Genomic DNA, 69,979 nt, shown 5'->3' on the forward strand with positions numbered 1-69,979 from the left:
GAAATCCAATCCTTTTCAAAAGAATCTCTTTTCAGTTTAAGCATTCCAATCATTCTCATCCTGACTTTTGTCTTGTATTTCACCCTCTTAGTGTTTGCAGGACAGAAAGAGTAAAAAGAAAGGGAAAAAAAGCAGTCAGTCCTGTATTTGTAAATTTCAATGATTTTTAAATCTTTCTGTATCTCAACCTACATGGGAAAAGGGATATTAGAAAATGACTCTTCTACATCTAGACAGAGGACATCATGTGAATGTTTGAAGCAAAAGGTAATTACTAAAGATGCAATGAATATTCAGTTATTATTCAGTATTTCGCCCATTTGGAGTATGTTTTGCTATTCAGCCGAATACTGAATATCTAAAAACAGGATTAAGAAATAACAAAAACACAGTAAATTAATCATTTTGGTAACTTTTATTAATACTGAACATACATTTCAAGTTTGAGAAAACACAATTTTTTGCTTATTTATGTAAAAGATCAAAGGAAAAGTAATATAACTAAGTTATTTTTTAAGAGATCAAAAAAATATAACAAATCAAATGAAAACTACCTACTTATTATGTAGTTTAGCATCTATATACTCGTATATGAAAGAAGTCCTGATAGGATAATTAATGCAGAGCCAAAGCTACTGGTGCTAGAAACTTAAAAATTTGAGTGTGTGTTCCTTTTGTAAAGTTTAGGCGTGCTAAGAAAAGATTTTATGAAATTCGACCCTAAAGGGGTGAAAAAGGGTAACAAATTTGTATGAAAATTTTTACTGCATGGGCACATTAGATCGAAACTTAGGTCATAAATGGGAAAAAGTAATAATTAATGATCTGTAAAGAGTTTTTATGAAATCATCCCTTATCAACTTGAAATCAACTTGAAAATTAAATAAAATAACTTTTTTGTTTTATTGTACAAAATTATCATAACTGAAGTTCCAGACAGCTTGGTAGCCTTAACGGCCCCAGGCTTTAGCCCGTGCACGCTAAGTGATTTTCATTACAAGCATTTAGCTTTCCGAAATCTATGAGAACAATTATTTGGCATTGACGGCCATGAATTTTGCACCAATGAGCTGCCTCGACATGTTTGATTATGTTATCAACTCAGTTTCATATTTATTTTCACATTTTCACTTCGCTGTCCTTCTCTGTTTTTTTTTTTTTTTTCATTATTTACATGTGTAGGTCATTTCATTGTTATCCACATTTGATATCATCACTTATCACATACTGCCATGATGCTCATGTCTGTCCACTACAACTGTCAAGAATTAACATGATTAGCAAAGCATAGTGACAGCAGGCCAAAGAGAGCAAGGTGCACAATCCTTGCCATAATGCGGTTTGCACGCAAATTTTTGTACATGCGTTAATCAAACCAAATATTTGGCTATTTGGCCATGCTCCTGGCCAAATATTCAGTATTCTGCCTGAGGCTGAATATACTATTACACAATTACACAAAGTATAGTATACAAGAAACACACTTTATTTTCGCATATGAACAAGGAAATTACAGGCTCCAACTGTTACACAAGTCTCAGGTTTTCTTTTATGAGACTGATATATACAATGAATCCTCCACATAGGGGATGTCGTCACAATTTCTACTTTTTGTTGGTTATAAAATGTGATAGTATGGAGACTTTACAATCACGGACTGCGTTCTTAGCCTAGTATCTTAACCTACTTATAACTAAATTAAGGAAATATGCATATAGATAGAAGAAGAAAGGAAAGAAGAATTTGTAGGATAGGGGTACCCAAAATCTTAACTAATCTTTCAATGTATTGGTTTGGATCTGATTCTAACATCTGCTGCTCTGAATCACTAAGTGTTTGCGATGAGGGATGTTCTCCGAGAAGTATTCCTATAACATTTATGGACAAAAAACTTTTCCTCTGGTATCACACTCTCAAGCTCTTGTCGATGCTGAAACGACAACCAGGACCTTCCTTATACACCTCTTGTCTTTCTGATCTCCAGCCAAATAGTGGTTCTCTAGAATGAGTTTTTATCCTCAGGGCTTCCCGCTCTCTATTGTCTTCTCTCCATACCCTGGTTGAGAAGAGTTGGGTACAAGAATTCTCAGAATACAGAAAACAAAAGATATACAACAAAGGGATAGTGAAAGATTATAAATAAAATACTATATAAAACTATTACTATACATAAAATATGGCATACTGCCACAACATGTTGAACAAGGAGAGTTTAACACTCCCTTAAACCCCCTGTAATTCTAACCTTGTATTCAAGATATAATTTTTTATAATAATTTTTGAGTTTCAGTTCAGTTACATTCAAGAAAGTCAGTTATTTAGATCAAGGCTATGTACAAGGGTTTTTTGAAAGATTAACTCCCCATTTAAAGAGAATTAAAAAATTCTAAATTTGAAATTTTCAAGTGATAAGTAAAAATTTCTTATGCAATACATGACATCAGAAAATACCGAGTTAAATCGTTATGCAATATCCTATATATATATATATATATATATATGCATCTGGATATGCACATCACATCTTTATAAACTTGATTATCTATTATCTCTCTTCAACAATCAATGTTCCTAATGAAAACAGACATGTTTTATATTTGTAAATAGATTACTTCTCTGTGAATCCTTATTTTCAAACATATTTTTCTAAATCTATGTTGACTATCAAAAACATTTTCATTTAAAAATATGTTCTATTTCAGAGCATTTAATTTGTACTGGATGTTTAGTTTCTTTAAATGGATAGCAAGCTTCAGTAATAGAAATTAATAAATTAGTAATAATTGTGAACATGTAATATTCTATAAAAAATAAAGTGGAATTTGATACATAATATTGTATCATAAAAAGTTGATGAGTTAATGAAATATAACTATTTTGTTTAACTTAATTTTTTTGGTGAGTAATGAATATGGATTACGAAGTTAAATTTTTTTATTTCCACAAAAGAAAATATTCTTGCTATTTTGTGAATTGGTTTTCTCTTAACATATGCATAATAAATTTTTATTGTACTATTTACTCTTATATAATAGATATATTTTTTATAGGTGTTATTGTACAGGTTGCGTGGATGTTTTAGTGGCTCCTGGAGCTCATAAAAAGGTCTTTATTGAATATTAAATATAATTAAAATTTTCTGTAAGATAAATATATTATAATATTTTAGTAAAAATATCAAATTTTCTGTATTAAAGTAAATTAATTATTGAACATAGAAATAGAATAATTATTTTATATATGTTCAAAGTGTTATTAATTATAAATATTTTTTTTTTTGGAAAGTTTTTGGACCGCTTTTAATTTTGGCTTAATTTATAAAATGAAAATAAAAATTTTTAAAATATAAATATGTTTTTGTAAAATTTTTCGTAATATATAAAGAATGTAAAATGATGTAGTCTAAAAATTTCCAAAAATATAATATAGACCCATCTAAAAAAGTTAAATAATTCTGAATAACAGTTAAGGGCTTCCATTAATTACATGTACAGTTTAAAGGAGAGAGTTGAGGCATTATCTGCATGGACTTTTTAATGATATTTTAGTGCATTTGACCTTATAAGCATGCTTTCTAGTCATGTGATTAAAACTGTCAAAAAATATTTGCAGAACTTTTTAAGGACATGTCTCCGATGTCCATGAACTATAGTTCATGTAATTAAAAGGGAAAGAATTTGCCAAAATTACATCACTGTACACAACATGGAAGAAGGGGGTAAATATAACTTAAAAACTGTACACGTATTAATGGATGACCCCTAATTTAGTTATATTTTGTAAAACTATATTTATTTATTAAAAATAAAATATAATAATTTAATATAAAATATAAATCAAAGTAATTTCATTCATAAAGGTGCTAGCAACTAGTCCGTGGCTCTGTTACTTATGTTCAGAATATGATCCTGAATTAAATGGTTTAATTCGAAAAAAAGAGGAATGGCAACAAAATGTGATGCAGCTGTTTCAACCAGAAAAACATGTACAGTTACCACCATCAATGGATGATTACAAAGAAAAAAGGGCAATTAGAGTGCTATCATTATTTGATGGAATAGGAACAGGTTTCTGCCTATAATTTTTATTATGTTAATATTTATACTACAATGTTTTGTAAAATGGATATAGATAGAAAGTTCTCAGTTGATAAAACTTTAGATTTTGTAAATGATAATCCTAGGTAAAAAATACATATAAATACCAAAGTACCAAATATAATGTTTGAAACTTTTTTTTTTATCTTAGTTGGTTATTATAATTTTATAAAACATTTTTTTCTTTTTAATGATTATTCTATTAATTGTATAATGCAGGGGTCACTCTGGCTCTTTTATAGCAATCACTAACCCATTGACCAAACACATTTTTTTATTTGCCAAAACAGAATGTTGTTTGCCAGGTTATTTTTTCACTTACTGTGATTTATTGTACCAATCTGAAATGAAAGGACAACTGACAATATAAAAAAAAAAAATGCAGAGTTTTTTTATGACTGAGTTTCTCAAGCAACTTTATCTTTGTTTATTAACAGTAGACCAAGACCAATTCATGTCTGTGATACTCTTTTTTGCCAAGTAACTTTTTTCCAGACTGTGCTCTGGCTATCTGCCTCTCCAATCACCAGATGAATATAAATTGTAGTATTTTAAAATATTTTACTGGTTATTTAAAGGTTGTTGGGAGTTTATTGTATATTTTACCAGTACTTATTAACGAGTGTTGTTAACCTGTATACAAGATGAATATAATTTTCACAAATTGCAAATTTTTTGATGGACAACATGACCCCCTGTAATGTTAATGAAAGTATAAAGTAATACATCCCAATATATTATGACATAAATATTGTTAGTTCTTTTTTTTGTGATTTTTTTAAAGATAATTTTTGTCTTTAAAAAATCATAAAATCTCCTTTCTGCGTGGACATTTTCAAGGACTAACCTCCACTGCAGAAAGTGATAATTTCAAATTTTTATTATTTTTAAAATTACAAATAATAATGTGTTATTTTTATTTATAAATATAGCTTTACAATTATCTCAAACTTTCAAAATTTAAAATTATGAATGTTAATGAAAGAATTAATGACAATTTAAGAAGAAAAGTATGTGAATCCTGGGTCATGGTTAGCAGTTCTTACTAAGGGAGATCACTATTGAGTATAGTTATAGACCTGCTTAATGCAAGGTTATATGAGGAATTATCTGTGTGAACTGTTGGTAGGTTTTATAGAAGAATCTGTAACCATATAGCTACATGGAAGTTTAATACACTCATTTAAATTTTTAGTACTTACTTAAGTACTAAAAATTTACATGGGTGTATTAAAATAGTACAGATTTGTTTTCTTTTGTAGTTTTATGTATATTTAGTTTAAAACTGGATGTTAAATAATGATTTACAATATTGTATATATCAATATTTGTATAAAAGTGGCCAAAGAGGGTTTATGTATGACCAGAATGCATTCCACTAATAAAATTGATTTTTTAAAGATGTGATCTCAATTATTTTAATGTTTCAATGCAGTTTTATAAGTCTTCTATATATCTCTGCCATTTGGAAGTTTGAGATAATTAATCATTAGAGACAAGAAGCTTATTATTAAATAGCCTTACAAGTTTAAATGTAAATAATTTGTCAGATTAGGAATTATATTAAAAAATTCAATAAAAATAAGTTAAAGAAATATCACTTTAAGGCAGTGATTTTTCAACTGAGTTGCCATGGCACACTAGGGTACTTCAATGACATTTCAAGGATGACACAAAATATAGTGATGAGCAGCACGCAACATAATGCTTTTTACTTGTATTAATAAAAGTTATTGTATATTCATATGTAATAAAAATTATAAATTACGTTACACCTTTTGTAATTATTTTATTGAAAATATTGTGTACAGTTTAAACTAATTGTACATGTATTTATAACGTGCATTAAATTATATAAAGGAGTAGAGGTGCTGCAAGAAAAAATTACCAAGTTGCTGTGCTACTATTAGAAAAAGGTTGAAAAACACTGCATTAAAGATTAATTTTTTAGATATTATTCTTAGTATGATAAATGAATTTCAAATGAAATTAGTTTTGAAAGATTATTATTTTATTAATTTTATTTTATTTTTGTAAATATTTATAGGAAGATATGTTCTAGATCTGTTGGGAATAGATGTAGAAGTTTATTATGCAAGTGAGATAGATCAAGATGCTATAAATGTTGCCATTGTTCAACATAAAACAAATATATTACATTTAGGGCCTATAGAAGAAATTACTGATGCAGAAGTATGAATATTTTTATTATATGATTTGATTTAATTTTGAAATCAAAATTCTTTTTATATTTAATTATGTTCAGATTTTAAGAAAAATTTAATATTCACACAGGACCAGATTACATTCTATTTTGTAAAAAATTTTAAGTTTACACTCTCTAAAAATAAAATATGAGAAAAAAATAGAAATTAAATAATTTTTATTTATATATTCGTTTAATTTTTTTAAACAATAAAAGAATTTTATAAATAAGTAATAATCATAACAGAACATTTTCCTCTGAGCAAGAGAGATGGAATTATACCCTTTCTGATCATATACCCATGCTAAATCTAAAATTGATCTTCATTGAGTGATATCTGATTAAAATAATCTGATATAATTTCAACGTATACTAATTTACATTATTCTTTATTAATAAAATTTTAAGTGTAATGAAAACTTTTGGCCGCCACATTATTAGAAAATTGTAGTTTCTAAAATATTTTTATATATTTCAAACTAAAATTCTAGTAATTAGTTAAACTTAAGGAGGTAAACACACATGGAAAAGTTTTGCTTGAAACTTTTAAATAGATTCTTCGATCTCGATCTAACAAAATCTTTTGGCCACCGGTATTTATAGAAACATCAGAATAGAGAGGGATGCTTGAGTGATGTTCCTTGTTAATTATTTATTTTATTATGTATGTAGTTTATCTTAAAATTGTAAATAGTTTAAATATTAATATTACTTTGTGCTTTATTTCATGTCATCTTTTTACTTTGTACTTCTACTAGTCAAAAAATAACAACTTTCACAAACCAATTAAAACTACTGAATATCAATCAGAATATCAAAAATATATCTTTAATTATAATATATATATAAAACATTTTCATACATTAATATATTACATATGTATTTATTATTTATTTTAGATAAATAAGTGAATTTTTTGTATATAGGTTGCTAAACTTTGCCCAATTGATTTAGTTATCGGAGGTTCACCATGTAATGATCTTTCTTTAGTAAATCCTGCAAGAAAGGGATTATACGGTAAATTTATTATAATGTATATAATTTATTGCTATATGAATATATAAAATAAATTAATTTTAGTGTTTTTTTTTCAGATCCAACAGGAACCGGAAAATTGTTTTTTGATTTTTTCCGAGTTTTGAAAGCTGTGCAATTAGCAAACAAAGGAAGACATGTATTCTGGTTATATGAAAACGTAGCATCAATGCCTCAAGAATATAAATCCACTATTACACGTTTTCTACAGGTTTAGTATATCTGATAATTTTATATAACCAAAAATATCAAACAACATTTGTATTAGAAGAAACTAAAAATGCCACTCTGGAGAAAATAAATCTTAAAGTGCTTTAATGGAGTTAAAAACTTTAAATTACACGAGAAGAACATTTTAATGCTTTCAAATCAAACAATTGTTTCAGTGAAAATCACTCTAATATTTTACTCAAATAATTCAGTTTTCGACTCTATTAAATCATTATTGCATAACAAATGTAGGAAGAAAAAAAATATATGCAGGATGTAATTGAACTCGGTGCTAATATTTTAGGGATAGATTATAGAGTCGAAAATGGGCTGTCAAAATATAACAGAAACCAATTTTAAAATTCTTACCAAAAAGATATCACTGCTTGTTTTCACTCCTGTTTTACCAACAAGTACACACTAAAGCTTTTCATTTTAAATGTTAAAAATTATTTTTCTGAATACATGTTAGCCTGTGCGCTTGTGTTACTGGTTTGTTGTATGCAATTATGCATCCACATCCACACAGGACATTTTGATAAATTATTGTAAATTATTCTGTTTCATTTAGTAAAAATGAAATGTTATTCAAAGTAAATTTACATTGAAAAATTTTTGCTTTTCAACTGTGTTTTTACTCCAAAACAGATACAGTAGATAATTAAAACAATCTTAAAGTGGCTACGGCTTTGTTTACATTTATTACATTAGGGCCAGTTAGGCAACATTTACTTACCTCAATCAGTTGTCAGAAGTATTAAAAAATATATAAAATTACTTTAAAAAGTTTACAACTCTATTGTTAATACAGTATATTTACATGGAATTTGAAAATTATCTTTTTTGGGCAAACCATAAGTCATACAAAGTAAATTTTGAGAAATCTTTATAGAATTTTAAGGTAATTTTAACTCTAGAACCTATCCCTAAAATATTTGCACTGAGTTCAGTTATACCCCGTATGGGTGTTATATATTATACAGAAAGATAAACTAAACTCAAGGCAAGTGTAGAGAACAAAGAAAATAGTTCTAGTAGACAAAACAATTGGACAATGAATAGTTTACTCTTCTCATCAAATTCCTAGGCTCGAAAAACTGTCAACTCTGGAGTTGTGATCGGAGATTAAATTTAATCCGCACGCCAAAAAACTTTTACATTACTTCTATATAATTTTCAATATAGATATATTTTGTAGTAAATATACAATATATCTATATTTAAAATATATATGAGAGTAATGAAAAAAATTATGAATTATATATATATTTTTTTTTTTTAGTGTGAACCAGCTATGCTTGATTCCAAATATTTTTCTCCTCAAAATAGAGCACGTTATTTTTGGGGTAATATTCCAGGATTATACACGTAAGTAAGCATATATATTTTAAAAATATAGGTACAGTATATTTAAAATCAATAAGAAATTATAAATTAGTCAGGATGTTGTTATTACACTGAAAAAAACATTACAATCACTGCATAGAATTCCAAATTTTTGAATAGAAAAATTTTATTTTGAAAATTTCGAAATTACAATTAACAGTGAAATGAAAATATCCTGAAAGAAATCTCTTAACAATGATTATCAAATTAATTCTCGTCATAAATTTAAGAAATTAGTTTAACACTAATTCGACTGATANTAACAATTGAGTTCACCATGAAAATTGTTCTTCCAATTCTAATTGGAAGAACAATTATTTGGTATTGACGGCCGCGAATTTCGCGCCAATAAGCTGCCTTGACTTGTTCTATTATGTTATCAACTCAATTTCATATTTATTTTCACATTTTCACCCTTCTCTGTTTTTTTTTTTTTTTTCCATTATTTACATGTGTAGGTCATTTCATTGTTATCCACATTTGATATCATCACTTATCACATACTGCCATGATGCTCATGTCTGTCCACTACAACTGTCAAGAATTAACATGATTAGCAAAGCATAGTGACAGCAGGCCAAAGAGAGCAAGGTGCACAATCCTTGCCATAATGCGGTTTGCACGCAAATTTTTGTACATGCGTTAATCAAACCAAATATTTGGCTATTTGGCCATGCTCCTGGCCAAATATTCAGTATTCTGCCTGAGGCCGAATATACTATTACACAATTACACAAAGTATAGTATACAAGAAACACACTTTATTTTCGCATATGAACAAGGAAATTACAGGCTCCAACTGTTACACAAGTCTCAGGTTTTCTTTTATGAGACTGATATATACAATGAATCCTCCACATNAAATTAGGAAACGGTTAACCGAAAGAGTTTTGTTGTCGGACAGGGTGTTCGGATTCCCTCGCCACTATACGGACGTGGGCAACATCCCTCTGGGACGAAGACAGCAGCTGCTGGGTAAAGCTTGGAGCGTGCCCGTCATAAGACATCTTTTCACACCTCTCAGGAATTTCTTCAAGACGGTCTCGTCTCCGGTTCCGGTTCCGGCGTCGGCGGGGGCGACGTCTCGAGAAGAGGAGGCGAACGGTCGCGTCTGACGCGGCCGGCTACTGTGATCACAACCATCCTTTCCCTTCCGATCACGCTCCGCGCTCGTTGCCCGGGGTCTTCGACGCCGCGCACATCTGTCCCCCCGAGCGGGGAGGACGCGGCCTCCTCGCCCCCTTCCCCGGTTATTACGGACGAAAAACGCTCTCTTCCTCCGATTTAATTAACCCGCCATCGGTGGAAATGGCCTTTCCCGTTGCCCATTTTGGATTTAGCCGGGGATGGGGTTTGGCGTCGGCACGGAAAGAAAAGGAGAAAATTTTCACTGCCAACAAATTTGTTACCGTATAATATATAAAAAACCACGTCAGATAACAATACGATAATTGCGTCAATAAGCTGTTTATTGCATTTAAAATATTCATTTACAGTTATTTATTTACCTAGAGTATTTTCTTTACTATTTAATGTTATTGCAAATCTTTATCGAATATTAGTGAGATAAATGTTAAAAAAAAAAAACTTTTATTCTTATTTCCGGTCTCTCCGAAATACGTCGTCAATTTTTAAAGCGCTTCGTAATATATATAAAATGGCAATTTATAAGTCGAGACGGGCCACGGCCAGTCGCCCCCCCCCTTACTAATTATTACGTTTCCTGTGGTGTTTATNTTTCTACTTTTTGTTGGTTATAAAATGTGATAGTATGGAGACTTTACAATCACGGACTGCGTTCTTAGCCTAGTATCTTAACCTACTTATAACTAAATTAAGGAAATATGCATATAGATAGAAGAAGAAAGGAAAGAAGAATTTGTAGGATAGGGGTACTCAAAATCTTAACTAATCTTTCAATGTATTGGTTTGGATCTGATTCTAACATCTGCTGCTCTGAATCACTAAGTGTTTGTGATGAGGGATGTTCTCCGAGAAGTATTCCTATAACATTTATGGACAAAAAACTTTTCCTCTGGTATCACACTCTCATGCTCTTGTCGATGCTGAAACGACAACCAGGACCTTCCTTATACACCTCTTGTCTTTCTGATCTCCAGCCAAATAGTGGTTCTCTAGAATGAGTTTTTATCCTCAGGGCTTCCCACTCTCTATTGTCTTCTCTCCATACCCTGGTTGAGAAGAGTTGGGTACAAGAATTCTCAGAATACAGAAAACAAAAGATATACAACAAAGGGATAGTGAAAGATTATAAATAAAATACGATATAAAACTATTACTATACATAAAATATGGCATACTGCCACAACATGTTGAACAAGGAGAGTTTAACACTCCCTTAAACCCCCTGTAATTCTAACCTTGTATTCAAGATATAATTTTTTATAATAATTTTTGAGTTTCAGTTCAGTTACATTCAAGAAAGTCAGTTATTTAGATCAAGGCTATGTACAAGAGTTTTTTGAAAGATTAACTCCCCATTTAAAGAGAATTAAAAAATTCTAAATTTGAAATTTTCAAGTGATAAGTAAAAATTTCTTATGCAATACATGACATCAGAAAATACCGAGTTAAATCGTTATGCAATATCCTATATATATATATATATATATGCATCTGGATATGCACATCACATCTTTATAAACTTGATTATCTATTATCTCTCTTCAACAATCAATGTTCCTAATGAAAACAGACATGTTTTATATTTGTAAATAGATTACTTCTCTGTGAATCCTTATTTTCAAACATATTTTTCTAAATCTATGTTGACTATCAAAAACATTTTCATTTAAAAATATGTTCTATTTCAGAGCATTTAATTTGTACTGGATGTTTAGTTTCTTTAAATGGATAGCAAGCTTCAGTAATAGAAATTAATAAATTAGTAATAATTGTGAACATGTAATATTCTATAAAAAATAAAGTGGAATTTGATACATAATATTGTATCATAAAAAGTTGATGAGTTAATGAAATATAACTATTTTGTTTAACTTAATTTTTTTGGTGAGTAATGAATATGGATTACGAAGTTAAATTTTTTTATTTCCACAAAAGAAAATATTCTTGCTATTTTGTGAATTGGTTTTCTCTTAACATATGCATAATAAATTTTTATTGTACTATTTACTCTTATATAATAGATATATTTTTTATAGGTGTTATTGTACAGGTTGCGTGGATGTTTTAGTGGCTCCTGGAGCTCATAAAAAGGTCTTTATTGAATATTAAATATTTATCAATGGTGTCCAATTATCAGATTGAGACTTGAATGTTACTCATAATGTAAATACATATATTGTACACAATTAATAAATATTTTACTGGATCAAGAACAGAGCATGACCAGATTGTAAGTGACTTGGAAATATGGATTGAATCTAAAGTTACTCAAAGTATATTTCTAAGTTAATGTTGATATTTCATTGATATAGTCTGGGTTTTGCATTACATCAAATTTGACTCCATGACTTCACATTCATATTGATTGACATAAAGTGGCAATTTACTTTTGTAAATGACAGTTAAAAGAATTTTGTATTATTGCTATGTTATAAACTTAATAATTTTGCCATAAGTACAGAATAAGCTTTAAGTCTAATAATATTAGGGTACTAGAAATTTTTGATGATAACATGGAAAATTCATGGAAATTTACAATGACAAATTGCTGTGAATCCTAATTCTACATTCTAAAAATTACCTGAAGATGGATAAGATTTCAAAAGTATTTAAGTTTGTTTAATTTCCTAAGTTTTTAAGTTTATGTTCTATTAAAACAAATGTTTCTGAACAATTACAAGATTGATAATTTTTAAATTCCAACTAGATAAATTATATTTAAGATAAAAATTAAACAAGTTGTTGAAAATGTACCCTTTTATGTAATTTAATTTAACTAGTTATTGTTATATTTACTTTTATAGATGTTTGTATTGCTTGTGATTCTTCTTCAGTGGAAATTGTAGAACAACATCCACTTATTCATGGTGGTCTTTGTAAACAATGCAAGTATGATATTGTAGAAACAATGTTTGCTTATGGAGACGATGGCACAAATGTATGTTAAATGAAATTTATTTATAATTTATATGATTTGATCATTTTTTTTCAATTTTTAAATTAGCAATAATAATATAATGGAAAAGTAATGATCTTTCAGGCATATTGTGTGATTTGTGGTCAAGCTGGAGAGCTTCTCATCTGTGATAATAATGAATGCAATAGGTATGAACATTTATTTAATTTTTAAAGTTTTAATTAAAATCAATTATGATATTGAATTTTTGAAAATGATTTGTTCTAAGTTTTTGCTCATCTGTGCTAAGTCCATTATTATAGAACTATAAGCTGTAATCTATCAAAACTGACAGGAAAAAATACAAGATTTTTACCAAAAATTACGCAATTTTTAACTATAAAACTTTTTAATCACAACATTTCTCATAAAGACTATATTGCTTTCAATGATTTGCATATATCTTCATCTTGCTTCTACTATATAAACTTTAAGTTCTTGTAGTTGCAGTAACCTAATCCTAGCTACACCCCAATTTTGTCGGTCTTTGAATCTGAGCTTGCAAAAATTGATAAAATTGATCTATTTTAACTTGCAATAAAAAATATTGTTCTCCACAGATAACATTATCAAGTGAACTTTGTCAATGCAGTATTGGAATCTCGCTTTCAAAACAAAGAAAGTCCAACTTTTTTGGCGCTTGTGATAAAATTAATTTAAAATGAAAAATGGTTGAGGCATATATAATTTTTTAAATTTAAATATCAGTAAAACATGGTTTACCAAACCAGAAAATTATTTTAAAAATAAAGCTGAAATGTTTTTATATATAGTCACATTTTTTTAATGGGCCAAAGCTGCCAAATTTCCGCTTAGTTTCCAATATATTGTTTGATTCTAGCAATATGTTGACGTATGGTATTACATTCCATTTTTTTATATTCTGGCCCATTTCATGCAATTGTGAAGATTGAGTATTGACACAATGCTGACAAAAGCAATATACAAAATTTAATACCACGACACAATTGGTGAACAGATACAGTTAATACAACTTTATTTATACAGAACAAGTGTTGCAGGATCGTTTGTCGGGATCCCAACTAAGGTTGGATACCAGTGAATTTTCCCCATATTGGGAGTGCATGCAGTTACAGACCAAACAAAAGAAAAACATCTCGAGCATAACAGAAATAACCCAAAATTAATATTACCTTAAAACTACCTTACAATCTAAATAAGAGAAAAGTAGGATACAGAAATTAGGATAGAGATAGAAAGATCAATAATGAAAATACCTGGGATTTTGTCTGGGGATACTGTTCTTCACTTGCGAGATGGAGTCCACAATGAATTCTTCTGGCTTTATGATTTTCCATTTTTCATCACAAATATAATTCTGTTGCTTATCCAACTTTGTGTTGATTGAAAGTCTCGTGTTTGGAAAGGAGCACTAATAAAATTTATGTCCTGTCAAGCCATACTGTACTCGCTGAAGCTTAACCTGTTTTGCTCTTCCATTATTACCTTCTCAGACTATGAGGACTTCCATGCATCCTCTCCGAAATCAACTTAAGAGTGACCAGTTTCTCTTTCCCCTTTGGGCCTATTATTGTTCTCTCTATTGTTACCAATGTTTCTCAGAACAGACCCTCCACATTGACAAAAGAGGGATTAGAAAGGGAAGACAATAACAAAGGAAAGATGTTGAGAATTAAAATAATCAAAACACGTAAATTTTAAATAATAAGGCAAGCAGCCACACAATGAACATGCATATGTTAATTGAAAAATCTGTTATTTAAAATCTATGTGAGGATTAAATTTGTTTTATGAAACACTCTTTCACATTCATCTTTGCTCACTAGCAATGTTTTGTAGCATCTCATCACCTACTTTTGTGAAGATAGATGATGACAAAAATCTACAAATTCATTCCAGTTGTTTATAGTATAATTGTTGTGTAATATTCCATGCTAATGTTGAGACTTTTTTATTTAACAGCAAACAAATTGTGCTAAAACCATTTATAAGTCTGTCTTTTTTAGACAAGAATGAATTATGAAGTGTATTTGTTACTGTGAATGACCGATATCAGACGAATGTCAACATTCTCCGGTGAATGTCAGCATTCACACAGTCGTTTCATGTAGGTACGAAATATTTGCTAAATATCATTGTTTCTCACTTACACCGGCAAATGTCGACATTCAGCATGCACTCACTGATGGTGAATGTTGAATAAAAATATTTTTATTACGTTAAGACAAAAATGCAACTTTTTAATATGTCAAAATAGGAGAAAGCTTAAGTAACAGTACGTGTAAATAAACTGTTGAACCTAAAACGAACAGTACATTCTTAATCGGAAAAGAAAATAATACGATAATAAACTTGCACATAAATTATGTGATTAACATTATACAAATCTTATTTATTGCAACAACTTAAACTGTTGTGACATTTTGAATTTAATTGCAAAAGAGTCCCTTGCTTTTACAACTGCATTTATTCGTGGAACACTTCTTTTTGCAATGACAGCGTGTATAGCCTTGCCCTCCACTTTTCGAATTAGCTGCAGCTGCTTCTCTCAGCGAAATTTCTTGAGAAGAAATGTCATCTATGGAAAGTAACTTTTCTTTACAAATTACAAACTGATTACGGGTATAAAACTGCTTGAGGGTACCATTTTTGTTAGCTAATTTATAAAAGTCGGAGTCTTCTATTCCAACAAGAACCGCCAACGCATTTCGGGCATCTGTACGGCCACGGTCGACATCAGGGACTTGTATTCGTACGGTATAACCNACAAACCAATTAAAACTACTGAATATCAATCAGAATATCAAAAATATATCTTTAATTATAATATATATATAAAACATTTTCATACATTAATATATTACATATGTATTTATTATTTATTTTAGATAAATAAGTGAATTTTTTGTATATAGGTTGCTAAACTTTGCCCAATTGATTTAGTTATCGGAGGTTCACCATGTAATGATCTTTCTTTAGTAAATCCTGCAAGAAAGGGATTATACGGTAAATTTATTATAATGTATATAATTTATTGCTATATGAATATATAAAATAAATTAATTTTAGTGTTTTTTTTTCAGATCCAACAGGAACCGGAAAATTGTTTTTTGATTTTTTCCGAGTTTTGAAAGCTGTGCAATTAGCAAACAAAGGAAGACATGTATTCTGGTTATATGAAAACGTAGCATCAATGCCTCAAGAATATAAATCCACTATTACACGTTTTCTACAGGTTTAGTATATCTGATAATTTTATATAACCAAAAATATCAAACAACATTTGTATTAGAAGAAACTAAAAATGCCACTCTGGAGAAAATAAATCTTAAAGTGCTTTAATGGAGTTAAAAACTTTAAATTACACGAGAAGAACATTTTAATGCTTTCAAATCAAACAATTGTTTCAGTGAAAATCACTCTAATATTTTACTCAAATAATTCAGTTTTCGACTCTATTAAATCATTATTGCATAACAAATGTAGGAAGAAAAAAAATATATGCAGGATGTAATTGAACTCGGTGCTAATATTTTAGGGATAGATTATAGAGTCGAAAATGGGCTGTCAAAATATAACAGAAACCAATTTTAAAATTCTTACCAAAAAGATATCACTGCTTGTTTTCACTCCTGTTTTACCAACAAGTACACACTAAAGCTTTTCATTTTAAATGTTAAAAATTATTTTTCTGAATACATGTTAGCCTGTGCGCTTGTGTTACTGGTTTGTTGTATGCAATTATGCATCCACATCCACACAGGACATTTTGATAAATTATTGTAAATTATTCTGTTTCATTTAGTAAAAATGAAATGTTATTCAAAGTAAATTTACATTGAAAAATTTTTGCTTTTCAACTGTGTTTTTACTCCAAAACAGATACAGTAGATAATTAAAACAATCTTAAAGTGGCTACGGCTTTGTTTACATTTATTACATTAGGGCCAGTTAGGCAACATTTACTTACCTCAATCAGTTGTCAGAAGTATTAAAAAATATATAAAATTACTTTAAAAAGTTTACAACTCTATTGTTAATACAGTATATTTACATGGAATTTGAAAATTATCTTTTTTGGGCAAACCATAAGTCATACAAAGTAAATTTTGAGAAATCTTTATAGAATTTTAAGGTAATTTTAACTCTAGAACCTATCCCTAAAATATTTGCACTGAGTTCAGTTATACCCCGTATGGGTGTTATATATTATACAGAAAGATAAACTAAACTCAAGGCAAGTGTAGAGAACAAAGAAAATAGTTCTAGTAGACAAAACAATTGGACAATGAATAGTTTACTCTTCTCATCAAATTCCTAGGCTCGAAAAACTGTCAACTCTGGAGTTGTGATCGGAGATTAAATTTAATCCGCACGCCAAAAAACTTTTACATTACTTCTATATAATTTTCAATATAGATATATTTTGTAGTAAATATACAATATATCTATATTTAAAATATATATGAGAGTAATGAAAAAAATTATGAATTATATATATATTTTTTTTTTTTAGTGTGAACCAGCTATGCTTGATTCCAAATATTTTTCTCCTCAAAATAGAGCACGTTATTTTTGGGGTAATATTCCAGGATTATACACGTAAGTAAGCATATATATTTTAAAAATATAGGTACAGTATATTTAAAATCAATAAGAAATTATAAATTAGTCAGGATGTTGTTATTACACTGAAAAAAACATTACAATCACTGCATAGAATTCCAAATTTTTGAATAGAAAAATTTTATTTTGAAAATTTCGAAATTACAATTAACAGTGAAATGAAAATATCCTGAAAGAAATCTCTTAACAATGATTATCAAATTAATTCTCGTCATAAATTTAAGAAATTAGTTTAACACTAATTCGACTGATAGAAATTTATTCCAACTAAAAATAAAATAATTTAAAAAAATAGTATTTATTCACTGACTCTCATGCAGAGGTAAGGAATACTCAAAAGGAGAAGATATTTCAAAGTAAGTTACTCTCCATTAATGTTGGGTGATGATTGCACCCTTATGTATTATTTTTGAATATTTTAAAATTTCTATTAAAAAAATTTTAATTATGGAATTATTTATTCATCACTGTTATTAAGTTTCTTTTCTTTTTTTTTTCTAGTCCCTTGCAGCCACACTTGGTTGAACAAGACATTACACTGGACAGTGTTTTAACTCCTTGTCTTAATAGAAAAGCCATGGTAATACTATTTGATGTTTATAATAAAATAAACTCAATCTTTTTATTTTCGAATATGTTTAAATGATTTATCTTGTTAAAATGGAGGTATTGGATAAAATAAAGAAATGTTTTAATATATTATAAAACAGACCCTTTTTTCCCCCAGGTAGAAAAAATTAGAACCGTGACAACACGCAGTAATTCATTAAAACAAGGGAAGAAATGTATTTTGCCAGTGACAATGAATGGTGAAGGAGATGTACTCTGGGTTACAGAATTAGAACAGTAAGTAACGACAATGTAAAATAGAAAAATTAGGAAACGGTTAACCGAAAGAGTTTTGTTGTCGGACAGGGTGTTCGGATTCCCTCGCCACTATACGGACGTGGGCAACATCCCTCTGGGACGAAGACAGCAGCTGCTGGGTAAAGCTTGGAGCGTGCCCGTCATAAGACATCTTTTCACACCTCTCAGGAATTTCTTCAAGACGGTCTCGTCTCCGGTTCCGGTTCCGGCGTCGGCGGGGGCGACGTCTCGAGAAGAGGAGGCGAACGGTCGCGTCTGACGCGGCCGGCTACTGTGATCACAACCATCCTTTCCCTTCCGATCACGCTCCGCGCTCGTTGCCCGGGGTCTTCGACGCCGCGCACATCTGTCCCCCCGAGCGGGGAGGACGCGGCCTCCTCGCCCCCTTCCCCGGTTATTACGGACGAAAAACGCTCTCTTCCTCCGATTTAATTAACCCGCCATCGGTGGAAATGGCCTTTCCCGTTGCCCATTTTGGATTTAGCCGGGGATGGGGTTTGGCGTCGGCACGGAAAGAAAAGGAGAAAATTTTCACTGCCAACAAATTTGTTACCGTATAATATATAAAAAACCACGTCAGATAACAATACGATAATTGCGTCAATAAGCTGTTTATTGCATTTAAAATATTCATTTACAGTTATTTATTTACCTAGAGTATTTTCTTTACTATTTAATGTTATTGCAAATCTTTATCGAATATTAGTGAGATAAATGTTAAAAAAAAAAACTTTTATTCTTATTTCCGGTCTCTCCGAAATACGTCGTCAATTTTTAAAGCGCTTCGTAATATATATAAAATGGCAATTTATAAGTCGAGACGGGCCACGGCCAGTCGCCCCCCCCCTTACTAATTATTACGTTTCCTGTGGTGTTTATTTTAATTTATTACGTTTAATCCCGTCGTTCGTTACCCACGAAGATTTTTGCAGTTATTTACAAAGTAATAATCTATTTACATAAAAAAAATTTTATCCGTTTTAATAATCGCCTTTATCCGAAAAATTTCCGTAGATTTTTAGAAATACTTCGGACGATGTTCGTACGTTGCTTACGTCATTCGTTTCGTTCGTACTTAGGAACAAGTCGGATGCGGTCTTTTATTTTTTTATTTTTTGGGATATTTTGTCAACTGCCGATACGTTTATTAATTGAGGTTAGTACGACGTTCCTTGGCACTTTTTCTTCGTTGTTCGTTCCGAGAGTAGAATTTTGTTACTAAACCCGTGACTAAAAGTACAAAATACATTGTTTAAATTAGTGTTAGATATATTTAGCTTTACGAAAACCCCCTAACCTACTCTTTTTCACCGACTTCTTGTCTTGATCATTGATATAATAAACACTGCCATTTCTGTTATTGTTTAAACATTGTATTGTTAAACATATAAAGAATACTAACTTTTGTGATCAAAGATATATTATATACATATACATATATATACATATATATATATATAATGACAAGACAAGAAACGATAATTCATTCATTTGTACTATGATTAGCCGTTGGTTGACTAAGGACCGCAATATTTAATCATCCCGGACGAGTCGTCGTCGTCCTTTGCCATCCGAACGGAAGAAATTACACTGCCAATTTTAGGTTCTCGGACGTGACGAAACTCCGTTGTGTTCATATTTACAGTTATAACGTACCTATTTATTTTTACCAGTTACGGCAAGCACCCTTTAAATAATACACGTGGAAAGGTGAAGTGCGTGTGGGCCTCGTTTTTCTCATATTGTATTTTAATAAAAACGGCTTTGATATTGGTACTCGTGTGATTAAATTTATGTTGTACGATATTGGTTATGGTAAAACGTAGACGTAGATTCGACCGACGGCGCCAATGTTTGCCGGTAGTTTTAATTAAAAACAAATAATAATAATTAAAAAAAAAATAATGTTAAAATGCATCGTTGGATCGTCGGTGTGGAAAATTTATTATGCACAAACGGAGCACTGGGCAAGCCTTAGTAAAAAACTGTTTTTAATATTCTTAAATGTTTAGCACGATGTAGAAAAAACGTTCGAAATGTTGTGGCTTCTATAAAAAGGTTATATTTTAAACGGAAACGTTTTCTTGCCCAACGACGAGAATGAGACGGACGACGCCATTCGGCTCGTCGTTCCCCGTCGGTGTTAATAAAAAGTTTTTGCCAATCACTGCCAATTATTTCGTTTTTTCGTTCCATTCTCGTATTAATAATAAATATTACGATGCAGTATTCGAAATTGTTACGTGAATTAATCAAATTGTGTTTTTATTTTTTCTTGTCGAATCCTTTATATAATAAGGGCATCATTTGTATCAAAAGAAAATGTTTTTAAATGTGGTTGTGCTACTTTTCGAGTGAAAAAAAGGCCCTCTAGGGTATTGTGAACCGATTAAAGTTGCAGTTTAAGAACTTTTATTGTGTGTCATTTATATCGCGAAATTTTCGCTCACACCGCCTGCCGGCTAGGATCTAAAAGTTTCGAAAACTTGGTTCGTACGCCAACATACTGTACGTATCATACGATGGCCCACCCGGAGGGGGACCCATCATCTATTTCTATACAGTACTACTAATGAATTAGAGGCCTTATAAGGTGGGAATTTTATTGAATTGGCATTAAAGATTTTTTCCATTCAACTCGCCTCCCCAAGATTAAACCCCGAGTGCGCCACTGGTACGTACTGTACGTATCACGCGGTGATTGTTACATTATATTAAGACTGCGTGGGGAAGTAAGTGGTCTCGTCCAGCCGGGTCGAGTGGTCACTGCTGTATGTACGGGTATTATGAACGAGGTGTGGAATGCTCGGCGATTAGTGAAATACGGCGTTTATCGAGCAGGGTGTGTGTTCGTTTGGGCAAGGATCTACCGGAAACCTACGATAACACGTTACGTTCAGGGGTGCAAGTTCGGGGTGGTTATAATTAAAGTTGCCTTACTCAGACCTGTCTACAGCTCGTTCTCGTGGACGTATTTTGATGAAACTTGGTATATATGTTAAATGGACCACGGGGAAAAGGAAAATGCAAAAAAAAAATTAGTTCGAATTTTTACCACTAGGTGAAAAATGGCGCATGATGAACAAGAAACACGTTACATTTACAGAACGCCTTACAGCATTGTAAGACGTTCTGAACATGTAATTGATGCAAATGGATTGCACATTGAACAAATGTTGTGAATAAAAGCCTTTTGCGTGTTTCCATTATGTGTTTCTTGTTTTTCATGCGCCATTTTTTCACCTAGTGATAAAAATTTGAACTAAATATTTTTTGCATTTTCCTTTTTCCTGTGGTCCCTAAAACATATATACCAAGTTTCATCAAAATACGACCGTCAGAACGGGCTCTAGACAGGTCTGAGTAGGGCAACTTTAATTATAATTTATAACTACCCTGTACTTTTGGAATCAAACTGACCCAAGATTCCTCTGATCGTTCAAATCTTGTATACAAACGAACTGTAGCGATCTGATCAATCTCTATCCGTGTAAACAAATGTCACCTAGGATCGACTGGATGGCGATCAAATTAATCCGAATGTAGGGTCAGATAAAAAAAAAATTACAGATGCCGAAGTCAAGTGGCGAAGTCAAGCTTATAGTTAATAGCAAAGGAATGTGTTTAACTGCCGAATTGAAAAGTATATAAAACTTATAAATGGTAATAAAAACATCATTGTTAAAATATCCGCTAAACTGAGATGAAAAAAATAAGAAGAGAAGTTTTAAGTCGACATCACGAATGACGTCATGATCACGAGCAATTGTCCAGTGCCATCTTTGTGGTTTGTTTAGGTTTTATTTGTGTTTACGCACGCTTTAGCTGGATTTCTTGCGTTGTGAATATCACTATGGTGAATTGTGTAATTGGGTGTAATGCTAATTCACTCGTGAACAAAGGAACGTTTTCTTTTAAGATTCCCTGCATTATTTGTCATCGAGGACCCAAACTGAGGAGCTTTCACCACGAAGGCAATTTGCATGGCTCTGGAGAATTAACCGGAAAAATTTCAATATGCATAAAGTGAATATCAATACAAGAGTTTGTCAGAAACATTTCAGGTAAGCAATAACATTTGTTTTTTTAGTCTCTGCTTGTAATAAATATACGGTAGAGTTAATATTAAAGTGTTAAGCTGTAGGGCTGTGTACACATTAGGCATTTTTAAACGCGCATTTTAAAGAACCAGGAGTATACATAGGTATACATACTCAAATGCGCTTTGAGATATATGTGCTGCCATGTTGTTGTACTGTACATTCGATCGCGCGCTTTCGGGTAGAATGGACGTACGTTGGCCGAAATGGAGAACGATCATTTCGATACTGATCTATTTATTGATGAAATCTAAAAGAGACCAGTCATCCTCAAATGATTTTATAGATATTTTAAAAGAATTAAAAAATTTAGCTTCATATTGTCTTAGTTTTGCATACAGCGTCACAAACATTCCATGCGTCAGTCTATCTCGTAATATTGGGTGCACCCAAAATTCTCTTTGCCTCTGCCATCGTCTTTTATAGCGACAATGGAGGAGGCACATACAAGCAATTACTTTCACGTCCATTTCCAAACTGAGCCAGTGCTCCCGCTCCACTAAACGGTCGTCGAACGCCGAGCTAACGCGCGGTGTGTACGCTGCTAACGCGCGTNTTGGGTGCACCCAAAATTCTCTTTGCCTCTGCCATCGTCTTTTATAGCGACAATGGAGGAGGCACATACAAGCAATTACTTTCACGTCCATTTCCAAACTGAGCCAGTGCTCCCGCTCCACTAAACGGTCGTCGAACGCCGAGCTAACGCGCGGTGTGTACGCTGCTAACGCGCGTTTAATGCAACGCAAAACGCCTAATGTGTACACAGTCTAGAAGTTTACCTGGGTAGTTCCAATGGCGGCACTTCTGGTCTCCATCTTGTTTGCCAACGTAAAAAAACTTGATGTTATAAACTAAGCTCAGCAAGAGTCATCGAACAAGCGTTTAAATTTTTAGGAATTTATTTCTTATTATTTAATAGATTGAAAACTAATATTATAATGAAGAATTATCAATCGTCACGTGTCCATCCACCTGCGCAGCCATCTTGATAAAGCGAGAAAAAGCACCTTCCCAGGCTGCTGTAAATTATACTCAAACTGGACGTTCGCTTTACACGCACAGATCTGGAAACTCGGAGAATAAGATTTTTAGCGAAGAGATAGGACGTCGAAATTGGCGTCAATTTATACAGAACGACAGGGTCTACAATACAGGTATACCTCGCCTTACGTCGGTAATTGGTTCCAGGAAAACGACTTAAGTCGAATTTACTTGTCTCCGAATCTACTTGTCACTAGGAAAAACCATAAATTACTATTCCCAGTTCTGTATTTTATTTATTAATGCATTTTTAAAAATATGTGGTTAATAAGAATCTATTTTAAGCTTACAAACAAATAAATTTTAGTTTTTAATAGAGTACAGAAAAAAGTAATCTAAATTTACGAATGCATGTACTGTACTGTAAATGCAGTACATACTTGTAAATGTATATATTTTAATATGATTTTATGTGCTTTAAACGCTTTTCTAGTGATATTACGACTTCAATATTTGTGGCGGACGGACGTAAAGTCGAATAAAATGACAAACTTGATTTTTATTTTTCCATATACTTTTTTGACAAACGACGTATAATCGGGAACGACGTAACTCGAAACGACGTAAGTCGAGGTATACCTGTATTATTAATAGCGAGGTTGCGGCCGAAGTTTTCAACGCAAAAACGTGTACGTAGGACGTTCGGCGCCGCCTTCCTGTAAACCTAGAAGTTTGACAATGGCGTCAGTGGAATCTTGCTCGAAGTTCCAAACGCCATTGTCGAACTTCTAGGCTTACAAGAAGGCGGCGCCGAACGTCCGACGTACACGTTTTCGCGTTGAAAACTTCGGCCGCAACCTCGCTAATATTTAGCAATAATAACCTATAAAATAGAATTTGTAAAGTTATAGTCGATAAGTGCGCGAGTATAAGAAACTTTTCGTAATGTCGAAGAAATTGCAAAGGAAATACGAACAGGAATGTAAGAAACGTATATCATTGGAAAGAAAAATTGAAAAGGAATGAGAAAAGCCAAAAATGACTAATACCGAACGATGCAGATTGTATAGAGACCGTAAGAAAACTGAGGGCGTCAATTCCGACACGAATACTTCGTGTGTGCCGCCATCCGAACCGGAATGTGATAACCACCGAGACTTTATTCATTTACATCTTATCCTTTCTCCAATAGCACAAAGATGGATTCACCGCCTTAAACCATTGCGATTGTGTCCCGTTCGCAACCCTCCCAATTTTTCGACCTGCGCGACATCTGGTTATTAAAGAAATAGTGATGATATTTTTAAAATTTTTTCCACCCCGTGAGCACTAAGAGTACCTCTATTAGCGAACCCATTATGGGATCGGCCAGGCCCACAATGGGGTGGCCGGATTGTGAGGAACATATCCGATCGGATTAACCCCCGAAAAATTTCTGGGGATTTTTCGACCCAGTTGGGATTTGAACCCGTGTCCCCCCCAGAATAGCAGTGTGGGGCTTAAAATTTTTAATTATGTATAGAAGAAAATAATAATCATTTAATGTTGTAAAAAGAAACCGTGAAACGAGGAAAAAAACGAAAAATGAATATTTTATGTCTATAAAAGGACATGTTTGTATAACTTTCCTGAAAGACGAACTTCACTTGTTAAAACAATAGATGAATATAAGTCCTAAGATCGAACAACTTCTATAGAGATCGAATTGTCAGTCGGTGTTGACTGTCTCGCGATCTGTGTTCTGATCTTGTTACGTTTCGTAACGAGTGAAAACCAATTGAAAAGCGAGGGCAAGCCGTCATCGACCTATCGGAATGTTCGATCCGGGACCCAAAAAAGGAACTTATAAAAACCGCGCGAGTCAAAGACGGGACACACTCGGTTCTAGATTAGTAGTCCTCCCATCTTGGACGTGTGCGCTTCTGTAGAAATAGGAAGGAAATTTCGGATATCGTGGATACGAATCTCCTCTGCTGTGTCGCCCTGGGCCACCCAAGTTTGTAGGAGAAGAATCGCCCAAAGTCGTGCCCAGCGCCCCGGGGCCTACGATTGTTTCGCTGTCTCCGCCGAAAGGAAGAAAAAGAAATCCCGAACATTCGAACTTAATCCTCGTTCTTTGTGCGGTGATACCCCTTTGTTCAAGTAAATTTTGTAAGAAATTCTTATTTTTATTAAACGGATTGACGACGAGGAACCGGTCTCTGAGAGTTTTTTCCACTCCCACACGTTGGTCGTGACCGCGCGACAATCCTGACTAACGCAGTCAGTGGGCAAACTTCGCAGTAGGTCGACACTTCGACCTCTGGGCCATCCGGCCAATGCGATGATATCAAACGAAATAAATGGCATCCTTTCACAAAAAACTCGGAGGGTGAAATTTGACACGATTCCAATACTTTTCCTGTTACGTATACACAACAGCCGAGAAAGTAATAGAGATATAATACCTATTTGGTAATTGTTTATAACGTTCGCTTCTTTATTAACTTCACAAAGAGATCATAATATTAAACATAATAATTCTTAAAGGGATCAATTTTTTATGCGATGTTTTCACTACTGAATTCTGTGTTTTTCAAATCGTATTTTGCTGATTTCATTATGAATTCTGGTCCGAACACACGTCGACTGTAGAAAAATAAAATTACATTAAAATGAGACCCGCCGGCCTTTTAATAAACACGGTTCTAACATCAACGAAAAAATCCAGCAACGAGTTGGGTAACTTTTCCGGCAACATTCGATGGCGCCATCTGTTATAATATTTTATTAAAATCTTTTTGTATTGTTAACTATTATAAAATGGCAATAAGCTTAATTTCGAGGGTAGGGATGGGTTTTATAATTAAAACAAAACAGAGTCGGTAAATAGTCCTATGATTTTTTTCTTTATAGTGTTTTTATATGAGTGATCACTCAAAAATTCTGTTTTGGACACGTCTGTCACGTATGTCTCTATTGTAAATAAAGTTAGGAGAGAAAACATTGGTGTATTGCTTAAATGGAAATACTAGTGATGAATACATCACTAGTTCAGGCTTTTGTTAATCGTAGGTTCGACTAGGTCCATAATGGAGGTGACGGGAAGAAAGGACTACACGGGACCGACCACCTAAAATAATTCTCGACTGGACTCGAAGCCGGGTGTTTTAGAGCGATAGATCGATCGATTGGTTTACCTCAGGTGTCATCCAGTATTCAAACTGTGTCAGCCGGATGACCCAGAGGTCAAGATGGTAGCCGATCGCTCTGGGGGACCCGGGATCGAATCCAAAAATCTCGGGAATTTTCGGTGGGTGGTTCGTCGGGATATATTGGGTCTCGTTCCTCGTCATTACGGTTCGGCCGGATCCACTATGGGGTGGCCGCACTCGTAACGGGCTGGTTAAAAAACAGATCTTAGTGCCCGCGGGGAGGAAAGGATTTTAAAAAATCGTTATGAGAAGATACCCTTTTCGTAACTACTGTCAATTTGCCCGTTTTGTGTTTGTACGAATTCGTGGCTCCCACCGGAAGCCGATATTTCTGGCCAGAGAAATGGCTGTCGTGCGATATTCGTTTCCCTCTCCGTTGCCACCGAATTTGAGAATCTTACTCTCCAATTACGCGTTATTAATTAATTTACAGAGACTAAATGTGTGTTTTTGTGTAGCTAACGAAATAACGGTCGATGGACTACATTTTGTCTTATCGCTTCTAGTTTATATTGTTTTTCCCACAATGCTTTCTTTACAATTATAAATCGGTCCGGTCGCCCGCCGTTTGTTTCTTTCGACCGGAAGCCGAATGACCCGACCGGCCTTTTTGTTAAAAATAAAAGTGCCTTTGTTATTTTTAACCGGATGCGTAAACGCGGTAACCAAAACCGTTTGGGTTAGGCGAAAATGGGCCTTTTATTTCGCCGTGGATGCGGGGCCACCACCGGAGGGACTGAAGTATTAGTCAAACGTATTGGAAACTGCCGGACCATAGACCATCCACCCGCAAGAAAGAAGAGAGGAAACGAGTCATCGGGGTTTCCCGGGGGACGGAGCCCTTCTGGCCGCCTCCAGTCTGAGGCGCAGGAAGAGACAAGCGGTGGCCGAACCCACCACTAGAGCGGCCAGCGAGCCGAAGCAGGCGGAGAAGCCAGTGGCACTCAGACACACCCCGGAAACCCGATGGGGAATCGGGTCCTCCCGCCACGCTTTCCCCTCTTCCTCTGGATCCGATTCGAAGTCCAAGTCGGCCGAAGAAATTACCCGATACGTTCGACCCACTCCTAATTGGTCGGCCCTCCGACGACGCCTGGGAGACTGGGGGCTTCCCGGTGGCTCTGCTCCCCCTTCCTCCCGGATTCCGGTCGTCCCGTACCGGGGATGGCCGTGGACGAATTGGGGCACGGGATAGGGATAGCGATGCCGCCGGAAGTCGCCCCAAGCGCCCTCTTTCTTGGACCTCAGCAAAGAATATAAATAAGACAGATCGGGTGCCGAGATGTAGACTGGGTCGTCGGCATCTTCGGCGTGATCCGGCAGAAGAAAAGGTCCCGTCGGAGGTTCCGGATCCTCAGTCGGATGCAGGGATGACGGAGTCTCTCGAGAACGAGGGGCTGGAACCTCCCAGGACGGCCGCGGACTTTCGTCCGCCGCCTCCTCCGGTTTTTTTCTGTGGACGTAAACGGGACGCGGGGAATCCTCGTGCAGAACTTCTCCCTTCTCCGACGGCGAGGAAGTTTCTGGGATTTCCTGCGCCCTGTGGTCCCAAGACGTCGATCGGTCGGGAAGAGGATCCGGTTCGATCCGATTTTCGTTAAGGACCGTGACGATTTTCGAATATGCAGATTTCTGTCGGTGGTCGGGCGTTACGGAGGGTCCGGGAAAGCCGGCGCCCGAATCGCGGGAGCAACTTTCGGGACAGACGTGGCGACATATCTGCACGTTGCACCGCACGTGAACGTCGACGCTGTCGGGAAATTTGAAGGCGTAAAAGTAGGAGTAGGACAGGACGGAGGCTCTTCCGGCGTAATCGCGGACCTTGAGGAAGGGGGTCAACATCTTGGGACGAAGAACGCATCCGTCGTCGTCCGTCAGTAGTATGGGCGGTTTGCGTCCGTCGTGAGCCCGACAGGATCTGACCCTCAAGTCGAAGTGTTCTCGGTCGGCCACGGCCACCACCAAGGTTAGGGGACTTCCCACCGGAACGATGCCCGAGACCGGAGGTGCCCAGGGGCCTCTCCCTTTCTGAATCTCCATCCAACAGTCCACTTGGTCTCCCGAAAACTCCATAGGGATGGCCTCGGCTTCGGCTATTTTCAGGGCGGGCCGGGATGCTGGTCGTCGATAGTCGTCGGACCACCGGCATCGGACGCGCTTGGCTTCGTCCCTCTCCTGGATGACGTCGGCTCCGTATTGTACCACGATGGTATTCTCGTAGTATTTGGCCACCGGATTCCGCCGCGTACCGCAGGCGCGATAGAATACGTCGAAGTTGGCATGGGTCACCCCCGAGAGGGGAGCGACGTAGGTGCATTCGGGATGGCCGTAATTCCCTTCGGAGAAGACGATGCCGTGGAAAGGAGTGTCGAATTCCAGGTAGACCCTCATGCGATCTCGGTAGCAGACGGCTCGAAGGTCTATCAGTTTAGAGTTTTCTGCAGAATTCGATTCTTGAGAGCCGGAAAGTTTCGACTGAAAAAATAAAAGACTGCGTTATTCTTTATAATTTATAGGGAACCACGCGTTTAGGGATGGAAAGCCGCCGTCGTTGGGAATTATAAGCCAACGTAGCGCCGGGCCGGTTCCAATTCCCCATTTATTCTTTAGTTCACTGCTGTTTGTCCGTTTGTTTATCACAAAACAAAAAAATAACAAATAATAGTAAGAAAACAACAAGCAAAAGCGAAATAATTTCAAAATACAAACCGCGAAAGTACGATGTTATGGTAAAGTAAGGTACACGTATCTCAAATTGTAGCGCGATAAATTATTTTGAGATAGAAGAGTATAATGAAAAATGAGTCAAAAGTCAATAATGCGTGAAACTTTGTAACAAAAAACAGTCTGGCTTCTAGCTCAGGGAACAAACACAAACGATTGTAACGTAGGTACAAAGGAATACCGCAAATGATTTCATTCCCAACAACTTTCAAGCTAAGAATCAAGTTTTATACTTGTGGAGGAAAATATTCTTGTGATGTCGCAAAATTACATAATATGGATTATACAGTTTAACATAATAATATAATATTTTATTTCTTTATATGTACAGTAATTACGTACTGTAGTTATATTTAAAGGACAATCACACCACGGGCCGTAGGTTGACACACCGATATATTCTTTATTCTATATTTCGTACTCTTAAAGCTCCTCTTCGGTTGCAGTAAATGATACGGTAGAGAAAAAATTTCTTTCCTCTATATTACATTATAAATGAAATTACTCCAACCGAAGAGGAGCTTTAAATCCGAAATGTACAAAGAAACATAGAATAAAGGGTATATCGGCGTGTAAACTTACGGACTGTGATGTGATTGTCCTTTAAATATAACCACCTTGTTACCGCGCACACGAAGAAATGAACTGTAGGACAAAAAAAAATAAGAAATAAAAGTTAATATGTATATTTTAAGCTATATCACCTAATAGTTTTATATCACAAGAATACTTTCGTAATCTACAGTTAAGTATAAAACTTAGTTCTTACCCATGTGTTCGGGACGAATTCTTCGGTATGAATCGCAACGAATCATTTCCCCCCTTAGTTCAGTGTCCTTTGGAAACGTAGAAACATCCCGAACGCACCGGGTTAATACCGATAGCCCCGCCACACTCCCCTTGTCGTACCCGCCATAGGCTCACCGGCGAGATACTTCTCTTTATTGTTACCAAGTACTGTACTGTATTTGACGAGAAACCGATGTTATTCTTATTGGTATTATTGTCTAACTTAACAATAGGCGGTCGCTCCTTTGCATCACTTCCTTTCGATAACATAACCTTAGTTTTCTCGATAGACGATTCCAACCTATTAGACTAGCCATTTACTAAATATCTTTAAGGCAAAATTGCGACTCGTCCTCCGATTCCCGCGGCTATCGCAGAGTGTCGACAACACCGGATCATCCTCATACGCTGTATACAATATTCCGAAATTTCTTAGCGCCTCAAACATCCATCAAAAAATAAATTCCGTAAGAAGGGCCCCAACATCGAGCCCCGAGGAAGACAACCTCTCGTTATCTTCTTATGAACTTTATCGACACCTCTCCAACTAATACAATCTTTCTATTAAAAATTTCAGCCCGGCATTGTGACTATATTCAATATAAATTATATTTGGAATTCTTTTGATAAGAATTCCAAATATAACACGTGATAAATTATAAGTGGCCACGCTCTAAAGGGACGTTTGTCGAACTTTAGGCGGAAGACGGAGATTGCGTGAAAGAATGTCGGAGGTTCCGCTATACGAAAAATTTTATCCGAGGCCCTAAATTTATACGCTCGACGTTCGGCCTTAATCGTGCGTGACATTCCACTCTAGAAACGTTTAAAAAGAGAAACGATCGCCGATATTTCATTCTATTTTCTTCTTTATCTATTAATTAATTAAGGTATACGTGCATTTATTTATATTGGGACGTGGCGGGGGTAGACTAAATCTTATATCGCTCCCGACATTAAACAAAATCGGACTTTAGACGTTCGAAATGTAGAGAATATTAGAGAATAGAAATTAAATAGTTTATTTTAGTATTGTTTTCGTCGGTGGGTAATATTTAATTAATCCGTATCGGGCCAGAGCCTAAGGGTGCCGAAGGTAATACAAATAACGGAAGACGGGGGTGGGGAGAAGGCGTCGACCGAGTTTATTCGTCCCACGTGGCGGAATATCCGGCAGGGCGGAGCGGAGGTAAAATCGGCGAAAAGGAGGAAGAGCCAAGCGAGTTAAATAATAAAAACAAGCCACCGGGCCACTCGGTCGGCCCACGAAAGTCGACGGCCGATTTTCGCCCGACGACGATCGGCCAGAGGAGAAATAATTTCGGGTGGAATCGAAGTTTGGACGGGATAGAAGTCTTTCGGACACTTCCGTCGGTAAACGACGAAAAGGGAATGAAAAACAGCGGTAAAACTTCCTTTGTCTCTTTATCCCGTTAAGCTCCCACCGGCCGGATTCCGCCCGCGCCCGGTAGGTTAATTATTTTCCCACCTCTTTTTCGTCAATCGGACCCCCATCGCGGGTCGCTTCCTCCGCGCGACGCGGACGACGCGTTCTTCCCTTCTTCCCCACCGGCCGCCACTCGGTTCAAAACCAAAGGAGATAACGCGGCTCCCGTAAAGACATAAATGCAAAGTTCTTCGGCCCGGAGGGGTGTCGCTGCCGACGGCCGCCACGCCTTCTTCCTTCCGGATGGCGGAAACGGCTCCCAGGAAAACCGGAAGTTGTCCGAAAGCGCGGATGAAAGAGAATTCCTGGGGAGGATGCGAAAACGTCGAGGCGGAATTGCCCGTCCGAGGGGCGAAGGGAGAAGAGGAAAAGAGAGCGAAAGAGGGAATTGACTTACCGGCAGAGTGCAGACGGCGGAGAGAAGCAGAAACAGGTTCATGGCCTCGGACGGTCTCGGGTTCTGCCGAAAGAAAACGGAAGGTGAAGAAGTGGCGCGGTTTCAGGCGGAGAGACGGAAATCGGTGGGACGAGGACCCGATCGTCTTCCCCCGGTTAACCGGTCGCCCGGGACCCGGTAACCGGCCGCGGCGGAAGACGCTCTCGTCCCTCCGCCCGCTCTCCTTAAATAGAAATCTATTTTTTCCCGCCTTCCCTACAGTCCGGGGAAAAACAAAAACCGCCGTCCCCGGTTCTTCCCAGGGACTGGAAACGGAAGTCGGCGGTCGGGCCGTTAAAAAAAAAAAAGGAACTCACCCGGGGTGTCGTCCCGCCCGACTCTCGTCTTTCGGCTACTTTTACGACTTCTCCGAGCGATTCCGAACGAAAAAGCTCTTCGTCGGTGCGTGACCGCCGCGCCGACGGTCGGGGTCGTCGCGCCTTCTCTCGTCTATATAAAGCTCGTCTTCGTCACCTCCCGTTCGGACGGCCTCCGTCGGGGTTAAACCCGGTTAGGCGGCCTGACGGACCCGTCGTCTCGACCGTTAACCCTTTTCTCTGGCGGCAAAATACTCCGTCTTTTTTCTTCCGTGTAGAGCGCGCCTCTTCTGTGTCTTTTACTATTCGACTTTTCCCTCGGATCCCCACCCCTAGGATAATCTCTCTTCTTCCGAAGGTGGAAAATTCCTCCGGAGGAAAAGTTAAATTAAACTAAAAGGCGAATCCGGAAACCACGGTCGATACTAGATCTTCCGTCGGCGGTTCCGACCCGTTTCTTTCCACCGATCGACGATTCGAGCGAAACAAAACTAATTGTTCGGAAGATCCGGGCTCTTTCTTTAACGCCCGACTCCTCTTTTCCGGTGACAATTTTTCGGACGTTTCTCCGTCGGAGCCCGCGGCGCCAAAGTAAATTTTACGTTATTTTTCTTTTTTCTTAGTTACGAGAAAGTGGTCTAAGGGTAACGACTTTCTCCCCATTGTAAGTGTGCAAAAAGTCGAAGGTATTCCTCCGGATACTTATTTGTATTCCGCGTGCGTATCGTTAATACGTCGTAATTTCCCCAATAAAAACTAACCAGGATCCCGGTTTTGTTAACTAAACATTTATAAACGCCTTTATTGTATTGTGTGGAGACGGCCTTTGTTTCTAGCATTCTAATTGTTTCTCTCTTTTCGAGTGGAAAATACCCTGCACCGCCTTCTAAAAATTACGAGTAACTTATTATTCTCCAATAAAGTTCTTTCGTGCCGTACAAAACCTGACTTAAACTGTTGACCTTCTCCGTTTTCCTTACAGTTATGGGCCCCCGAAATTCTTCTCGGGCCTGGTTACGCCTCGGTACCGTATAGCATTTCCCAGTTAGAATACAGAATGAGAACATAGTCGTTATTTCACTGAAGACGACACGTAATAAGACACAGTAGAGTAAAATGCGATTATATTTAGATATAAAAAAAGGCCTGCCTGGGAAGATAAGGCGCTATTTTACATTTGTTGGGTCGAAGTAACAGTGGATCGGATTCCTTGTGGCGTTAAATAGTTCTCCCGTCTTCATTAAGCTATCCAGACAAGCTGTGGTCTTGCGAGAGGAGGAGTCTTAGGTGTTGTCGGACGTCTTTCAATATAGGGCACTCTAGAAGGTAGTGTCGTGCTCCGACTGGCACGTTGCACACGTCACAGTAATTGATGTCGCGGTGATAAAATCTGTCCAGATATTACCTGAATTTACCGTGGTTTGTCCAGAACTGGATCGGCTCACTTGTTCTCATTTTTTGTCGAAAATTTTTGAGGTTTTGCAGGGAGGTTTGTGTATTAGAGGGATGCTCTACTAAGTGAGCGCATATCCCTTAACACAAACAGCTCCTTGTCCAAATAACAGGGACCCACTTCTCGAGCGTTTTTGAAAAATGGGCCTCAAAATTAACTGTTTAGCGAATGTCTTTGGAAGTTCCTCCTGTTCTTGTAATGACAATAGCCGAGTTGTATGTCATTCATTCGGCTATCGCTAAGCTACGCTAGAAACTTTCAGACTTATAAGCTAAACACTCAAATTTCAGAGGCTTGTTTTTCAGAAAAGCTTGAGAAATTGGTCCTATTATTTGGACAAAGAATTGTTTGTGTTTAGGGCTACACACTTAGCAAGTTTCAATCGTCTCCTTGCAAGTATAAATGAACGGGAAAAGTTTTTTAAAAATATAAAAGGAAAGTTTTTTAAAAATATAATTTAAAAAAAAATATATATTTAAAGTTTTAAAACGATTAGAAATAAATGCCGATCCCATTGCTATTTTTAAATCACTATTTCTTAGTATGTACTGTACTATTTTTTGTATACTTTTACTTGTGTTACACGGAGTTCTGGTGTGCCGTGCGTGAGAAAAAGTTACGGAGCAACGATTCCGAGGATGCACGAAGTAACGTTTAACACTACCTAAAACAAAGCATCGCAAAACTGTGAAAAACAGCTCGGATAAAACAAATTACCACCTAAGTTTCCATTTACTCGAGAATTCCCACGTACTCCTGTTAGTGGCATTCCAGTCTTTAATAATAAAACCAAGTGCAAAGAGTCTTTAGCGAAGGAAATCTGTCTTCCCCGAGAATCGCCATTTCAGTTATAATTCCGGATTTTTAGGAAGTCCTTTAAATAAACTTACTTCCTCCGAACACCTGACCTATCTATTCAGAAAATATGTTTTGCCTTGCGTTAAATAACACGTTTCGAACTAATTTAGGCACTTTATCGCTAACAAACGAAACAACTAAAATTTGAAATCGTAGGAATGAAATACAGCACGTGATTATACGCGAAAATAGCCTACTTACGATTATTGCGCCCTCTGGTAGATAATACGTGAACAAATAAGTAACTCTTACTGACAATACTTACCTTGCAAACTACATTTCATTCCCGTAATTCTCCACCTTTTATGAATTTTTAACCCACTCCTTACGTAACAATTAGGCCTTTTATTATTACATGACTTACTTTAATATATTTGTTATTTGTTTGAACTGTGTGTAGAATTGTAATCGGATGGATGTACTGTACGGAACAGTTACAGTGTAATCGTGTAGTGTTACTATTGTGTTAAATATTGCAGATTTGTTTTTCCATTTGTAAAAAACTTTTGTTGTTGTATATGGGTTTTTACAACTATTGCAGGTATTTATATTCATATTGTTGTGGCCGAGGAAGATCCATTGAAGACAGAAAGTCTTTTTTTCAATGTGATCACGATTAGTTGGCTCCATTGTAGTTTGATGAGCCTCATATCTCTATCAACTGGCCATTGAGATAATTATTAAATAATTCCCGAACACTAGATATAATTCTGTTATTATTTATTTAATTGGATCGTGTTTGTAAATGATTATAGATGTATGCACTTGTATCTTACCTCTTCTGTGTGGCTTATAGAATTGTGTTCGTTGTCAAAATTTGATGGGCCGATTCAGATGAAACTTTGCTATTTTCCATTAATTGCAATGAAGAATCGAAAAATGTAATAAAAAAATGGTAGTCCGTTTATTTCGTTTTTGAGATACACTGTGGCCATAGAGATTGCTGGCCGACGCCGTTGACCGTGCCTAACGGAATTTAGGAGGCAAAAAGAAAGAATTGCACACACCTAACGTAAAATGAGAGCAAAAAAACTAACAAAACACAAGAAGAAAGCAATCGTCGCCATTTGATTCGTTCTTGGATCGACTATCCGTGACCAGTGGATCGTTTCTTTTCGACTCCGCGTCAATTCTATCGCGATACGACAAAGACTCACGATGTCCCTAGTGTTAATACCGTATGGGCGTGTAAACTGAGCGCCGCCATATTGAATGCTACAAAACAGCGAAGTTGCTAGCTTCGCTTAACACTGAAGTCGGCATTGGCGACATATTAGAGGTTGAGGCTCAAGTTCAAACGTTAAACTCGTACGGCAAGCAGAAGTACACGTTTGACGTTTGAAGTCCAAGTAAAATACGTGACTCGGTGAACGTCGCGCATTGACTCACGGGAAATTTGTTGAAAAAAAAATGGTGGAAATATTTAACAACGAGGATTACCAGCAAAGGTAAAATGAACAAATTAAACAATTTAAAGTATTTATATAATGTTATAACACTAAATAATAATTTTTTTACTAGGTTAAATTTTACCTATGGTGACAAAATGGCGGCGCTTCCGGTAATCTCGAATCAGTGCATTTAGTGGTGATGTTAATAGAGGGCGCTGTCTAATAACGTGTGTTGAATTATGTAAATTTATCATCAATCTGACCGTGGAATGTGTTCATGTGTAAATATGCAAATTAATAAGTATGACGTCGTTGTGATAGAAATTCTTGTATGTTACGATGTAGTAATTGCGGAAAAAAGTTTTCGGCTTATAATGGAACGTTTAATGGCAAATGTGATAATATTTCTTGGGCTGGAATTTTGTCATTTATATGGCATTACCAAGGTTTGGAGGTATTTCTACAAAGGCCGCTGTCGATTGGTCCAACCATATACGTTTAGTAATGCTTATCGCTTTGCACAATATGACTTCATTTAAAATCGGAGGTCCGAATAAAACCGTCGAAATAGATGAGATAGTAATATGTAAACGTAAATACGAAAAAGGGCGTAAAGTGAAAAGTACAAAATGGATAGTAGGCGGAATATGCAGGCAAGACGATAGTTGCTTTATTTGTCAAGTAAATGATAGATCTGAATACACGCTTAATTGGGTGATATCTAAATTTGTAAGATCTGTCAGTCTTAACTGATAAATGGAAAGGATATACCCACATAAACGATCTTGAAGGAATAGAAATTGAACAGAGAACAGTTAATCACTCAGAAAATTTTGTAAACCCTAAACGGGGATCATACTCAAAAAATCGAAAGATTGTGGGGCTATCTAAAAAATAGAAAAAAAATTGCCAAAGCATTACAGAGAGGACCTTTCGGACTCGTACATGTAATCCTTTATGTATAAAAAGTTCATGAAATGGCCAGCAAAAAAGCCCGGAGAAAGATTTCAAATTTTCGTGATGCATTTAAGTATATATCCAGGTTCTGGAAGGACACCGAAATGGAAAAAACCGGAGAATGTGCCCGCTGCTCCTGTTTCTAATATTAAAAAAAAAAGGCCAACAAAACAGAGAAAGTGTTAATAAAAGAGCGTCAACATGTATATGGAGTCAACTTCGGTAGGGAAGAAACATCGGAAAAAAGGAAGATGATCAATAATGTACGTAATAATTATGGTAATTTATTAGAATAGATTAGGTTAGAACGTGCGTCTCCACTGTTTGCTTTATTGGTTAATACGCAGTCTCAAATCGCGTTCATAATGGAGTCATTTTGGCACCATAGATAAATTTTACCCGATTTCAAAGTCTAGTGAAAATTCAGAGAATAAACAGCAAAATTTGATAAATTCCAAAGACTATAAATTTATTTACATATTTACATATTATTTTATTATACAAAAACGCGTGGAAAAAAATTGTGTGTGTAATTTTAGACATTTAATTCGGCTTGGGCATCTAAGAGTCGTTGAAATGGTTTCAAAGCAGGNTCTTTCCATAAGAACCCACTTACAACTCTATTTGATGCCAAAAAAGCTGCCTTACCCTGGGATCAGCTGTTAAATCACTGCAGGACAGTATTTGAGACTTTGCATCTGACAGATGAAGAAATTGATTTTATTAAAAAAAACACACTAGCACAGAGTAGAAGCAAGCTGTGGTTTGTGCATAAATCAGGTAGAATATCTGCTTGTTACGAAAAGTGTGTGGAGCAGACATAGTGACTCCACCAGTTTCCACTGTATTTTACCAGAGCTAATTGTAAAAAAATTTTCTTTTCAACCAGCTCTACTCCCACGAAAAGATTCACAAAATGTATAAATTTTATAGAATAAAATACTTTGCTGTACAGCAAATTGTTTAATTTGATGTAAAAATTGTCACTCTTAAGCAAAAAAAATGAAAACCCCGAAAGTATTACAGTTTTCAAAAAATATTGTAATTCATTTGACTAATAATCAAAATTTATTTATTTATTTATTTTACATATTATTGGAACTTCAGTTGACAAATGATTTCAACCCCCGAATAACAAATTAAAATTATATTAATCAAATGAAACGACACTGTTTGATAAGTTTATTAGAGCACGACAAATTGTGACAATTTTTTCAATTGTTTGTTACAGAATCTTTAGTTCTAACTGAAGCAGTTCAATTGGTAGTGTAACGAATCATAATAAATTAAAATCAAATTTGAAAAAATATGAGTTAGATGACAATATCGAGATGGACAACCAAACCAACAGCAACCAATATGGCGCGCGCTTCGTAAGCGGAGTCGTGTGCCGTCACGTGCACACCGTCTATAGGTAAATTTAATTTCAATGTCTAGTGAAAATTCAGAGAAGAAACAGCAAAATTTGATAAATTTCAAAGACTATAAATTTATTTACATATTTACATATTATTTTATTATACAAAAACGCGTGGGAACAAATTTTGTGTGTAATTTTAGACATTTAATTCGGCTTGGGCATCTAAGAGTCGTTGAAATGGTTTCAAAGCAGGCTTCACTTCCTCTTCCAAGAACTCTTTAACCTAAAAATTTATTTAAAATTTTACTTCAAAACTCTGCAAATTAAATTATATATATAATATATATAAATATTGGAAATTACTTGATTTGGAGCTCTTCCGATGAACGTTTTTGGGTCGAGAAGGTTTCTCAGGTCATTATGAATCGGTGCAAAATATGCATCCCTCTCGATTCTTTCCACCAAGTCGTTATCTTTACCTTCGTCTTTCACGACCGCAGCGGCTTGATGCGAATGAACTCTAATTTTTTCGTGGCAGTCCTGCGAATTTTCAAACGTTAAGTCAAGATTTACGTATAGAATTTGTCTTTTTACAAAACGGCACTTACTTGTCTATTTCCTCCGGCTTTGACCATTGCCATAATAACGTTTTCGGTTGCCATGAACGGCAATTCCTGATTAACGTGTCGCTCTATTACCGTAGGATGTATATCGAGACGCTCTGATATGTTCTGTAGGGTATGCAATATGATGTCTGCTGTTAAAAATGCTTCAGGTAGAGTAATGCGCCTAAAATTTAGTCTTGTTATTGACTTAAATTTTTTCGGAAAGTAGTTCGAAATCAATATGTGGAATACCTGTTCGCGCTGTCGTCTAATGTTCGTTCCATCCACTGATTAGCAGCCGTATGCAAAGGATTGACGAGCAGATCCATTAGATGTCGAGCCAAGGAACAACATCTTTCGGATCGCATGGGATTTCTTTTATATGGCATAGCACTGGAGCCTATTTGTGTTTTCTCGAAAGGCTCTTCTACTTCTTTTAAGTTCGATAAAAGTCTAATATCTGTACAAATCTTAATGAAAATTTTTATCATTAAAACACTTAAATTATAGCGATTTCATTACATAAAAGTATCATCATTTACTTCGAAGTAAAATAACAAAAATAAATCTTATTAAACTTTAATAAAATTTTAGTTAACAAAATAAGAATTGCAAGGTTTATTATCAGTTCACGTATTAAAAATATATTATAAATTATTATTATTTATATATTAATTTATTATTTATAATAAGATATCAAACAGCTTGAGAAGTTTAAATTATATCGCTGGACAAAGTCTAACTTGTTTCATATACAGTATATTATAAAAGAATGAGATGAGGATGATTAAAAGTAGGGGGAATCTCTCATTGGAACAAAGTTCAAGGATGTATTGACTACTTTTTATTTATTTAAACTGATACGTTAATAAATCGATAAATTCGTTGAGAAAAAGCTTAAGTAAGGTAATAAGTAAGATAATTTATTTACCTTGTGAATTGACGCACCTAAACCCGCTAGAGCAGAAAGGACTTCTACGTCAATCTTTCGACTGTAGGTCTGTCCGCATATTTTATAACTACTATACGATATAAATAAATACATGTATTATAGAATATATATATATATACATTATAAAATTCTTAAAATAATTTAATACCTTTTGAATCCAGCCATTTTTGTCACAAGCATATCCAATTCTTTGACCTAAAAATTTATCAATTGAAAATGAATTTTTTTTCCATCTTAAACGTAATTATAATAAAAATGACATTTTACATCTAATTCATTTTTATCATCAAATATCATATTGCATAATATTAGAGTTTGTCTACATTTATGTTAGGACTGTCTACATTTGTCCCAATAGCAAATTTCAACCGCAGGCACACAATAACTGATTTTGATTTCTCCTAGTATGATACTTCTGTCTAAATAAATATCAAGATATGAGCAGATTTCCATTATTCAATAATGCTCGGAACGCAATGTCAAAAATTAATATAGTATACTGAAAGGGAAGCTGGAAAGGTAAAATATTTCAAGAATAGAAAAGATTTCTTACATTTTTATATACGATTATTCATTGATAGAAGGCCAGAACACAAACAAACTTTTTGTAAATTTTGAAGACGTGCATATTTCATATTAATTGAAAAATTAAAAGGAAATTCTGATATTACAGTAAAATTAAAATTGAAAATAAGTAAGACTAAAAACCTTTCACACTTTGTTTCTAGCAGTTTAATCACTAAGTACAAACGTTTTCGGCCGTTTTGAATGGCTGCCTTCAGGTACAATAAGGTCGGTTGGAACTTCGGTTAGCAGATATTTAAATGACGTCACTGTTTACAAAGGTTTCTTCTTACTAGTGACGGCNAAATAATTTAATACCTTTCGAATCCAGCCATTTTTGTCACAAGCATATCCAATTCTTTGACCTAAAAATTTATCAATCGAAAAGGAATTTTTGTTTCCATCTTAAACGTAATTATAATAAAAATGACATTTTACATCTAATTCATTTTGATCATCAAATATCATATTGCGTAATATTAGAGTTTGACTGTCTACATTTGTCCCAATAGCATATCTCAACCGCATAATAAAATCTGATATTTTTAATTTTAATTTTACTGTAATAGGTAAGACTAAAAACCTTTTATACTTTGTTTCTAGCAGTTTAATCACTAAGTACAAACGTTTTCGGCCGTTTTGAATGGCTGCCTTCAGGTACAATAAGGTCGGTTGGAACGTCGGTTAGCAGATATTTAAATGACGTCACTGTTTACAAAGGTTTCTTCTTACTAGTGACGGCATTGCTAATAATTAACAATGTCGATATCGTTTAAACTTTATCTTTTGAGTTTAACCAAGATGTGCGAATGACTATTGATGATGAGATAAATTTAGAAAATGCTCGAAAGATTGCAACGGGCGCGATGATATGAATATGATAGGGTAGATTGGCCTATTTAATTTACAGGGGTTAAGAACGGACTATAAAATCTGTAATAAGAAACGTCTTACTTACTTTTGCTTCGTCGTCATTGAATAACTGTAGAAAGCTAGCTTGAGTTCCTGTCGTTCCCTTCACGCCTCTGAATTTTAGTTCGTCGCGCACCCTGGTTAAGTTTCTAAGATCGGCGAGTAAGTCTGACACCCAGAGACAGGTACAGTACGTTTGCCGACTGTCGTCAGCTGAGCCGGTCTAATTCGAAAAAAAAATTCCAATTATATATTTACGTTAATGTTTGATTAACGAACATTTTATATAAAGATTTCCTACTGAAAGTGTGTATAAGAAAGAGTTGGCAGGTCCTTGTAATCTTCGGCAAATTTTGCCAACTTGTGGATGCAGCGTGCTAACTACACGAATAAAACAAAAAATATGTTATGTTTTATAATTAAATATATTTCATTAACATTAAACTATTTAATCAAAGAAGTTAAGAAGTAAAATTATAAATAATTGCTTTCAAATGCCATCTTTACTGTAGAACAGATAAAAAAGAATTTTTAGTACTATTAGTAATAGTATCATTAAAATATAGGCAGTAAAACAAACAATTTACTAATATTGCAAAGTAACAGGTATGTTAAAGAATAATTCATCTTTCTATAAACTATTTTTTAAAATGTAAAGCAATGTTGACCTCACAATTTTCTGTTTACATCGTATCTTTAGAGTAAATTAAAAGTATGAAAATATAATATACATCATGAACTACTTTATTTATATGTCCATTACTAGATATTAAGAAAGATATATTCGAAAGGTGTGTATATTCAATTATTTTGTTTCTTTCATCATACTTTATCTTAGTGTTACTCTAACAAATTTTAATTTTTAATCATTTGGATTTTAAACATGGTGTATGCCAGATTTGGCCAACTTAGTGGAATATGATTAAAATTCATGATTCAAAAGTACACACGATCTATCATCATATTTTTATTCTATATAAAAAGTCTATTAACCTGCTCTTATAAAATTATGAAGTAAAACAATTATACAGTATTTTTACATTCCAAATGAACTCTCTTTTTAGTAATGAAGCTAAACAAATAAAAAAACAGCAGTATTTATCATTCACAGAAATAAACCAAATTTTATTTCTATTCATTTTACAAACAAATCTTGCTTCTCTTTGGTATAATCATTTTGCACGTAACTATTATTATTTAAGAGAAAAGATGACAATTTCTAAACTAACCATATCATCTAAGCAGCTTTAAACACAAAATTAGCTTTTTTAAACAGTGCATATATTAAATTATGAATAACTACAGTTCCAAATTTTTATAATTATATAAATTCTCCCTTTAATAATTTAGTTATTGCAAAGTTTTATACATCCTATTCAGCCTGCATCAGAAGACAAAGATTTCACAACCACTTCCCAACTCAGAAAACAGTCGGAATTTTTCTGATTTTCAATCAGATCGACCGACAAGTAATCGAGTATTCGAAACAATACTCAAAACCATATTATACAAAATCAATAATATAAGTCGTCTTTGCTTTTGTCAGATAAATTTTAAATGTTTGAACACACACTTCCAAACCTCTCTCGATTGCTTTCACAAACTTAATTACTTCGAAAAAGTNTCCCATAAGAAGTAATGTAAAAATGATTAATCCGTTCTCGTGTAAAAAAATGGCTGGCTTTAAACACCTGGCTTTCCTCGCTAGTTTCTGCTTGATTTTTCGTGAGATCAGCGTGTATCTTTTTAGCTTTCTCGCAAATAATTGCTTCCGATACGCTGTCTCCAGCACTGTTTTTCAGTTATCCAAAGCAAAAGCAATTTCTCGACACGATCTAATGTCTTCGATCTCTGTTTAGAAATTGATTTAACTCCTTTCGCAACGTTAGCAAATTTAATAATGTTTTTATTTTTCGCGATTCTAATCATTTTTTATTTTTCTGTTGCTCTTTTGCAATTCACGATTAATAAAAATAATAAAATGTTACTTACAAATTAAAATCAGAAGAAATTTAACAAAGTTATAAACCGTAGCACCGCCAACGTCTTGTCTAGTGTAGTACACCGATAGTGCTACTTGTTCATAGATGGCGCGTATAATTGAACTAACTCGTAAGTCGTATACTGAACAGAATTTGTTTCGTCCAAACAGGGCGTATTCCGAATTGGACGTATTCTAAAGCAGACGTATACCGAGGTTCCACTGTATTAGTAATAGTATCATTAAAATACAAGCAGTAAAACAATTTACTAATATTGCAAAGTAACAGGTATGTTAAAGAATAATTCATCTTTCTATAAACTATTTTTTAAAATTTAAAGCAATTTTCAGTTTACATCGTATCTTTAGAGTAAATTAAAAGTATGAGAATATAATATACATCATGAACTACTTTATTTATATGTCCATAAAATCCATTACATCCATTAGATATTAAGAAAGATATATTCGAAAGGTGGGTATATTCAATTATTTTGTTTCTTTCATCATACTTTGTCTTAGTATTACTCTAACAAATTTGAATTTTTAATCATTTGAATTTTAAACATGGTGTATGCCAGATTTGGCCAACTTAGTGGAATATGATTAAAATTCATGATTCAAAAGTACACACGATCTATCATCATATTTTTATTCTATATAAAAAGTCTATTAACCTGTTCTTATAAAATTATGAAGTAAAACAGTTATACAGTATTTTTACATTCCAAATGAACTCTCTTTTTAGTAATGAAGCTAAACAAATAAAAAAACAGCAGTATTTATCATTCACAGAAATAAACCAAATTTTATTTCTATTCATTTTACAAACAAATCTTGCTTCTCTTTGGTATAATCATTTTGCACGTAACTATTATTATTTAAGAGAAAAGATGACAATTTCTAAACTAACCATATCATCTAAGCAGCTTTAAACACAAAATTAGCTTTTTTAAACAGTGCATATATTAAATTATGAATAACTACAGTCCAAATTTTTATAATTATATAAATTTTCCCTTTAATAATTTAGTTATTGCAAAGTTTTATACATCCTATTCAGCTTGCATTAGAAGATAAAGATTCCACAACCACTTCCCAACCCAGAAAACAGTCAGTTTTCCCAATTTTCAATCAGATCGACCAACAAGTAATCGAAACAATACGCAAAACCATATTATACAAAATCAATAAGTCGTCTTTGTTTTTGTCAGAGAAATTTTAAATGTTTAAACACAAACTTCCAAACCTCTCTTGCTTGCTTTCACAAACTTAATTATTTCGAAAGGTCATTGTTAACAGTGACTTCAAATACCTAAATACTCTTATAAAATAAGTTTTCTTAAAATTTGAGCTTGGATTAGAGTTTTGGAAGTTTTCTAATATGATATTCATTTTATAGTAAGTATATATATATATTTTTACATTAAAAACTTATTTTGACAGAACAGACTTACTTTTGGTAACAAAATATTCAGTCCATCTCTCATCATTATTAAATCCTGAATTTAAAAAAAAAAAAACATTTTGAATGACAACAACGTCGGCAAATGAACAAATATTTATTAAAATAATTATATTTTAACCAACCGTATTATCTCCAACGTAACAAGACGTGGCACCGAGATGAATGATCGGAGCCGCCGCCGGGCAGCACTTGCCAAACACTCGAACGTGAGCCATGACGTCGTGTCTGGTCAGTTTTTCTTCTTCGGCCGCCTGCCGAAAGTCGATCTTGCCCACAAAGTTCTCCATTTCTCGAATTTGTTCGTCGGTGACGGGAATACCTAATTTCTATAATCAAGTTTTTAATACATTAAAAAATTTTTAAATATTTTAAAAAGTCATTCAAAATTAAATTCAAATAAATGAAAAATTATTCTATAATTTTAGAAATTTACTTTAAAACTAACTTTACAAGACTAAGCATCCCACAAACGAAAAGATTCCACCCGTAGCAAAGTGCATAAATCTTGCAATCTACAGAAAAAATTCTATGCCATTACAATATAAATACAAAGCATTGTTCATGTTTTGGATAGTTTTTGCTAATAAAATATAAATACGAATAATTGAACAAAGTTATTTATATAATTAAATCTCGCCAATGGTCACAGTTAAGCTTAGGTTTTTGGTCCTACGGACACGCTCTAGGACAAGTGTTCCGCAACCGGTGTGCCATCACACGGTGAAAGGTGCGACGTGAACTTTCACGTATTCTGTTAATTTCAAGTTTTATCTATATATTTTTATTACCATCGTTGTGTTTCTTGGTGCTTTTGTTTCATTCTCTGCCGCAGCACTTAAGAAATAAGATGACGTTTATTCTTTATTACGAGCCATGCATTTTTATGTACCGGTATTCTAAGAAATTATATGTAAAATAAATTTGCTCACAGGTCTGTTTAATAATAATGATAATACAGTAATAGGTTAGTGGATTGCAATTCTATTAATAGTATCATATCACATATGTTTTTGAGGGGAATAACATTTTGGTGTGCCGTGTTGAGTCACGGATGTGTCAAAAGGTTGCGGTAAACTGCTCTAGGGCACCGTTCCGGTCCCAACGGCGTCGTTCGTGTCAGCAATTGTACAGTAACTTACCGCCGGGCCATCCGAACTACCGCGACGGTTAGACTTGGCCCCAGTGTCGCTCCGAACGGTTCCGACAAGGCGCCACGAAACGCTTAAGAAAGGAATTAGACAAAATTTAATCGGTTGGTCCTACCTGCTCGGCTTTGGCCAGAATGATCCAGAGTCGCCTCCAGGTGGAGAATTTCCGATGGTCGCTGAAGTTGTAGGCCATTTCCTGACTGGCGTATCTCGACGTCAGAGGAGATTGATAGCGGCGATGGAAGTCGTCCACGTCGTCCGGCATGTTCAAAAACGCCGCTTCTTCGCTTCTCGGAAGACCTCTATCGGCCGAATGCCGCGCACACGTGTCATCATCCGTCGCCGACATTTCCACTGTACTACAACCACTCACAGAGAATCTTCCCTATTTATAGTTCTTTAAAGCGCCATCTATATTTCGTTAGGTGCACTATCACTTACTAGGTCCCTTACTGTCCAAACTGTACGATTTCCGATAACTATTGTCATATTTTATATATTGATGTGTGTAACGTTACGATTCGATGTATTTTTACAACAAAATAATCTTCGAAATTTGGCGTTCTTTCTTTTCCCTCTTATTCATTCTTACGCTAACCGAATAGTAGCTGATCACGTGATAATGGACAATGCCCATCGCCCTCTTTAGGCTAAAATATATAGTTTCTCTAACCTAATTGCATCTAAACTGTATGTAGCGATTGCAGTCGAGAATATTACCAGATGAAATTTTAAAAAATTGATTTTCTTCACAGACTTTACATACAAAATTTTTAAATGATGATAAATGTGTTTTTGATAGAAAAATTATTAAAAACAACGTTTTAATAAATTACAAATTGTTTTTATTAGAAATTTTTAATAAAAAACAATTAGTTTAAATTGATTATTATACTTTTATAGTTAAACTTATTTTTATATTTTAATTTCTATTTTTTTATTATTAATTTCTTCATAACGGAAATTTAAATAAAAGTAATCTTTTTAACCAAGTATCTTACTCGGCTCTTTAAATATTTAATAATTCGTCCAACACCCGATGCCCAGAAACGTTTTATTGAAGAAACAGTAACGTTTTCGACCCAGATGCAACGAATTTCTAACGTCTAAACATTTGTTGTAATAATTCAACGAAATAAGCGGAAATGGTAAAGTTTATCTCGGTAGTCCCAATGGCCGCGCTTAGGTTGATTATGTTAAGTTAACTACATTTTTATTAGACGTTTCTATTTTTTTTTTTTTTTTTTTTTTTTTTTTTTTTTTTTTTTTTTTTTTTTTTTTTTTTTTTTTTTTTTTTTTTTTTTTTTTTTTTTTTTTTTTTTTTTTTTTTTTTTTTTTTTTTTTTTTTTTTTTTTTTTTTTTTTTTTTTTTTTTTTTTTTTTTTTTTTTTTTTTTTTTTTTTTTTTTTTTTTTTTTTTTTTTTTTTTTTTTTTTTTTTTTTTTTTTTTTTTTTTTTTTTTTTTTTTTTTTTTTTTTTTTTTTTTTTTTTTTTTTTTTTTTTTTTTTTTTTTTTTTTTTTTTTTTTTTTTTTTTTTTTTTTTTTTTTTTTTTTTTTTTTTTTTTTTTTTTTTTTTTTTTTTTTTTTTTTTTTTTTTTTTTTTTTTTTTTTTTTTTTTTTTTTTTTTTTTTTTTTTTTTTTTTTTTTTTTTTTTTTTTTTTTTTTTTTTTTTTTTTTTTTTTTTTTTTTTTTTTTTTTTTTTTTTTTTTTTTTTTTTTTTTTTTTTTTTTTTTTTTTTTTTTTTTTTTTTTTTTTTTTTTTTTTTTTTTTTTTTTTTTTTTTTTTTTTTTTTTTTTTTTTTTTTTTTTTTTTTTTTTTTTTTTTTTTTTTTTTTTTTTTTTTTTTTTTTTTTTTTTTTTTTTTTTTTTTTTTTTTTTTTTTTTTTTTTTTTTTTTTTTTTTTTTTTTTTTTTTTTTTTTTTTTTTTTTTTTTTTTTTTTTTTTTTTTTTTTTTTTTTTTTTTTTTTTTTTTTTTTTTTTTTTTTTTTTTTTTTTTTTTTTTTTTTTTTTTTTTTTTTTTTTTTTTTTTTTTTTTTTTTTTTTTTTTTTTTTTTTTTTTTTTTTTTTTTTTTTTTTTTTTTTTTTTTTTTTTTTTTTTTTTTTTTTTTTTTTTTTTTTTTTTTTTTTTTTTTTTTTTTTTTTTTTTTTTTTTTTTTTTTTTTTTTTTTTTTTTTTTTTTTTTTTTTTTTTTTTTTTTTTTTTTTTTTTTTTTTTTTTTTTTTTTTTTTTTTTTTTTTTTTTTTTTTTTTTTTTTTTTTTTTTTTTTTTTTTTTTTTTTTTTTTTTTTTTTTTTTTTTTTTTTTTTTTTTTTTTTTTTTTTTTTTTTTTTTTTTTTTTTTTTTTTTTTTTTTTTTTTTTTTTTTTTTTTTTTTTTTTTTTTTTTTTTTTTTTTTTTTTTTTTTTTTTTTTTTTTTTTTTTTTTTTTTTTTTTTTTTTTTTTTTTTTTTTTTTTTTTTTTTTTTTTTTTTTTTTTTTTTTTTTTTTTTTTTTTTTTTTTTTTTTTTTTTTTTTTTTTTTTTTTTTTTTTTTTTTTTTTTTTTTTTTTTTTTTTTTTTTTTTTTTTTTTTTTTTTTTTTTTTTTTTTTTTTTTTTTTTTTTTTTTTTTTTTTTTTTTTTTTTTTTTTTTTTTTTTTTTTTTTTTTTTTTTTTTTTTTTTTTTTTTTTTTTTTTTTTTTTTTTTTTTTTTTTTTTTTTTTTTTTTTTTTTTTTTTTTTTTTTTTTTTTTTTTTTTTTTTTTTTTTTTTTTTTTTTTTTTTTTTTTTTTTTTTTTTTTTTTTTTTTTTTTTTTTTTTTTTTTTTTTTTTTTTTTTTTTTTTTTTTTTTTTTTTTTTTTTTTTTTTTTTTTTTTTTTTTTTTTTTTTTTTTTTTTTTTTTTTTTTTTTTTTTTTTTTTTTTTTTTTTTTTTTTTTTTTTTTTTTTTTTTTTTTTTTTTTTTTTTTTTTTTTTTTTTTTTTTTTTTTTTTTTTTTTTTTTTTTTTTTTTTTTTTTTTTTTTTTTTTTTTTTTTTTTTTTTTTTTTTTTTTTTTTTTTTTTTTTTTTTTTTTTTTTTTTTTTTTTTTTTTTTTTTTTTTTTTTTTTTTTTTTTTTTTTTTTTTTTTTTTTTTTTTTTTTTTTTTTTTTTTTTTTTTTTTTTTTTTTTTTTTTTTTTTTTTTTTTTTTTTTTTTTTTTTTTTTTTTTTTTTTTTTTTTTTTTTTTTTTTTTTTTTTTTTTTTTTTTTTTTTTTTTTTTTTTTTTTTTTTTTTTTTTTTTTTTTTTTTTTTTTTTTTTTTTTTTTTTTTTTTTTTTTTTTTTTTTTTTTTTTTTTTTTTTTTTTTTTTTTTTTTTTTTTTTTTTTTTTTTTTTTTTTTTTTTTTTTTTTTTTTTTTTTTTTTTTTTTTTTTTTTTTTTTTTTTTTTTTTTTTTTTTTTTTTTTTTTTTTTTTTTTTTTTTTTTTTTTTTTTTTTTTTTTTTTTTTTTTTTTTTTTTTTTTTTTTTTTTTTTTTTTTTTTTTTTTTTTTTTTTTTTTTTTTTTTTTTTTTTTTTTTTTTTTTTTTTTTTTTTTTTTTTTTTTTTTTTTTTTTTTTTTTTTTTTTTTTTTTTTTTTTTTTTTTTTTTTTTTTTTTTTTTTTTTTTTTTTTTTTTTTTTTTTTTTTTTTTTTTTTTTTTTTTTTTTTTTTTTTTTTTTTTTTTTTTTTTTTTTTTTTTTTTTTTTTTTTTTTTTTTTTTTTTTTTTTTTTTTTTTTTTTTTTTTTTTTTTTTTTTTTTTTTTTTTTTTTTTTTTTTTTTTTTTTTTTTTTTTTTTTTTTTTTTTTTTTTTTTTTTTTTTTTTTTTTTTTTTTTTTTTTTTTTTTTTTTTTTTTTTTTTTTTTTTTTTTTTTTTTTTTTTTTTTTTTTTTTTTTTTTTTTTTTTTTTTTTTTTTTTTTTTTTTTTTTTTTTTTTTTTTTTTTTTTTTTTTTTTTTTTTTTTTTTTTTTTTTTTTTTTTTTTTTTTTTTTTTTTTTTTTTTTTTTTTTTTTTTTTTTTTTTTTTTTTTTTTTTTTTTTTTTTTTTTTTTTTTTTTTTTTTTTTTTTTTTTTTTTTTTTTTTTTTTTTTTTTTTTTTTTTTTTTTTTTTTTTTTTTTTTTTTTTTTTTTTTTTTTTTTTTTTTTTTTTTTTTTTTTTTTTTTTTTTTTTTTTTTTTTTTTTTTTTTTTTTTTTTTTTTTTTTTTTTTTTTTTTTTTTTTTTTTTTTTTTTTTTTTTTTTTTTTTTTTTTTTTTTTTTTTTTTTTTTTTTTTTTTTTTTTTTTTTTTTTTTTTTTTTTTTTTTTTTTTTTTTTTTTTTTTTTTTTTTTTTTTTTTTTTTTTTTTTTTTTTTTTTTTTTTTTTTTTTTTTTTTTTTTTTTTTTTTTTTTTTTTTTTTTTTTTTTTTTTTTTTTTTTTTTTTTTTTTTTTTTTTTTTTTTTTTTTTTTTTTTTTTTTTTTTTTTTTTTTTTTTTTTTTTTTTTTTTTTTTTTTTTTTTTTTTTTTTTTTTTTTTTTTTTTTTTTTTTTTTTTTTTTTTTTTTTTTTTTTTTTTTTTTTTTTTTTTTTTTTTTTTTTTTTTTTTTTTTTTTTTTTTTTTTTTTTTTTTTTTTTTTTTTTTTTTTTTTTTTTTTTTTTTTTTTTTTTTTTTTTTTTTTTTTTTTTTTTTTTTTTTTTTTTTTTTTTTTTTTTTTTTTTTTTTTTTTTTTTTTTTTTTTTTTTTTTTTTTTTTTTTTTTTTTTTTTTTTTTTTTTTTTTTTTTTTTTTTTTTTTTTTTTTTTTTTTTTTTTTTTTTTTTTTTTTTTTTTTTTTTTTTTTTTTTTTTTTTTTTTTTTTTTTTTTTTTTTTTTTTTTTTTTTTTTTTTTTTTTTTTTTTTTTTTTTTTTTTTTTTTTTTTTTTTTTTTTTTTTTTTTTTTTTTTTTTTTTTTTTTTTTTTTTTTTTTTTTTTTTTTTTTTTTTTTTTTTTTTTTTTTTTTTTTTTTTTTTTTTTTTTTTTTTTTTTTTTTTTTTTTTTTTTTTTTTTTTTTTTTTTTTTTTTTTTTTTTTTTTTTTTTTTTTTTTTTTTTTTTTTTTTTTTTTTTTTTTTTTTTTTTTTTTTTTTTTTTTTTTTTTTTTTTTTTTTTTTTTTTTTTTTTTTTTTTTTTTTTTTTTTTTTTTTTTTTTTTTTTTTTTTTTTTTTTTTTTTTTTTTTTTTTTTTTTTTTTTTTTTTTTTTTTTTTTTTTTTTTTTTTTTTTTTTTTTTTTTTTTTTTTTTTTTTTTTTTTTTTTTTTTTTTTTTTTTTTTTTTTTTTTTTTTTTTTTTTTTTTTTTTTTTTTTTTTTTTTTTTTTTTTTTTTTTTTTTTTTTTTTTTTTTTTTTTTTTTTTTTTTTTTTTTTTTTTTTTTTTTTTTTTTTTTTTTTTTTTTTTTTTTTTTTTTTTTTTTTTTTTTTTTTTTTTTTTTTTTTTTTTTTTTTTTTTTTTTTTTTTTTTTTTTTTTTTTTTTTTTTTTTTTTTTTTTTTTTTTTTTTTTTTTTTTTTTTTTTTTTTTTTTTTTTTTTTTTTTTTTTTTTTTTTTTTTTTTTTTTTTTTTTTTTTTTTTTTTTTTTTTTTTTTTTTTTTTTTTTTTTTTTTTTTTTTTTTTTTTTTTTTTTTTTTTTTTTTTTTTTTTTTTTTTTTTTTTTTTTTTTTTTTTTTTTTTTTTTTTTTTTTTTTTTTTTTTTTTTTTTTTTTTTTTTTTTTTTTTTTTTTTTTTTTTTTTTTTTTTTTTTTTTTTTTTTTTTTTTTTTTTTTTTTTTTTTTTTTTTTTTTTTTTTTTTTTTTTTTTTTTTTTTTTTTTTTTTTTTTTTTTTTTTTTTTTTTTTTTTTTTTTTTTTTTTTTTTTTTTTTTTTTTTTTTTTTTTTTTTTTTTTTTTTTTTTTTTTTTTTTTTTTTTTTTTTTTTTTTTTTTTTTTTTTTTTTTTTTTTTTTTTTTTTTTTTTTTTTTTTTTTTTTTTTTTTTTTTTTTTTTTTTTTTTTTTTTTTTTTTTTTTTTTTTTTTTTTTTTTTTTTTTTTTTTTTTTTTTTTTTTTTTTTTTTTTTTTTTTTTTTTTTTTTTTTTTTTTTTTTTTTTTTTTTTTTTTTTTTTTTTTTTTTTTTTTTTTTTTTTTTTTTTTTTTTTTTTTTTTTTTTTTTTTTTTTTTTTTTTTTTTTTTTTTTTTTTTTTTTTTTTTTTTTTTTTTTTTTTTTTTTTTTTTTTTTTTTTTTTTTTTTTTTTTTTTTTTTTTTTTTTTTTTTTTTTTTTTTTTTTTTTTTTTTTTTTTTTTTTTTTTTTTTTTTTTTTTTTTTTTTTTTTTTTTTTTTTTTTTTTTTTTTTTTTTTTTTTTTTTTTTTTTTTTTTTTTTTTTTTTTTTTTTTTTTTTTTTTTTTTTTTTTTTTTTTTTTTTTTTTTTTTTTTTTTTTTTTTTTTTTTTTTTTTTTTTTTTTTTTTTTTTTTTTTTTTTTTTTTTTTTTTTTTTTTTTTTTTTTTTTTTTTTTTTTTTTTTTTTTTTTTTTTTTTTTTTTTTTTTTTTTTTTTTTTTTTTTTTTTTTTTTTTTTTTTTTTTTTTTTTTTTTTTTTTTTTTTTTTTTTTTTTTTTTTTTTTTTTTTTTTTTTTTTTTTTTTTTTTTTTTTTTTTTTTTTTTTTTTTTTTTTTTTTTTTTTTTTTTTTTTTTTTTTTTTTTTTTTTTTTTTTTTTTTTTTTTTTTTTTTTTTTTTTTTTTTTTTTTTTTTTTTTTTTTTTTTTTTTTTTTTTTTTTTTTTTTTTTTTTTTTTTTTTTTTTTTTTTTTTTTTTTTTTTTTTTTTTTTTTTTTTTTTTTTTTTTTTTTTTTTTTTTTTTTTTTTTTTTTTTTTTTTTTTTTTTTTTTTTTTTTTTTTTTTTTTTTTTTTTTTTTTTTTTTTTTTTTTTTTTTTTTTTTTTTTTTTTTTTTTTTTTTTTTTTTTTTTTTTTTTTTTTTTTTTTTTTTTTTTTTTTTTTTTTTTTTTTTTTTTTTTTTTTTTTTTTTTTTTTTTTTTTTTTTTTTTTTTTTTTTTTTTTTTTTTTTTTTTTTTTTTTTTTTTTTTTTTTTTTTTTTTTTTTTTTTTTTTTTTTTTTTTTTTTTTTTTTTTTTTTTTTTTTTTTTTTTTTTTTTTTTTTTTTTTTTTTTTTTTTTTTTTTTTTTTTTTTTTTTTTTTTTTTTTTTTTTTTTTTTTTTTTTTTTTTTTTTTTTTTTTTTTTTTTTTTTTTTTTTTTTTTTTTTTTTTTTTTTTTTTTTTTTTTTTTTTTTTTTTTTTTTTTTTTTTTTTTTTTTTTTTTTTTTTTTTTTTTTTTTTTTTTTTTTTTTTTTTTTTTTTTTTTTTTTTTTTTTTTTTTTTTTTTTTTTTTTTTTTTTTTTTTTTTTTTTTTTTTTTTTTTTTTTTTTTTTTTTTTTTTTTTTTTTTTTTTTTTTTTTTTTTTTTTTTTTTTTTTTTTTTTTTTTTTTTTTTTTTTTTTTTTTTTTTTTNCAAAAAATATCTCTATATATGCATTTGTGAACTGTTATTTACGATATTTGTAATAATTTTTGTTTAATCTCTTTATTTCAACTTTTTTTTGCTAATTACGTATTCGCTCGAACTTCGTTAAAACCTTAACTGTACTTCGAACAATGACCGGTGTGCCATCACGCGGTGAAAGGTGCGACGTGGACTTTCACATATTCTGTTAATTTCAAGTTTTATTTATATATTTTTATCACCGTTGTTGCGTTATTTGGTGCTTTTATTTCATTCTCTGCCGCGGCACTGATGAAATAAGATGACGTTTGTTTATTCTTTATTACAAGCCACGCATTTTTATGTATTCTAAAAAATTATATGTAAAATTAATTTCCTCACAGATGTTGATGTCTGTTTAATAAAAATGATAATAATAGGTTAATGGATTGCAATTCTATTAATAGTATCATATCACATATGTTTTTGAGGGGAATAACATTTTGGTGTGCCATGTTGAGTCACGGGTGTGCCAAAAGATTGCGGAAAACTGCTCTAGGGCACCGTTCCGGTCCCAACGGCGTCGTTCGTGTCAGCAATTGTACCATACCGCCGGGCCATCCGAACTATCGCGCCGGTTAGACTTGACCCCAGCGTCGCTCCGAACGGTTCCGACAGGGCGCCACAAAACGCTTAAGGAAGGAATTAGGGAAAATTTAACCGGTTGGTCCTACCTGCTCGGCTTTGGCCAGAATAATCCAGAGTCGCCTCCAGGTGGAGAATTTCCGATGGTCGCTGAAGTTGTAGGCCATTTCCTGACTGGCGTATCTCGACGTCAGAGGAGATTGATAGCGGCGATGGAAGTCGTCCACGTCATCCGGAATGTTCAAAAACGCCGCTTCTTCGCTTCTCAGAGGACCGCTATCGGCCGAATGCCCCACACGCGTCTCGTCGTCCGACGCCGACATTTCCCTGTACTACAACGACCCACAGAGAATCTTCCCTATTTATAGTTCTTTAAAGCGCCATCTGCATTTCGTTAGGTGCACTATCACTTACTAGGTCCCTTTAAAATCGACACCTACCTGTCCAAACTGTACGATTTCCGATAATTATTGTCATTTCTTTTATATATTGATGTGTGTAACGTTACGATTCGATGTATTTTTACAGCAAAATAATCTTCGAAATTTGGCGTTCTTTCTTTTCCCTCTTATTCATTCTTACGCTAACCGAATAGTAGCTGATCACGTGATAGTGGACAATGCCCATCGCCCTCTTTAGGCTAAAATACATAGTTTCTCTAACCTAATCGCATCTAAACTGTATATAGCGAACGCAGTCGAGAATATTACTAGATGAAATTTTAAAAAATTGATATTCTTCACAGACTTTACATACAAATTTTTAAAATGATGATAAATGTGTTTTTGATAGAAACAACTTTTTAATAAATTACATATTGTTTTTAATAAAAAAAACAGTTAGTTTAAATTGATTATTAAACTGTTATAATTAGAAATTAAAATATAAAAATAAGTTTATTTTTTATTATTATNGATAAATGTGTTTTTGATAGAAAAATTATTAAAAACAACGTTTTAATAAATTACAAATTGTTTTTATTAGAAATTTTTAATAAAAAACAATTAGTTTAAATTGATTATTATACTTTTATAGTTAAACTTATTTTTATATTTTAATTTCTATTTTTTTATTATTAATTTCTTCATAACGGAAATTTAAATAAAAGTAATCTTTTTAACCAAGTATCTTACTCGGCTCTTTAAATATTTAATAATTCGTCCAACACCCGATGCCCAGAAACGTTTTATTGAAGAAACAGTAACGTTTTCGACCCAGATGCAACGAATTTCTAACGTCTAAACATTTGTTGTAATAATTCAACGAAATAAGCGGAAATGGTAAAGTTTATCTCGGTAGTCCCAATGGCCGCGCTTAGGTTGATTATGTTAAGTTAACTACATTTTTATTAGACGTTTCTATTTTTTTTTTTTTTTTTTTGTACACCTTTTTTCCGTCTACTAAAAATGTAATTAACCTAACCTAATCAACCTAAACGTTGCCATTGGGACTATCAACGTAAACTTCAACCTTTTCCGCTTATTTCGTTGGATTATTTGGGGAAAGTTAATCAGTTTATAAAGGAAAAATTAGGAATATAAAATAGCCCAGATAGTTTGAGAGCTTAATTTTTTGACTAAAAATAAAACAACGGTGAAAATTTCAGTCGACTCTCACTACTAGAAATTTAAGTTTAAGAGTTTTGAAAAAAAAAGTTAGCTTAGACAAAGAAGAAATGAAAAAAAACAAATATTTACAGCAGACTTGTGTAAGAGATGAAGGTTGAGGAAGCAGAAACTCCAACCAATAATTAAACAATAAAAATTAAAAGGAAATAAAATATTGTTAAGAAAACACTACTATATAAAGGATGACTTATGATTATTAGTCTGGATAAAGTGATTAAATTAACTGGTTTTTTAAGAAATAATCAATAACTACTACAGAATTAACGATAAACGAATTGATAAGATGTTGGAATATTCGGGGATTACTGGAAAAACTGTACAAATTCTTTTACATTTCTTCTATAAAATACCGTTCTATTATCGGTTTTTCTGAGACGTGGATGTTCGAAATGAAACAAAATAGGTTATATTTAGAACATGAATATTAATTATATAAGAGTATCTAAAGGAAAATTATTAATGTAGATATAAATCTTTAAAAGTAAACGAAGGATTGTTGGTTTCATTTAAGAGTTGGTTTTAATACTTTAAATTTTTTCTCGTACAACTATTTATACAAAGATAGTTCTAATACTATATGTAATTATCAATCAATAGATAAAACATGTGAATAAGAAGGAGCTAATGATGATAAAAAAGTCGATTTATGAGTTGGTTAATCGTGATTGTTATAGATGTAACAATATACCTGTATGCTCAAATATTAATAATTTTGTTTTTAAAGAAGCTCAAGAATTATGTGATAATTATAACTTCCGTGTATTAGATAAAGTAACAAACGAAAAGAGTATGTATGACCTTTTTCACACAACAAAGGTCATGGCTATATACAATTTGTATAATTATTTTTAGGATTTATTGTATTGGAATGGGATATGTTATGTACTGTTTAACTCGTTCTACGTATTATACTATTGCAGCAGAGTTAACTATGATAGCAGTGACCCCCGCGAATTAGACACATTGACAAACGAAAAGAGTGTGCATATCTTTTACACAGCAAAGTATATAACTAAAAACAATTTATGTAATTAAGACATCTCATATTAATTTAATTACCACTATCAAGAGCAGTAAAAACGGTTTGTCACGTACGGATTAACTTGTTTTGAAAATTATAAAATGATTGTAACATCAAGGTGTTTATAGAATGTACTGTGCACCCTCTATCACAGGTTCTACCATATTACAATAAAGTCTATTTGAATTGAAAAAAAATGAATTATTATATAGTAGTTCAAACAAAAATTATTTTAATGTTTAATGAAAATTTAATTTATTTAATGTAGAAAAATATTGTTATATATCTGAATGGTTTCAATTAAAAAATTTTAATTAGCAACTTTAATTTATTTTTACAGATGTACTAAAATGCATTTCTGGCAGTAAAAATAAATCGAACGTTGCTAATTAATTAATACATCTACAGTTAGCATGTAAACAACCTTTGAGTCACCATAACATCTGGACACTTAGAAAGTTTCTCTTCTTGTTTAAATAAAAGAAAACAAATAGATAAACAAATCATATTTTCGGTATTAATACTCGATACTTAAGAATATCGGTACGCTCGTTTCGATATTGCATCTCTAGTTATGCAGATATAATCCACACCTTATCTCTATTGACGAGAATACTTAATAAATCGTCCATCACCTGATGCTGAGAAACGTTTTATTAAAGAAACATTAACGTTTTCGACCCAGATAAAACGAATTTCTAACGTCTAAAGATTTGTTGTAATTTGTCTTTTCATGATGACTAGATGTTTACTTTTGTCAGTTCGTGTTATGACCAAGTCATTGTTATTCACCATTGTTTTGCGTGGTTCAGCTGCTTCATTTTAGTGGTCTACGGGTATGGTCTTTGAGAACAATCTTCCATCTGAAGAAATCCCTTTCTAAATCATTGAATTCTAAGATTCCTCTTTTCAGTTCCGCCATTGAAATTTGCCATAAGTTTTCGTGTTCCGGAACGAAGTTAGGCCCTTTTTGAGAGTTTCCTTGATTTCGGTTGGAATGACTACTTGATTCCATAAAGCAAATGGTGAAGGGTTTATGTTCTTATTCTTTTGATACTTGTTTTGTCATGATCCATGTCATTCTTCTGACATATCTTTCCTTTAAACCTCTGTATACTCTGTTCGTCAATAATCTGATCACTCTTTCGTTAATTTCATTAAGTCTTCCTGGATCATTAATGTATATTTCATTTTCTAATGCAATGAGTTCTTGTAACATTCCAAACTTTCTATTTTTTGTCAATCTGATGGACTTACGTAGACAATCCTTTTTAATTTTTCTTTCAATGAAGTGCACACCTTTGGAATACTAATTCTATAAATGGACATCGGAAAGAGGAATCTCAGAATTCAATGATTTAGAAAGGGATTTCTTCAAATGAAAGATTGTTCTCAAAGACCATATTCGTAGACCATTGAAATGAAACAGCTGAACCACGCAAAACAATGGTAAATAACAATGACTTGGTCCGAACAGGAACTGACAAAAGTAAACACTTAGTCATCATGAAAAGACAAATTACAAGAAATCTTTAGACGTTAGAAATTCGTTTCATCTGGGTTGAAAACGTTAATGTTTCTTTAATAAAACGTTTCTCGGCATCAGGTGTTGGAGGATTTATTAAGTATTCTAGTCTATAGAGATAAGGTGTGGATTACATCTGCATAACTAGAGATGCAATATCGAAACGAGCGTACCGCTATTCTTAAGTATCGAGTATTAACTCTGCTGCAATAGGATAATACGTAGAACGAGTTAAACAGTACATAACATATCCCATTCCAATACAATAAATCCTAAAAATAATTGTACAAATTGTATATAGCCGCCACCTTTGTTCTGTTAAAAAGGTTATACTTATTCTTTTCGTTTGTTACTTTATCTAATACACGGAGGTTATAATTATCACATAATTCTTGAGCTTCTTTAGAAACAAAATTATTAATATTTGAGCATATATCTATAACAACCACGATTAACCAACTCATAAACCGACTTTTTAATCATCATTAGCTTCTTCTTATTTACATGTTTTATCTATTGGTTGATAATTACATATAGTATTAGAACTATCTTTGTATAAATAGTTGTACGAGAAAAAATTTAAAGTATTAAAACCAACTCTTAAATGAAACCAACAATCCTTCGTTTACTTTTAAAGATTTATATCTACATTAATCGTTTTTCTTTAGATACTCTTATATAATTAGGTTATATTTAGAACATGAATATTATCTTGTTTCATTTTGAACATCCACGTCTCAGAAAAACCGATATTAGAATGGTATTTTGTAGAAGAAATGTAAAAGAANTTCATGCCGAAAAACGTTTTATTAAATAAACATTAACGTTTTCGACCCAGATAAAACGAATTTCTAACGTCTAAAGATTTGTTGTAATTTGTCTTTTCATGATGACTAGCTGTTTACTTTTGTCAGTTCGTGTTATGACCAAGTCATTGTTATTCACCATTGTTTTGCGTGCTTCGGCCGTTTCATTTCAATGTTTTTTGTTCTACGGGTATAGTCTTTGAGAACAATCTTCCATCTGAAGAAATTTCTTTCTAAATCATCGAATTCTAAGATTCCTCTTTTCAGTTCCGCCATTGAAATTTGACATAAGTTTCCGTCTTCCGGAACGAAGTTAGGCCCTTTTTGACAGTTTCATTGATTTCTGTTGGAATGTCTACTTGATCCCATAAAGCAAATGGTTTATGTTCTTATTATTTTGATACTTGTTATGTCATGATCCATGTCATTCTTCTGATATATCTTTCTCTTAAACCTCTGTATACTCTGTTCGTCAATAATCTGACCACTTTTTTATGAATTTCATTAAGTCTTCCTGGATCATTCATGTATATTTCATTTTCTAATGCAATGAGTTCTTGTAACATTCCAAACTTTGTTTTTTGTCAATCTGATGGACTTACATAGACAATCCTTTTTAATTTTTCTTTCAATGAAGCACACTCCTTTGGAATACTGATTCTTTAAATAGACATTAGAAAGAGGAATCTTAGAATTCAATGATTTAGAAAGGGATTTCTTCAGATCGAAGATTGTTCTCAAAGACCATACTCGTAGACCGTTCAAATGAAACAGCTGAACCACGCAAAACAATGGTGAATAACAATGACTTGGTCCTAACACGAGCTGAGAAAAGTAAACATCTAGTCATCATGAAAAGACAAATTACAACAAATCTTTAGACGTTAGAAATTCGTTTCATCTCTGTCGAAAACGTTAATGTTTCCTTAATAAAACGTTTCTCGGCATCAGGTGTTGGAGGATTTATTAAATTAAGTATTCTCGTTTATAGAGATAAGATGTGCATTACATCTGCATAACTAGAGATGCAATATCGAAACGAGCATACCGATATTCTTAATTATCGAGTATTAATACCGAAAATATGATTTGTTTATTTATTTGTTTTCTTTTATTTAAACAAGAAGAGAAACTTGCTAACGTAGTGTCCAGATGTTGTTGTGACTCAAAGGTTGTTTACTTGCTAACTGTGGATGTATTAATTAGCAACGTTCGATTTATTTTTACTGCCCGAAATGCATTTTAGCACAGTACGTATCTTCATTTGAGACTTTACATTTCTAATAACATAAACTGTGTTATGTAAAGATAAAATGTGACTAAATATAAAATCAAATTCAAGTTGATTAAGTTGTATCTAAAATTACCATCAATTTTTTTCTTTTCTCCCCATGGTTTTATGTTCTGCAACTCTAACAACCTATTATTAAGATTAAATTAATTAGCCGAAAAAACCCTTTTATTTATTATTGCCGTATTCATCATATCAGAGATGACTGGAGCAAAATAAACTAAATTTTTTCCAAAATAATAGTTTTTAATTAACCGCAATCAAATTTTTATTAGAATGCATTTCAAACTTCTCATCAGCATATTTCAGACACAAAGGCCCCACATCAGCCTAATACATCCATACAGAGATGCTTGAAATGCATTCTACTAAAAATTTGATTGTGGTTAATTAAAGGCTGTTTTTTTTTTTGTAAAAATTCAGTCTATTTTGTTCCAGTCAGTCCCTGATATGATAAATGTGGCTATAATAAATTGGAGGGTTTATTGGGCTAATTAGTTTAATCTTAATTTATGTTGTGGGCTAGAAGAGTGATTTAATAACCTATTATTGTTTAAATACATTATTAGAAGTAAATAGCACAATTTCTTACATTGTTTTTGTACACAGGTTAATCACTCACAAAATCTACTGCAGCCAGCTTTAGTAGTGTGAGTTTTAGCTAAGAAAAAGGGAGAAGTGATAACTGGGCATTGCAATTGCATGGCTGGACAATCTTCCTCCCGCTCTCGTGTTGTGCTATTTTTTTTTGCCATTGCAGAAGGAATTAAAATAAGGAGCTCCCAGACATGTACTGACTGACCAAATAATTGGATTGTGCCACATGTGCCATCAATTTTTTTCTTTTCTCCCCATGGTTTGTGATGATTGTGGTTACAAACCACTAATAAACTTTACGTCAGCTGCAACTGCGAGCAAACGGCAACGCCTTGAAGAAAAAAAATATATAAAAACTTCCTCAAAGATTGTGGTTACAAACCACTACGAAAAATAAACTTTACGTCAGCTGCAACTGCGAGCAAACGGCAACGCCTTGAAGAAAAAAAATATATAAAAACTTCCTCAAAGATTGTGGTTACAAACCACTACGAAAAATAAACTTTACGTCAGCTGCAACTGCGAGCAAACGGCAACGCCTTGAAGAAAAAAAATATATAAAAACTTCAAACCACTACGAAAAATAAACTTTACGTCAGCTGCAACTGCGAGCAAACGGCAACGCCTTGAAGAAAAAAAATATATAAAAACTTTATTTGTCAAGTGATAAAACCTAGTAAGAGAGAATTTAAACAGTTTTTGAAAAAAATTTCTGTTCATAATCATAATTTTGTCAGTGATGATGCCAGGTTACTCTAATTCTTTTACAAACCATGTCAATTCATCTTTCCATAAGAACCCACTTACAACTTTATTTGATACCAAAAAAGCTGCCTTACTCTGGGATCAGCTGTTAAATCACTGCAGGACAGTATTTGAAACTTTGCATCTGACAGATGAAATTGATTTTATTAAAGAAAATACACTAGCACAGAGTAGAAGCAAGTTGTGGTTTGTGCATAGATCAGGTAGAATATCTGCTTCTGTTATGAAAAGTGTGTGGAGCAGACATACGCCAATGTATTTTACAAGAGCTAATTGTAAAAAAAATTTTCTTTCCAGCCAGCTCTACTCCCGCAAAAAGATTCAGAAAATGTATAAATTTTATAGAATAAAATACTTTGCTGTACAGCAAATTGTTTAATTTGATGTAAAAATTGCCACTTTTAAACAAAAAAATGAAAACTTAGAAAGTATTACATTATTGAATAANCACAGCCCTGATATATTCTCTAACAAAATAAAAATCATTTTTTTGCATCAATTTCTGCAGTGTTGTTTTCATCCTTTACAGCCAGAGATTCTTGCATGTTATGCTAATTATCTCAAATCGATTCCCTTCGGTTATTTTAGCCTTGGAACAAACACGCAATGTTGGAAAGACGTCTTTTACTCCCGGATAGATGTTTGAGGGTATAACATTATGCCATCAATATTTATTGTTTCGGTTGACCAGATCTCAATACACCGCAAGACCGCTACATTAGAATCTGTTAATAAACAACAACTTATATCTTTTTTTTTCGGCAAAAACCATAAAAATTCTAAAAAAATAAATTTCCCATTTCGTAAACTTTTACGGTAAATTAAACGACTTTTTTCGATTTGTTAGTTTCCTGGTTTGAGAAAACGTAACAAAACAAAATTGAATTTATCTTCTGAATAAAAAAAAAAAAACAGCTGGTAAAGGCTCTTGCAGGCTTTCCCGGGGTCCAGGAAGTGTCCGATAATTTTAAATTCTACTCCGATATAAAATTTAAACGATAATAAAAGCTTAAAAGAAGTAATTTTGTCCAATTATGAGAAATTTCTCTATTTAAAAAAAAATTAAACTTTTTGTAATAAAATCTCATAACAGATGGCGCCATACAAAATTACGTTTGGTGCCATCTGTTATGAGATTTTATTACAAAATAATTTTTATATTACTAATTATTATACAATAGCAAAAGGCTTTGTTGAGGTTAGGGGTAAGTTGAAAGAATTTTAAATGCTCGTAACGAGTAAAATGCCCATTAAGTCTGACTCCACTCGAGATACGATTCTCTACATCCCGACTTATAAGGTCCAAAACGTAATAGCATCAATGCCTCGTATATAGAAGTATTCCTGATAAATTTTAGCTTTGAAACTACAATACAGTATTATACAATTAGCGACGACCATTCGTCATAACGGAATTATCCGCAGACGTAACGGGGAGGATCGAAACGGAAAACTAATGGAGGATTGTTATTAAAGTTAAACGAGCGGAACAAATACGATTGACATTAACCGTTTATTTTGTTTAATTTAGTGGAATCGGACGATTGTAAATCAACAACTGTAGCGTAATGTCCGAGATACAAAAAAAAAAATAAAATCCATTTTCTTTGATAATTTAATAGCAAAATATTTTGGCATTACAGTGACAAGTTAGTTTTTTTTTATCATAACCCAATACTGTCAATTGGCCGTGTCACAAAAAATATTTTATATACATACAACAAACACCCCAAATAACAATTATTTACATGGCAGCATGTCGTAAGATATACATATATAAGCACTTAACAACTATATTAGTGTATATATATGTATATACATATAAATATGGAAATACTCCATGTACTAAAAATCCACCAGGTGTGGATTATAACAATTTCCATTGTCTCGTAAACATTTTCAAAGGTTATAGGTTATATAGCCTATATATATAAATGCTAAACNGCATTTAAGTTTTAAGTCATTTATTGTATGCGAGTTGACAAAACGTTAACTTACCGATCCTAGGTATGAGAATTTGAAATGCGAATTTCCATCCAATCAGAGAATAATAAAATTCGGTGTCTTTAAAACCAACGAGAATTTGCTTTCCTTTAACCAGAAATTTATACACAATATATATTATAAAAGTAATAACGAGTATCTTCCACTTGTAATTACTGGCAAAAATTTTGGTAAGAGCTTCCATACTTATTCTAATGCTCTCCATCTAGCAGAGAAATTAATTTTATTCGAATTTGTAGTTTGGATTCGTTACTGGGAAATGCCTAAATGACTGGGAAACTACCTTAATGATAACAGTCAAACACAGTTGTTTTTTTTATATATTTAATATTCTCAACTTATACAGGAAACAACGTATATCATACCCATACTTTTTCCTTATTGTTACAGTTTTGTTTTTCTTCATATTACTTGAAAACTCGACTTTATCCTTATGTAATTTAGTCGAAAAGTAATTAAAATCTTTAAAAAAGTAACATCAATGTGATTAAAACTATAATAATAATAATAATAATAATAATAATAGACATCAGTTTTATTAAATAACTAAAAAGTTTTTTTTCTATTAATAAATAGCGATATTAAATTAACCATGATTCAATGTTTGTTCTTTTTAAGATCTGTTAGATCGTAAGGGAATGCCCCGGGTAAAGTGCGTTGTCTCAGACAGAGAAAAGTCGATAAGAGACAAGAAATAATCAGAACAGATAAAAGTATTACCAGTGTGGCAGCAAAACCGGGTGTGGACATGCAAATGATGCCGCTCTCGATACGTTCCTGAGTGTAATAAATGGGAACGGTGTCGTTTGATTGTAGAGAAAATGCTAAATCTCCCGCCGACACCACCCGAATTACCCGATTAAGACCGATTTCTGTCATGTCTTGAACGTTACTATTTTTATCCAGTCGAACGTTTTTCTGATGCCCGGCAATATCACGTTCTTCACGAGGTCTTCCTGCGGGAATATATCCGTCCGGAACGTAAGAATCGTGTTGAGGAGGATGTGGATTAACGGGATGAGCACACTGTTCCGGGCATTGATATCGACAAATCTGAATGGTGCATTGAAAATGTACTTCCATCGAATCTGGAAACTTAAATGCTTGAAAATGGCCGTAAGTTAGCACCGAAGCACTCGATCCGAAATTTTTTATTTTTGTAAATCGACTCATTAATTTCGGTCTAACGATACATCCCAAGCTATCCACTAATTCGATCGGTGCTCTTTTCCCATCGTGAGCAATACAATTTCTGACTAGCATATCAAATTTATTTTCTTCGTCTTTAATCGCTAAAACCATAGTCATAGTTTGCCCGATTTTAACGATGCCGGACACCTCGCTAGCCCATGGTCCTTTACCCACCTGAACCTGCATCCAACATCCTACATTGTCTCCTGCAAAATCAGCTCTCACCACATCTAACATATCGACCGGAAATGCTCTAAATGTTACGGCTTTTTCGTATTGATCGTGCCACGTGCATCTAAGTTTTCTCGCCTGATCCCAAACTTCTTGCACTTGTGGATCGTATTGGACGATAATAGTATTTTCGAAGAAGGTTCCACTGCCACTGTGCGCTCCGTATCCGTAAAGTCCGTTTTGAGTATTTCCTAACGTACCGCAGCTATTGATCGAAACGTCGAAGAAAACGCTACTTCTACCCGATCCCGCAGGAAGATGAACGCAACTTCCGTAATTATAATGACCTTTGCTAAAGATAATACCGTGAAATGGTTTATCGAACTCGATCGCAACTTTCATTAAATTTTTTTCGCATTTCACGTCTAAATTCACTATTTTAGGCATTTCTGGCTGAGGCAACGGCCAATGATCACTACCCGGTAAATTCGGAAAACCAGGAAATTGATTGTTGTGAGGATCGTGATCGTACCAACCGTGTTCTTGTTGAGCAGCTGGAACCTGTTGTTGTTGTTGTTGTTGCGGTTGTGGTACGCCGTGATACACGGGATGAGCCTGAGATCCTTCGGCTATTAACTGAGCATCGCTATTAATTAGATTACTTTGCGATCCTTGCGAAAGTAATGAACCGTGAGCGCCTTGAGAATTTTGGATGGTTTGAAAATGCTGCTGTTGTTGTTGTTGTTGTTGCTGCTGCTGCTGTTGCTGCTGCTGTTGTTGTTGCTGTTGCTGTTGAGCAGTCAATGCGGGAATGATTACATGTCCCGACTGAATAGGTAGAGGTAAAGGAAACGGAATGGGATCTTTATTTCCAAATTTTATAGGTGGTGGTTTGGGTACGAACTGAGACTGCTGGAGAGAGTACGATTTTTCATCGAATTCCTGACCCTCTGATTTTTCATTTTCTTGATTTTCTGTTAACTGGTCAGGTTGATTGGATTCTAAAAATTCTTGCGATTCTTCCGTTGCTAAAGCCAGCTAAACAATTTTAAAAAATGTCATATAGAAATGTAAATAAATAAATATATGTATTGTATAATATATAATTAATATATATAATATATTATCTATTATCTAATTATCTAAAATAAATAAATATATATATAATATTAATTTATTTCACAGAACAAGTGTTCAAAGCCCGAAGCGATATAGGGACTGACCCGCAAAAATTATGGCCAACTTTCCTAACCGAACAGGAACTCCGGATCTAAAATTCATGCTAGTATATTAGTATATATATTAATAATTATATATATTTGCATGTAAATGTCATATAATAATTAAACTTATAAAGTTGAAAATGTGTAACGCTTACAGTGTTACAGATTTTAAATACGACAGAGAAGTTTCATATAAAAATACGTATTTCGCTTTATATTAAAAACGAATTGTGTTCTTTGCCCACAGATTCCATTAATTTAGTCAGATTTTAACATATTAAAACAATAAACCGAGCTTGAGTTTGATGGTATCGACCAACACCATTTGCCCCTCTGCCCTAATAATGCAAATACTCTCATTTAAATTCTAAACGAATTTACTTTAATTATGAGAAATTAATTTATTAATTAACGATAGAGAATAATTTAATTAATTTAAAAATGTGAATGTTATTTGAACTTTTTGGCCAAATATAATTCGATATTTAGACAATTTACGCTTATAAAAATCCCAGATTAGTTTATAAAACCGAGAGAAACAATTGTTAATTTACGAAGTGTTTTAGAATGCAACCGTTTAGAGCCCGGAGCGATATCAAGACTGACCCGCAAAAATTGTGGCCAACTTTCCTAACCGAACAGGAACCCCGGATCTAATATGAATGCCGGTAAATGCGGAAGAAGCTCCAGTTGCCCCGCAGAAAAGCGCATGCCTACCGAAACCGGATACTAACGGAGCGGTTCCCTTGACATCGATAGGATCTTTTTGCCCCCCTTTCTCTTATTCTGCACCAGCTTTCGATGTAGAGGTGAAGGTTATTCTATCTACCCTTAGGCAGCGGTAGGTCTCGTCTCGCGTTACAAAGCGTTACCTCGTTCGCCTTGTTCCGGTATAATACTATCCGGAGAAGCAAAAATAAAGGAAACGGCGATATTTGCTCATTTTACAAAAATAATTCCGTGTTTTGAATAAGTAATTATCTCGACATCGTTTCCTCACTTAATAAATACCGATCGGGCAATTCCATAAGTAATTATTTCTTAATTTTTTTAAATAAAATTATCCAAGAAGAGTAGACCCCCCCTCTATAACACTGTTGATAATTCCGTTTTATATGAATTCCGTGTTGTACGAGTCACTTAGATTTTACAAATACGTGAGCCGTTCACAGCCCGGCACATATATTTGTGAAATTTAAGTGACTCGTACAACACGGAATTCATATAAAACGGAATTATCAACAGTGTTATAGGGGTTGTCTACTGTAAATTACAAATTTTTCTGGCAGAAAAAATGTTATTAAAATTACAATTTAGAAACAAATTAGATCTTCCGATAGTGCGATTACTCCATTAAAAATGGCGGGTATACGGGTAAGGCGGTAATATAAAATAAGCAGTGGAAATGATAATTTTTTTTTTGTTACCGGGATAAACGATAGTCAATCGCCTGTTTACGAAAAGTGGCTCACTTAGGAGTAAACAGTTTTTGCTAACTGCCGGAGAAGTTTCTTCGGTCACATCGCCGGGGTCGTCGACCTGTCGAGCATAACACACTGGCCTCGAGCATCGGCAACCAGATGCCCGTCCCTCTAACCTACTAGATTAGGATTGTCGGACTGCCGGCTCGTTAAGTTCATTTTGCAATTTAAATCGATATTTATAGTCGACATTCGCCTCCTTAAAAAATTAACCTTCAAAATATAAGCAAAGATCCGTTATTACTTTAATTGGACTTACCCTACTACACAATAGGATAAATACGGGAAATAAATAAATTCTCCTTTTCTCTCCGCACCACATATCTGACTTTCCTAAAATAAAAAGCGACAATAATAAGGAAAAATTCGTTACAAAGGAGTATTATTAATATTTTTAAATTAATATTCAATTTTTAAGAATTATTTTAACTATATATAGCCTATATTAATCCACAAACAGTACGTTAAACACGTAAATATCGGCTATTTGTTATTTTTTTCCTCACTTCTTACGTCATCCAGTAGCGGAAGTATACTTAGTTTTACAAATAAGACCTTATAGAATGTAAAANTTATAACAGTTTAATAATCAATTTAAACTAACTGTTTTTTTTATTAAAAACAATATGTAATTTATTAAAAAGTTGTTTCTATCAAAAACACATTTATCATCATTTTAAAAATTTGTATGTAAAGTCTGTGAAGAAAATCAATTTTTTAAAATTTCATCTAGTAATATTCTCGACTGCGTTCGCTATATACAGTTTAGATGCGATTAGGTTAGAGAAACTATGTATTTTAGCCTAAAGAGGGCGATGGGCATTGTCCACTATCACGTGATCAGCTACTATTCGGTTAGCGTAAGAATGAATAAGAGGGAAAAGAAAGAACGCCAAATTTCGAAGATTATTTTGCTGTAAAAATACATCGAATCGTAACGTTACACACATCAATATATAAAAGAAATGACAATAATTATAGGAAATCGTACAGTTTGGACAGGTAGGTGTCGATTTTAAAGGGACCTAGTAAGTGATAGTGCACCTAACGAAATGCAGATGGCGCTTTAAAGAACTATAAATAGGGAAGATTCTCTGTGGGTCGTTGTAGTACAGGGAAATGTCGGCGTCGGACGACGAGACGCGTGTGGGGCATTCGGCCGATAGCGGTCCTCTGAGAAGCGAAGAAGCGGCGTTTTTGAACATTCCGGATGACGTGGACGACTTCCATCGCCGCTATCAATCTCCTCTGACGTCGAGATACGCCAGTCAGGAAATGGCCTACAACTTCAGCGACCATCGGAAATTCTCCACCTGGAGGCGACTCTGGATCATTCTGGCCAAAGCCGAGCAGGTAGGACCAACCGGTTAAATTTTCCCTAATTCCTTCCTTAAGCGTTTTGTGGCGCCCTGTCGGAACCGTTCGGAGCGACGCTGGGGTCAAGTCTAACCGGCGCGATAGTTCGGATGGCCCGGCGGTATGGTACAATTGCTGACACGAACGACGCCGTTGGGACCGGAACGGTGCCCTAGAGCAGTTTTCCGCAATCTTTTGGCACACCCGTGACTCAACATGGCACACCAAAATGTTATTCCCCTCAAAAACATATGTGATATGATACTATTAATAGAATTGCAATCCATTAACCTATTATTATCATTTTTATTAAACAGACATCAACATCTGTGAGGAAATTAATTTTACATATAATTTTTTAGAATACATAAAAATGCGTGGCTTGTAATAAAGAATAAACAAACGTCATCTTATTTCATCAGTGCCGCGGCAGAGAATGAAATAAAAGCACCAAATAACGCAACAACGGTGATAAAAATATATAAATAAAACTTGAAATTAACAGAATATGTGAAAGTCCACGTCGCACCTTTCACCGCGTGATGGCACACCGGTCATTGTTCGAAGTACAGTTAAGGTTTTAACGAAGTTCGAGCGAATACGTAATTAGCAAAAAAAAGTTGAAATAAAGAGATTAAACAAAAATTATTACAAATATCGTAAATAACAGTTCACAAATGCATATATAGAGATATTTTTTG

At 31.2% G+C, this 69,979-nt stretch overlaps 3 protein-coding genes and 1 pseudogene across 3 annotated transcripts in view; 1 reads left to right on the forward strand and 3 right to left on the reverse strand.

The window, feature by feature from the left end:
- The window catches only part of LOC111628685 (DNA (cytosine-5)-methyltransferase 3A-like), a 158,341-nt gene extending 137,415 nt beyond the window's left edge, over positions 1-20,926 (forward strand). Inside the window, exons 19-24 of the mRNA XM_023372514.1 lie at positions 7,230-7,320; positions 7,398-7,549; positions 8,831-8,916; positions 18,146-18,224; positions 18,372-18,490; positions 18,560-20,926. Coding sequence (XP_023228282.1) covers positions 7,230-7,320; positions 7,398-7,549; positions 8,831-8,916; positions 18,146-18,224; positions 18,372-18,490; positions 18,560-18,770 — 738 coding nt within the window. The 3' untranslated portion in view covers positions 18,771-20,926. The remainder of the gene's footprint in view (positions 1-7,229; positions 7,321-7,397; positions 7,550-8,830; positions 8,917-18,145; positions 18,225-18,371; positions 18,491-18,559) is intronic.
- Positions 20,927-27,599: 6,673 nt separating this feature from the next.
- On the reverse strand, positions 27,600-32,285 carry LOC111628701. Its single transcript, XM_023372535.1, has 2 exons — positions 32,144-32,285; positions 27,600-29,261 (listed from the first exon to the last, which is right to left on the reverse strand). The coding sequence occupies exons 1-2, from the start codon at positions 32,183-32,185 to the stop codon at positions 27,600-27,602; spliced, it is 1,704 nt and encodes a 567-aa protein (XP_023228303.1). The 5' UTR covers positions 32,186-32,285.
- A 6,329-nt stretch (positions 32,286-38,614) lies between these two features.
- On the reverse strand, positions 38,615-54,581 carry LOC111628682 (annotated as a pseudogene).
- Positions 54,582-64,348: 9,767 nt separating this feature from the next.
- Positions 64,349-69,979, reverse strand: part of LOC111628681 — a 24,330-nt gene continuing 18,699 nt past the window's right edge. The window contains exons 2-3 of the mRNA XM_023372510.1: positions 68,182-68,255; positions 64,349-66,256 (exon numbers count right to left, since the gene is read on the reverse strand). Coding sequence (XP_023228278.1) covers positions 64,454-66,256; positions 68,182-68,244 — 1,866 coding nt within the window. The 5' untranslated portion in view covers positions 68,245-68,255 and the 3' untranslated portion in view covers positions 64,349-64,453. The remainder of the gene's footprint in view (positions 66,257-68,181; positions 68,256-69,979) is intronic.

Source organism: Centruroides sculpturatus, unplaced genomic scaffold (genome assembly GCF_000671375.1).
Source record: "Centruroides sculpturatus isolate CEXI.00-Female unplaced genomic scaffold, Cexi_2.0 scaffold30, whole genome shotgun sequence".
Classification (NCBI taxonomy): Eukaryota; Metazoa; Arthropoda; class Arachnida; order Scorpiones; family Buthidae; genus Centruroides; species Centruroides sculpturatus.

Bases quoted from the DNA above. Each gene is read 5' to 3' on its own strand.
- LOC111628701 (XM_023372535.1), bottom strand. From the start codon at position 32,185: ATGAACCTGTTTCTGCTTCTCTCCGCCGTCTGCACTCTGCCG. The intron at 29,262-32,143 runs GTAAGTCAATTC...TTATTTTTTCAG, and splicing joins CCGCCGTCTGCACTCTGCCG to TCGAAACTTTCCGGCTCTCA.